At 38.0% G+C, this 72,089-nt stretch overlaps 1 protein-coding gene across 1 annotated transcript; it reads right to left on the bottom strand.

Moving 5' to 3' along the window:
* Nucleotides 1-13,506: 13,506 nt before the first annotated feature.
* On the bottom strand, nt 13,507-59,446 carry LOC128657190 (transmembrane protein 151B). Its single transcript, XM_053711445.1, has 2 exons — nt 59,348-59,446; nt 13,507-14,940 (listed from the first exon to the last, which is right to left on the bottom strand). The coding sequence occupies exons 1-2, from the start codon at nt 59,444-59,446 to the stop codon at nt 13,507-13,509; spliced, it is 1,533 nt and encodes a 510-aa protein (XP_053567420.1).
* Nucleotides 59,447-72,089: the final 12,643 nt, after the last annotated feature.

Here is a 72,089-nt window from a genome sequence, read left to right as displayed (position 1 = left end):
CTTTTACATTATATAAAAACAAAGGAAAATGCACTAATGATTTAAATAGCTAAAACATGCAGAAAGCACTCTTGGGATTTTATATAGTGAAGCAAAATGTATTTATAATTGTATTACATTTTGCTGCACTATACATACTCTTGTTAGTACTTTTATATATATATATATATATACACTGTACACACATACTATGAGTATGGGGGGGGGGGGGGCGTCACTTAATTCTCGGACCCAGGCAGCGCAATGTCTTGAGACGGCCCTGCCGCTGCTCCATAACTAATCAGCGTATACTGTCGGCATTTATCGATGTGCAGCGGACATGATACGCTTCATTGTATCATGTCTGCTCGCACATTAATAAATATACCCCTGTATCTTTAAGATGTATAATTTTTCCACCTGAAACAGAATATTTACACAATTACTATTGGAAAATAATTTCTGGCACATGCATTAATTGTGAGTGTACTTTAAGAACTAAGCGATAAGCGATAAACAGCAGAAGATAAAAAAATAATGCAAATATTTGAATTGAGATACATATACTTTAAATTTCCATAAAAATAGGATGAATATAATTTTCTCTTTATATCCAAAATTTTTAATCTTTAGAATTTAGAATCTATAGAATTGCTTTGTAATCTCTGCTATTAAAAAAAAGAAAAAAAAAAAGATTTTTTTTTTTGTAAGATGTTGCATATAATCTTTTATTGCTGGAAAAAATGTAAAAAGGACATGAAATCTATTTTTTTTCTAAAGATACATGGAGGCCTATTTATCAAGCCGTCAACCACAAATACGCTGGAATTCCGCAGTGGCAAGCATGATTCCCCTTATTTATCAAAGCCTACAGACCGACAAACGTTGAAATATGTGACGTAACATACGATGCGCCGATCTCAGTACGACACAGATCGATGCTTACGTCATTACAGATGTTCCGAATGCAAATTCAGCACTATCTGACAACTTTTGCTAGTTAACAAATATCTAACAGGTACGCTCGCCACTATTCCGGCCAAGCGTATCTGCTTTTCAATCCGCCGCCCTGGAGGTCGCGGATGCCATAGGGATCAATGGGAGTCTGAAAGCAGCGAAAGCTCATGTTCGCTGCTGCCCGATATCCCATTGATTCCTATGGTAGAAAACCAGTAACGTTTACACCTAACACCCTATTATAAGCCCAGAGTCTAAACACCCCTAATCTGCCGCCCCAACATCGCCAATAGACAATCAGCCAATAGAATGCAAGCTCAATCCTATTGGCTGATTCAATCAGCCAATAGGATGAAAGCTCAATCCTATTGGTTGATTGCAACAGCCAATAGGATTTTTTCAACCTTAATTCCGATTGGCTGATATAATTCTATCAGCCAATCAGAATTTAAGGGACGCCATCTTGGATGACGTCATTTAAAGGAACCTTCATTAGGAAGAAGACGTTGTAAGTAGAGGATGCTCTGTGTCAGATGTCTTGAAGATGGAGCCGCTCCACGCCGGATGGATGTAGATAGAAGATGCCGTCTGGATGAAGACTTCTGTGGGCTTGGATGAAGGCATCAGCCGATTCGATGAGGACTTCTGCTGCTTCGTTGAGGATGGATGTCGGCTCTTCAGAAACTGTAAGTGGATGTTCGGGGGTTAGTGTTAGGCTTTCTTAAAGGTTTATTGGGTGGGTTTTAATTTTAGATTAGGGTTTGGGCTTTTGAAAAAGAGCTAAATGCCCTTTTAAGAGCAATGCCCATACAAATGCCCTTTTCAGGGCAATGAGGAGCTTAGGTTTTTTAGATAGGTTTTTATTTGGGGGGTTGGTTGTGTGGGTGGTGGGTTTTACTGTTAGAGGGGTATTTGTATTTTTTATTTACAGGTAAAAGAGCTGATTTCTTTGGGGCAATTCCCCGCAAAAGGCCCTTTTAAGGGCCATTGGTAGTTTATTGTAGGCTATGGTTTTTTTTTATTTTGGGGGGGATTTTTTATTTTCATAGGGCTCTTAGATTAGGTGTAATTAGTTTAAATATTTGATAATTTATTTTTTATTTTGTGTAACTTAGTGTTTATTTCTTTTTGTAACTTAGTGTTTGTTATTATTTGTAACTTAGTTGTTAGTTTTTTGTAACTTTGTAATTTTTAATAGTAAATGTATAATTTTTCCACCTGAAACAGAATATTTACACAATTACTATTAGAAAATAATTTCTGGCACATGCATTAATTGTGAGTGTACTTTAAGAACTAAAAAAGTATAGATTTTACGTCTTAATAACATAAGCGATAAACAGCAGAAGATAAAAAAATAATGCAAATATTTGAATTGAGATACATATACTTTAAATTTCCATAAAAATAGGATGAATATAATTTTCTCTTTATATCCAAAAATTTTAATCTTTAGAATTTAGAATCTATAGAATTGCTTTGTAATCTCTGCTATTAAAAAAAAGAAAAAAAAAAGAAATTTTTTTTTGTAAGATGTTGCATATATTCTTTTATTGCTGGAAAAAATGTAAAAAGGACATGAAATCTATTTTTTTTCTAAAGATACATGGAGGCCTATTTATCAAGCCGTCAACCACAAATACACTGGAATTCCGCAGTGGCAAGCATGATTCCTCTTATTTATCAAAGCCTACAGACCGACAAAAGTTGAAATATGTGACGTAACATACGATGCGCCGATCTCAGTACGACACAGATCGATGCTTACGTCATTACAGATGTTCCAAATGCAAATTCAGCACTATCTGACAACTTTTGCTAGTTAACAAATATCTAACAGGTACGCTCGCCACTATTCCGGCCAAGCGTATCTGCTTTTCAATCCGCCGCCCTGGAGGTCGCGGATGCCATAGGGATCAATGGGAGTCTGAAAGCAGCGAAAGCTCATGTTCGCTGCTGCCCGATATCCCATTGATTCCTATGGTAGAAAACCAGTAACGTTTACACCTAACACCCTATTATAAGCCCAGAGTCTAAACACCCCTAATCTGCCGCCCCGACATCGCCAATAGACAATCAGCCAATAGAATGCAAGCTCAATCCTATTGGCTGATTGAATCAGCCAATAGGATGAAAGCTCAATCCTATTGGTTGATTGCAACAGCCAATAGGATTTTTTCAACCTTAATTCCGATTGGCTGATATAATTCTATCAGCCAATCAGAATTTAAGGGACGCCATCTTGGATGACGTCATTTAAAGGAACCTTCATTCGGAAGAAGACGTTGTAAGTAGAGGATGCTCCGCGTCGGATGTCTTAAAGATGGAGCCGCTCCACGCCGGATGGATGAAGATAGAAGATGCCGTCTGGATGAAGACTTCTGCGGGCTTGGATGAAGGCATCGGCCGATTTGATGAGGACTTCTGCTGCTTCGTTGAGGATGGATGTCGGCTCTTCAGAAACTGTAAGTGGATCTTCGGGGGTTAGTGTTAGGCTTTCTTAAGGGTTTATTGGGTGGGTTTTAATTTCAGATTAGGGTTTGGGCTTTTGAAAAAGAGCTAAATGCCCTTTTAAGGGCAATGCCCATACAAATGCCCTTTTCAGGGCAATGGGGAGCTTAGGTTTTTTAGATAGGTTTTTATTTGGGGGGTTGGTTGTGTGGGTGGTGGGTTTTACTGTTAGAGGGGTATTTGTATTTTTTATTTACAGGTAAAAGAGCTGATTTCTTTGGGGCAATTCCCCGCAAAAGGCCCTTTTAAGGGCCATTGGTAGTTTATTGTAGGCTATGGTTTTTTTTATTTTGGGGGGGATTTTTTATTTTCATAGGGCTCTTAGATTAGGTGTAATTAGTTTAAATATTTGATAATTTATTTTTTATTTTGTGTAACTTAGTGTTTATTTCTTTTTGTAACTTAGTGTTTGTTATTATTTGTAACTTAGTTGTTAGTTTTTTGTAACTTTGTAATTTTTAATAGTAGATTTAAATTATTTGAGTAGGGTTAGGTTTTTAAATATGTAATTTAGTTAATTTAATTTGTAGTGTAATGTAATTTTAGTATAATAGTTAGGGTAGATTAATTATTAGTTTAATATAGTTTAATTTAAATCTAAAGGTAATTTTTAATTTATTATAAGATAGGGATGAGTTAATATTTAATTTAAAGTTAGCGGGTTGTTAGGTTTAGGGGTTAATAGGTTATTTTAGTTTATGGCGATGTGGGAGGCTGGCGGTTTAGGGGCTAATAGGTTTAATAAGTGGTAGTGATGTGGGAAGCCAGAGGTTTAGGGGTTAATTCATTTGGTTAGTTGCGTCTGGGTCCGGGAGCGGCGGAATAGGGGTTAATAGGTTTATTAGAGTTGCGGCGGTGTTGGGGGGCAGCGGGATAGGGGTTAATAACTTTATTTAGTTGCGGCGGGCTCCGGGAGCAACGGAATATGGGTTAATACATTTATTAGAGTTGCGGTGGGCTCCGGGAGCGGCGGGATAGGGGTTAATAACTTTATTTAGTTGCAGCGGGGTCCGGGAGCGGCGGGATAGGGGTTAAACAGTTTAGTATAGTGGCGGTATTTAGTGACAGGGTATACATAAAGCGGTGAAAAAGCCGAATAGCAGCGAGATCGATGACTGTTTAGTTAACAACAGTCCGCTGCTCATCGCCCCGTACTTGGTGCACGGCTTTTTGATAGCTTTTTATATAAATATGGAAAGCGTATTCAGGTCCGGGGCTGCAATGTTAGGCGATGTCAGGCGAGCATATTGGTGCCGTTGAATGCAAGTAAGTTGACGGCTTGATAAGTAGGCCTCATGGGCACCAGACAGAGAGGGTGATTTCATAAGTCAGTCCCTATAAAATATGAAGATCTTCATATAGAAGTTGACTTTGCAGTAGGTCAGTCTATCAGTGGCTGCTGATCTCTGTTCAAATAACTGTCAAAGTCCTGTCATGCCTACAAGTCCTGAGTATGAACCTGTCCAGCCAAAAAGTTCTTGACCTAGTCAGTTCAAGAACCTGCTCTATACTACATAGCAAAATAGCAGATGAGGTAAAAAAACAAAACAGAAGTCCATCGAGTTCAACCTATACAAATCTAATATACTTACAAAAAAAGCTCCAGTTGAGCTTAAATTAATCCTATTAAAAAGGTTACATAAGCAATCATATCCCTGAATTCTTTTTCTAGCCAGAAATGTATCCAAACCATTTTTATATGCATCTACAGTATTGGCATTTACTACCTCCTCAGGTAATGAGTTCCACAATTTTACTGTGAAAAAAACATTTCCATTGCAGGAGATTAAATCTCCATTCTTCTAGCCTTAAATTGTGACCTCTTGTCACAAAAATGTTCTTGGAATAAACAGAGCATCTGCTATCTCTGTATATTGGCCTTGAATATATTTATATAAAGTAATCAGTAATGTCACCTCTCAAGCACATTTTTACTAGAGAAAACAGACCTAGTTCGGATAACCTCTCCTTATAGCTTACCTTCTCCATACCCTTTAGCTTTGTGGCCCTTCTCTGAACTTTTTATATGTATGCAATGTCTTTTTTTGAGATCCGTCCCCAGAACTGCACTCCATACTCAAGGTAAGGTCTTTCAAGGGATTTATATAGTGACAGAATTATGCTTTCTTCCCTTGCATCAATGCCTCTTTCAATACATGGTAGTATCTTATTAGCCTTAGAAGCCACTGCCCTGAATTGTGCACTCATCTTCATCTTTAGCTTACTATCTATTGCTACTCCCAAATCCCTTTCCTCCTTGGTTTGGCTAAGTCTAGTCCCATTTAAATAATAGATTGCCTGCTTATTTTTACTTCCAAAATGTAGAACCTTGCATTTTCCCATAGTTAATCTCATTTTCCGTTTACTTGCCCATTCTTCTCATTTTTGCAGTTCCCTATGTAAAGCAAGTTCATCCCACTAAGACCTAATGACCTTACTCAACTTTGTATCATCTGAAAAAATAGAGATGTTGTTATTTAATCCTTGCTCGAAATCCTTAATAAAAATATTAAAAATAACAGAGCCTAGTACTGATCCCTGTCTGTAAGTTGTTGACCCAGTCAGCCCAAGAACCTGCCCTGTACTGTCTGCAAGTTGTTGATGCAGTCAGTCATTCAAGCATGTCCTATCTACACGTTTATTAATAACCTACGGCTAGATTACGAGTTGTGCATTAGTCTTAAAAAGCAGCGTTAGCCGGTCCTAACACTGCTTTTTAATGCCCGCTGGTATTACGAGTCTTGCAGGTATAGGCTAACCGCTCACTTTTTTGGCCAGACTTGGAAATACCGCAAATCCACTTACGTAAATTGCGTATCCTCTTTTTTCAATGGGATTTGCATAGCGCCGGTATTACGAGTTTGCTAAAAAGTGAGCGGTAGACCCTCTCCTGTTAAGACTGGTACCGCATTTTAAAGTCAGTAGTTAAGAGTTTTACACTACAATGCCGTAGCATAAAACTCTCAACTAAAGTGCTAAAAAGTACACTAACACCCACAAACTACCTATTAACCCCTAAACCGAGGCCCTCCCACATCGAAAACACTAAAATAATTTTTTTAACCCCTAATCTGCAGAGCCGGACATCGCCGCCACTATAATAAATATATTAACCCCTAAACCGCCGCACTCCCGCCTCGCAAACATTAGTTAAATATTATTAACCCCTAATCTGCCGTCCCTAACATCTCTGACACATACCTACATTTATTAACCCCTAATCTTCTGCCCCCAACGTCGCCGCCACTATACTAAAGTTATTACCCCTAAATCTAAGTCTAACCCTAACCCCCTAACTTAAATATAATTAAAATAAATCTAAATAAAACCTACAATTAATAACTAAATAATTCCTATTTAAAACTAAATACTTACCTGTAAAATAAACCCTAAGCTTGCTAGAGTATAACTAATAGTTACATTGTATCTATATTAGGGTTTATTTTTATTGTACAGGCAAGTTTGTATTTATTTTAACTAGGTAGAATAGTTACTAAATAGTTATTAACTATTTAATAACTACCTAGCTAAAATAAATACAAATTGACCTGTAAAATAAAACCTAACCTAAGTACACTAACACCTAACACTACACTATAATTAAATGAATTCCCTAAATTAAATACAATTAAATAAAATTAGCTAAAGTACAAAAACAAACAAACACTAAATTACAGAAAATAATAAACAAATTACAAGATTTTTTAACTAATTACACCTAATCTAATCCCACTAACAAAATAAAAAAGCCCTACCCTACACTAAATTACAAATAGCCCTTAAAAGGGCCTTTTGCGGGGCATTGCCCCAAAGTAATCAAAAAATTACAAATCCCCCCCAACATTAAAACCCACCACCCACACAACCAACTCTACTCTAAAACCCACCCAATACCCCCTTAAAAAAAACTAACACTAACCCCTTGAAGATCCCCTTACCAGGAGAAGTCTTCATCCAACCGGGCCAAAGTCCTCAACGAAGCCGGGAGAAGTCTTCATCCAAGCCGGGCGAAGTGGTCCTCCAGACGGGCAGAAGTCTTCATCCAGGCGGCATCTTCTATCTTCATCCATCTGGCGCAAAGCGGGTCCATCTTCAAGACATCCGGCGCGGAGCATCCTCTTCATCCAACGGCTAACACTGAATGAAGGTTCCTCTAAATGACGTCATCCAAGATGGCGTCCCTTCAATTCCGATTGGCTGATAGAATTCTATCAACCAATCGGAATTAAGGTAGAAAAAATCCTATTGGCTGATGCAATCAGCCAATAGGATTGAACTTCAATCCTATTGGCTGATCCAATCAGCCAATAGGATTGAGCTGGCATTCTATTGGCTGTTCCAATCAGCCAATAGAATGCCAGCTCAATCCTATTGGCTGATTGCATGGATGAAGATAGAAGATGCCGTCTGGATGAAGACTTCTGCCTGTCTGGAGGACCACTTCGCCCGGCTTGGATGAAGACTTCTCACGGCTTCGTTGAGGACTTTGGCCTGGTTGGATGAAGACTTCTCCCGGTAAGGTGATCTTCAAGGGGTTAGTGTTAGGTTTTTTAAGGGGGTATTGGGTGGGTTTTAGAGGAGGGTTGGTTGTGTGGGTGGTGGGTTTTAATGTTGGGGGGGATTTGTAATTTTTTTTACAGGTAAAAGAGCTGATTACTTTGGTGCAATGCCCCGCAAAAGGCCCTTTTAAGGGCTATTTGTAATTTAGTGTAGGGTAGGGCTTTTTTATTTGGGGTGCTTTTTTATTTTGTTAGTGGGATTAGATTAGGTGTAATTAGTTTAAAAATCTTGTTATTTGTTTATTATTTTCTGTAATTTTTTTTGTACTTTAGCTAATTTTATTTAATTGTATTTAATTTAGGGAATTATTTAATTATAGTGTAGTGTTAGGTGTAATTGTAACTTAGGTTAGGTTTTATTTTACAGGTACTTTTGTATTTATTTTAGCTAGGTAGTTATTAAATAGTTAATAACTGTCTATTTAGTAACTATTCTACCTAGTTAAAATAAATACAAACTTGCCTGTAAAATAAAAATAAACCCTAAGCTAGATACAATGTAACTATTAGTTATATTGTAGCTAGCTTAGGGTTTATTTTATAGGTAAATATTTAGTTTTAAATAGGAATTATTTAGTTAATGATAGGAATATTTATTTCGATTTCTTTTAATTATATTTAAGTTAGGGGGTGTTAGGTTTAGGGTTAGACTTAGGTTTAGGGGTTAACAACTTTAATATAGTGGCGGCGACGTTGGGGGCGGCAGATTAGGGGTTAATAAATGTAGGTAGGTGTCAGCGATGTTAGGGCCGGCAGATGAGGGGTTAATAATATTTAACTAATGTTTTCGAGGCGGGAATGCGGTGGTTTAGGGGTTAATATGTTTATTATAGTGGCAGCCACTTTGGGGGTGGCAGATTAGGGGTTAATAAGTGAAGGTAGGTGGTGGTGACATTGGGGACAGCAGAGTAAGGGTTAATAAATATAATGTAGGTGTCGGCGATGTTGGGGGCAGCAGATTAGGGGTTCATAAGTATAATGTAGGTGGCGGCGGTGTCCGGAGCAGCAGATTAGGGGTTAATAATATAATGTAGGTGTCGGTGATGTCGAGGGCGGCAGATTAGGGGTTAATAAGTGTAAGATTAGGGGTGTTTAGACTCGGGGTTCATGTTAGTGTGTTAAGTGTAGACATAAAATGTATTTCCCCATAGGAATCAATGGGGCTGCGTTAAGAAGTTTTACGCTGCTTTTTTGCAGGTATTAGACTTTTTTTCAGCCGGCTCTCCCCGTTGATTCCTTTGGGGAAATCGTGCACGAGCACATTACACCAGCTCACCGCTGACTTAAGCAGTGCTGGTATTGGAGTGCGGTAATGAGCAAAATTTTGCTCAACGCTCACTTCTTGTCTTTTAACAACGGGTTTCTGAAAACTCGTAATACCAGTGCTGCAGGTAAGTGAGCGGTGAGGGAAAACTGCTCGTTAGCACCGCTCAGCCTCTAACACAAAACTCGTAATCTAGGTGCTAGTTTGTTAAGATTTAGAACCTAGCCTTTCCTGTTTTCATGTTGCTAACCAGTCCCATCCCATTTTTCTTGATTGCAAAGTCTATTTCTGCTTCCGGTTGATGAGATTACCAGATCCTGTCAAGTCTGCTTCTGTCCTTCTCTAGCCATTGTCCTTGTCATCTATATGCACTCTGCCTTTAGATCAGGTTTCAGTACCATATCTAGCAAGGTTTGAAAATACAGACAGAACCTTAAACCCAAGTTTGATGAAGATGGCAGGCCTATAACTCCAACAAAGAGTACTGGTCTGTACTTATATGTTGGTATATCAACATAAATATCTAAAAATAAGTAGGTCGGTCATAATATTTATTAAGATCGTGTTCATGTCACACAACCTTACTAAGAACTATCTGTAAATCTCAGCAGTTTAGGAAACATCAGCAAGTTTAATTCTATACAAAACTGTTTTGCCGATTTGGGATTGTCCATTCATTTAACTAGTTGTAGACAAGATTTGTTGAGCTTAAAGAATATGTTGAGAATTATTGGGTAGGATCTTAAATAGGAATATGGAGCATTGTGAAAATAAAATAGACATATGGTGCGTGCTGGGTTGTTTTGGGTTCTTGTTTTACACCCAAACTCAATGAAAATACATATACAGTTATAATTAGCAGTTTTAACAGTTTCCAGTGCATAATTTCATATTAATGATCTGAGTAAGAGAAAGAAACATATTTTTTTGTAAATTCAATAGCAGATCTTTCTACAAATGAAACAAAAGACGACACAATTAAAAAGATGTATTTTATAGTGGAACAGTCAAATCCTTTAGAAACCCTTTTATAATTTACTTACATACAATCATACATGCCTTTAGAATTAAGTTTTGCATTCACAGTCCTGTTGCTTTCTGCTGGATGACGATTATTAGAATATTTATCTATTTAATATAAACCATCCTATTTGGTAAAGTTCTTCATGCTATTATTGCATAAGTCTTTTATATATTTTTAATGACAGATATGAAATATATGTTATTGCCTTGGCGACGTCTTTCCTTGGCTTGTCCAATAAACTGATACTGGGTATCCTGTCATGTCTTCCTGATAGCTCTTCACTTTATTCACAAATAAATACTATGTGTAGGACACTACTATATAAAAATAAAAATTTGTTCACATAATCCAATTCTCAATATACATTATCAATACATTTATACTAAACAGGAAACAACTTTTATGTTTCCTTAAGGTAGTACTGAGGACTTATCAACACTATCAAGAGATATATCACAATTTCCATTTGTCAATCAACCAAGAGATACCAATATTTATTTCTTTACATTTTTTTACATTCAGTTTACATGTACGTAGGGTTCAGACAATCCAGTTACTCAATGTAAGTAAATACCGGGTCACATAACATTTTTTCTTTACATCCCAGACAAGATTTACAGGATTCCTTGCTGACAATGAAAAAACATGGATAAAACATTACATTTATTAAAAAGAACAAAGATGACAGGACTGAACAAGACAGAACATTATCTTGTTGTGGACAAAAGACTGACTGAGGGATGCAGATGTTCAATGGGGTGGATATGTTCCTTGCATAAAATAAGCCACCATGTAACTACTTAGCACCTATTAATATAAAATAAGAGTTATGAAGTTTTGTAAACAATGAGGTAAAAGTTTGCACATTCACTATCGGAATCTGAAGAACACCCCTGCCTATCAGCTAGCCGTAAGAGATGTATTCCATAAGGCAAAACGTAGTGCATAGAAACAGAAGACTAAGAATGGTTAGGCCTCAAAAAGGTGTATTTATTTATAACATTTAAAACATATGGATTATTTAATTCTAGGAGTAATGCTGTATCAGCGTATTGTATATGCCTGAACTACAAGTACAGTATTGGTGAACATATGAGGAGACACCACACATCACAGATCTTTTTCTTTCTATAGTGTATTGCCCATGCAGTAGACAGACTATTTCCGTTTTGTTTTCTTTCTGAGTTCCTGAAAAACAAAAAACTGTGGTAAGAATAATTGTAGCATATGGCAGAGAATATATATATATATATATATATATATAATATATATATAAATATATATATATTTGTGCTTCTGTCGGCCAATAGATAGTGGCAGAAATGTGTATGTTATCCAACCATACAGCCGTTGGGAACCAACATGGGCCTAGATCCTATGCAAAACACTTTGGTAGCAGCTGAGGACTGAGTAGTGTTTCTGCCTTCACACTGCATTGCAGCAACTCCCAATTAATAGTGATACTTATTACTTTCTATTAAAGCCACTAAAACATAATAGAGGCTTTATGCTATGATTGTGGGCAGCCCTCAGTGCTCACACTAACCTATTTCTTACAGCAAATTCTAAAAGCAGTTATATAACTTCTTTAAGCTGTCCTAAAACTCTCACCTCATGCACCCTTCTGCAATTAACCCTTACTGCAACCACCACATCACTTATCTTAACTTTAACCTCCCTCCACATAAAAGCTGATCTGCCCCATGAGGTGGTTGGGAACATCACATCAGTTATGGTTAGGGTTTTGCTATAGTAATACCACCTATATAGGTACCAGTTTTATAGTGGATGGGATCATAAACGCTGCCAGTAAGTGATATTATTTTGTGGGCCATATATGGAGCTCTGTGACTAAGGTTACTAACATGGAGACAATGTGAGAAAATCGCTAGATGTTTGCATGTTGGCTTCATAACTTGAATAATTTCTAGCCCTTGGTCTATAACTTGGAGAATGTTGTCAGCTAAATTAAAGGTTAGTTCATGAAAGGTTTATAAAATGTAGCTAATCTAATTTTTTTTTTAGATAAATTAGATAAATATATGGAATACTTTAAACTGCCCTCTATGCTGAGTCACTCACTTTAAAACTAATTTAGTTAGTATTTCTGCCTTCCTGTTACACAATATTGAATGTGCATAGCGACCAAATATATTTTTTCATTAATGGTCCCACATGTTAAAAGTTCACCATTAAAAATGTTTAGGATGAGATGGAGCCTTATTCAGTTGAAGTTGCTTAAGTAATTCCATTACAAATATACAAAATATGTCTTTATTTCTGTATTAATTTATTTTAAATATTGTGTGGAAACACAATGATTTAATTGCTGATAACATCTTTGCAAGTCAGTTGCATATAAAAGGAAATATTCTGAACCCTGGAAAAATTCACTGTATTTTAGAAATATTTATATTAAAGCAGCATATGACTATATAATGAGCTTTATTAACCAATCAACACAAATTTATTACAATTAAAATGTTCCTCTCCTGAAGGATACCATAACTTATCACAAAACATCTTTATATGGTTTTGTTTATTTTATAAATATTTGTTTACTTTAAATCCTAAGTAAAAGTAATATACATTAATAAACAGTATAATCTACAGTAGCTGATTGATGTTTCATGTGCAGAATGCATCAATTCACAATGATATATATATTATAGATACTACCTCATGACGTCGGCATATTGTGATAAAAATTCATGCAAATCTAGGCAATTGAATGGCAAAGATAGTTCATTTTCCCACTGTAAATTGAAATGTTAAAATTCAATAACTGCAACTGAATAAGGCAAAATATAACATACATGTACTTTGTGGCAAAATCTAATTATTCTGGAAGAAACGTGATGCACATGTATTCTATAACTAAGTTACACAGTTGTGCAGCATATTCATTTTGAGGTTCAGGCACCATGTATGGATGAGATGATTTGCTTACTTTCACTGATTATGTGAAAGTCCTTTCAGAGACATGATAATGCGGTAGTCTTAAAAGATGCACTAGTAGTAATAAATTATTACTGTTTTAATGCCATACTAATATAACATTAAGAAAATGCTTCCCTCCATGGAGAAAAACATGTCCAATTCACGTTATTCTATGAAGCCTTTTTAAGCTCAATTGAATAACAATTCTGAGCATCTTCCATGTTGAGAGAGTTGATAAATGTGACTGCACCATTAACCACTGTGATATACCCTCACAATGATGTCTCCATGCATGAAGAACGGTGGATACAAAAATTTCTGCTACGGCAACCCTCCTGACGGTGGACTATGAGCACTGGAAAGAAGCGGGCATCATGGTAAGTTGGTGGATTTTCATTGATTGCCAGCTGGCTAGAATAGGAGCAGCATCTTTCATCCTGGCAACCTCTTTCTGCCAAACTACTACTGCGGCTGCGCCAGAGCCCTGTCCTGTGGGATCCATGCAGCTGGCAGAGTGAGAAGCGACTGGTGCTGAGAGAGAGGTGAGATGGGCCCGCACTGCAGCTATGCATAGCATGGCGGGAAAAAATGGAAGAATTACTGGAGGTCCTGTTGCAACCTTCACATGTACGCAAAACACCATTGTATCCACAAGAAGAGTAGCCATTACACAGTGATGTGTCTGTGAGATCCATCATCACTGCCTCAGAATAACTTGGAATTAACTGTCTGTTTGTACAGATGTGCCATTCCAGCTCTGTACTGTCAAAGGTGCTGACTCTTGGCATTCTGAATCTGTATATAGGTTCCTCTTCAGTTGTAGGTGCCTGGTAGTCTAATCCCAAAAGTTTTTCAATGTGGTAATGCACATGAGCAGTTCTATATTCTATAAAAACTCTCAGTGGCCAAGAAAGCATGAGTACTGCTGCTGCCCAGAAAGCATAATGTGAAACAAACCATGGAAGTCGTTCTAGATCCACATAGGCAATTACTAATTCCTTAAAGTCCACATTTTTCAGCTGCATTCCTTCCCTAGCTTCCATATAGTCATCCAGTCCCTCAATCTCTGTAAAGAATCGGGCACGCTGAGTAAGATAGGAATTTTCAGACTCTAGGTTGGCAAAGCTGAAGCACTTGGTGAATTTCAATTTTGTTGCTGGATGACGTTCCAAGTCCAATAAATCTTTGGAGATGTCCGTTATACCACAATGGGAGTATTCAAACTCTGCTTCAGCCACATGAGTGTTTACCCGTTCATGGTAGACCTGAGTAGTGGTATAAGCATCACCATGTCGGTAGCGAGTGACTTGTCTAGTACGCCTAACAAAGTGGTAGCTGATAGCCTTCCACCAGATACAAGGTGTAGCTTGCCGCATACGCTGTATCTGGTCGTGAACACTGGTAACATCTGCTTTATTCTGTAGTTCATTTTTTGAATGAAAATGCCAGCATTCTACAAGGTAGACCACATAAAGCATAGCAAGGAAAGCCAAGGGGATGTAGACATAACCATCTGAGCAAGGACTACCATGGTAGATCATGGACCTACCCTTAAGAGAACTGTCGAAGCTGAGCTTGGTCACGCTGGTTACTTGGCACCAAGTCACTGCACCCAGACATACAAACATGAGAATGGAGAGAAGGAGGCATTTCCAGTGTGACTCCCGACACATAGACGTACTCAGGGACTGTTTCTCTGGTCTTTGCTATAAGAAGATAGGAAAGAAGCAGGTGAAAAGATTATTTAGTAGCAATAAACTGTGTAAGCAATATATTCAAAATATATTAAAAGTTACAACAAGAATTTGCTGTTGCTACGAGCACGATGGATTATGAACAAGCCCTATGGTTAGTTTCTTTTTTTTTTAAAGAACAATTAAACTATTATACATTTGAGGTAACAGATCTCCTGCCAAATGGTCTACAACATTGTTGCTGCTATAAAAAGTTACAAAATTATACATTAAAAGGAACTTTTTCTCCTGTAGAGGCTTGCCCCATCAGCCAATATTCCTTTGGGGTTGTCCCCTCAAAGGGTCAGTCTAGGCAAAATAAAATCACATGTTCGATCTGAATCATGAAAGTTTAAAACAACTTTCCAATTTATTTTTATCATCAAATTTGCTTTGTTTTTTTGTTGAAAGGTCAGCTGATAAACTGATTTTTAAGCTGTTGAACCGCCTCTTATTTGACAGTTTTTGACAGTGAGATGGTGATAGTTCATGTATGTCAAATAGATAACATTGTGCTTACTCTTGTGGAGTTATTTAAGAGTCATCACTGATTTGCTAAAATGCAAGTCTGTCAAAAGTACTGAGATAAGGGGGCAGTCTGCAGAGGCTTAGATACAAGGTAATCACAGAGGTTAAAATAAGAGCATAATATAAAGGACGTCTCCCTGTTTTATAACACAATGAAATATAAAAGACAATGAAAAATGCACAAAAGTGAAAGATAAAAAATAATAAATATATATTCTAGCTGGAATACCACAATAAAAGTTATTATCAGAAAAAAGGATAAAAATAGATAAAGAGAAAAAGAGAAAAATAAAAATAAAAATATGCTAGCAATGTGTTTGCACAATTAACACCAAATATTCATCGCTTGAGACAAAAATGTCCAATTTGTAGAATTGCTATGCAATATGAATTGATGGTTATCCATATAATGTATCTGGCCAGACCCTCGGCAAAACATACATAGATACAATGTCCAAACCGGGGGGCTTTGAAACGCCTTTGATGTGTCGAGGATTTGAACAGTAACTTTGTTTCTGTGTCAGAAGGAAAGTCAGGTGTCAAACAATCAGTGATATAAGCAAAATTAATCTCCAAGCTGTCAGCAAACTAAACCACCTCTTGATATTGTATATGCACTGCTCACCTTAAGACCGAGACATATGACTTTTACTCACACCGTTTGAGAGCAGCTGTGGTTCGTTCTGAACCTTTACTGTAGCCGATTATATTCACACTGCGGTCAGCTGGGATTCATGCTACTTCTTGCGTCTGCTAAAACCAACAGGATCCCGGCAAGGAAAGAAGAGAACAAGCTTGTGAACACCCGCTCTTAGCGTATGACACGCGTGGGTAAAATACTAGGTACCTAGATTCTATTTGTTCTTTGCAGGACAAGCAACTTCTTACTTTCTACGCATTTCACCCGTGTATTAGGGCTTTCTCAAGATGACAGTTGCTCCCGGAACACTGTTTAAAAATCTGCTGCTTCAATTTCATTGGGTGATTTTTTCTTTGCCAATTAGGTCTTAAGGTGGATATTTAAGGTGATATATATTTTAACTCCTGTGAGCTTCCATCGGCTTTCCACATAAGTAGCAATGGGAACTGGATATTCCTAAAACCTTTTTAGATGCTTGATGCGATACTTATAAGTTTAATTTCTACAAATTCAACACTATCCTAAATATGAAAAAATAGACATATGTAAAACATTTCTCAAAAACTAAAGTGGCAGAAAACTTAATTAGGGTGGTGAATTCCAAAGGATGGTATTCCACAGACATAGATCTATCAATTAGATTTTAAATAATACCAGACAATTCTGAAATAAATTCTAAAATAAATTTGAGGTTAGCTCGCTATTTTAAAACCAAAATCGATTATCTTAATATCTTAGCAATTTTCAAAACCAAGTCACACAGTGTTACATGTGTGATAACACATATAACTAGTTCTTAAATTTCATACAATAATAGTATAGATAACAAGAGTTGCGTGAGTTTAATATGTGGTTTCATATAGCCCTTTGTGAAGAGTTATATTCCTCTAAACTAAACAGAATGGTATACATGGCAATACCGTTCCTCTAATGTTCCTCTAATCTAGAATTGTATATATGACAATAACATTCTCTGGAGTGAAACAGTGTTTGCAAATAAGACTAAAAAAATGATTTTATTTTTCGACAGGGATAACCTATTTTCACATATGAATCATATAACTTTTTTTTTATAAAAATATGCTCATTTAATGTGATCAAAGTTGTATATAAAAGACGGTATTATTCTTGGGAGTAATTTGACTAGAATATAGCTCTATGTTTATTCACCAGATATAACCTAATCATGATATTATAGAAATCTATACTCCTAAGAAGGGAGACAGATCTATCTCAGAGTTTAAACCTCTTGGGTAGAGGGTATCCAATTTATATATTAGCTCAGATTCCTTCTTAAGGAGCTTACCCTCAAAATTACCCCCTCTCCAATCTCCTCTGACTATACATATACCCCTGAATTTGAAATGTTGTAAATTATTTTTGTGAATCTCCCTAAAGTGTTTATATAGGTGAGTGTCAAGATTACCCTTTTCAATATTGCAGAGGTGTTCTCTGATCCTGTCACGTAGCATTCTGGTGGTTTCACCAATATAAATTAGGTTACATGAGCATTTTATGAGATATACAACCCCTTTTTGTGAACATCTGATGATATCTTTAATGTTGAAATCCTCTCATGTCCCTGCTATGTGAATAAAGCTGCTTTTGCTACTATATCTGCAGGCCCTGCATAAATGACAAGGGAAGAAACCTTTAAGATGATGTCCCTTTAGATCTTTATCTACCATACTTGTACTTTCTTTCTTTAATTCACTAGGTGCCAAGATTTGTTTTAAGTTTTTTGCTTTCCTAAATATGATCTTAGGTTTATAGGCTAACCAGTCTCCTATTATGGGGTCCTTTTTGATTATGTGCCAATGCCTATTGACTATTTTCCTTATTATTTGATAGTTTTCACTATAGTCTGTAATAAGGGCTACATCATATTCATTATTATCAGCAGTGATAGTTGGTATGCCTTTGTCTTTATATTGTAAAAGGGAACTCCTTTCTGTCATGGCAGAATTGATTGGCTCCTTCTAGTTCCTGTTCTGAATAGCCTCTATCATGAAATCTTTGTTTTAAGACATTGATCTGTGTCTTAAAGTCAATATATCTGGAACAATTCTTTCTAATTCCTAGAAACTGTCCTGTAGGTATGTTCCCTTTCCATCTTTCATGATGGCAACTTTTCTTGTGTACATAACCATTGCAATCTACTTGCTTAAAAAAAGTTCTAGTGGCAAGGTTACCTTCATCTACAAATATTTCTAAATCTAGAAATGAGATAGATATTTTGCTATATTCGTAAGTAAAGTGGAAGTCTCTATCATTGGTGTTCATTGCTTGAAAAAAGAGCTTCAGATTTTCCTCAGAGCCTCTCCACACAATTAGGATGTCGTCTATGTACCGTTTGAAGAGCACGAGGTATCGCATCAAGCATCTAAAAAGGTTTTAGGAATATCCAGTTCCCATTGCTACTTATGTGGAAAGCCGATGGAAGCTCACAAGAGTTAAAATATATACCACCTTAAATATCCACCTTAAGAGCTAATTGGCAAAGAAAAAAATCACCCAATGAAATTGAAGCAGCAGATTTTTAAACAGTGTTCCGGGAGCAACTGTCATCTTGAGAAAGCCCTAATACATGGGTGAAACTCGTAGGAAGTAAGAAATTGCTTGTCCTGCAAAGAACAAATAGAATCTAGGTACCTAGTATTTTACCCGCGCGTGTCAAACGCTAAGAGCGGGTGTTCACAAGCTCGTTCTCTTCTTTCCTTGCCGGGATCCTGTTGGTTTTAGCAGCTGCAAGAAGTAGCATGAATCCCAGTGAGACGCTGACCACAGTGTGAATATAATCGGCTACAGTGGAGGTTCAGAACGAACCACAGCTGCTCTGAAATGGTGTGAGTAAAAGTCATATGTCTCGGTCTTAAGGTGAGCAGTGCATATACAATATCAAGAGGTGGTTCAGTTTTCTGACAGCATGGAGATTAATTTTGCTTATATCACTGATTGTTTGACACCTGACTTTCCTTCTGACACAGAAACAAAGTTACTGTTCAAATCCTCAATACATCAAAGGCGTTTCAAAGCGCCCCGGTTTGGACATTGTATCTATGTATGTTTTGCCGAGGATCTGGCCAGATACATTATATGGATAACCATTAATTCATATTGCATAGCAATTCTACAAATCAGACCGGATCCTATTGGACATTTTTGTCTCAAGCGATGAACATTTGGTGTTAATTGTGCAAACACATTGCTAGCATATTTTTATTTTTCTCTTTTTCTCTTTATCTATTTTTATCCTTTTTTCTGATAATAACTTTTAGGGTGGTATTCCAGCTAGAATATATATTTATTATTTCACTTTTGTGCATTTTTCATTGTCTTTTATATTTCATTGTGTTATTAAACAGGGAGACGTCCCTTATAATATGCTCTTATTTTTGAAGTAAAAATATTTTATACTGTATGTTTGATTCATTTTATACTGTATGTTTGACTCTTCGCCTAATATATTGCTAGAATTACTGATTAAGTGTGTTGGTTACCTTAGCTAGTAGCGCCCTCTCATTTATGGTATTAGTTTTTGTTTTATTTTGACCGTCTTGGGAGGGCGGTAGGAGAGAGGCTTAGTTAACTTTTAGATTGTAGCACTGTATAAGTTTTGTATTCTCTAGTAATCACAGAGGTTAAAATGTGATTAATATAACAGTGTTGGTTGTGCAAAACTGGGGAATGGGTAATAAATAGATTATCTTTTTAAACAATAAACATTCTGGTGTAGACTGTACCTTTAAGTTTGTTCAATGAATATCTACGGTATTGATTGTAAACAAAAATGAATTAATAAATTTAATTTAAACAGCTTGTACTAATTAATATTTTTAATTTTAAAAACTTGATAGGACTTAATAAACACAATTTATTTTTATTTTTTTAAAGAATTTTTTTGGTTAAAGAGACATAAACCCCAAATGTTTTCTTTCTGCTTAATTTGTGTCATTCTCTTGGTATCCTTACTTGAAAAGCATACCTATGAAGGCTCAAGAGCAGCAATTCATTGGTTCACTAGAAGTGTTTTTTTTTACATATATACCCCAGGGTCCCAATATTTTACACAGTCACAAAAATTCACAAAGACATGGGTAATCCACATGGACGCCCCATAGTAGCAGTATATGCTATTGCGGATGTTCTTTTAGACAAGGTTTTACAACCATTGGTAGAAAATAATGACATCATACATTAAAGATACAGGTGACTTTATAGCACAATTGACATAATAACACAGAATTACCTAAAAGTAAATTTATGTTATATACTCTTGATGTGAAAAGTCTTTATACATCTATAAAGCATGAAAGTGGTATTGAGAAGTAATGGAAATGTTAAAAAGGGGTACAACATTTACTGCAGTACAACTTAGTTTTTTGAAGGATTTGCTTAGATTGATATTATTTTGGAATTACTTTTTGTTCCATGGTATGTCCAAAAGAAAGGAACTGCAATGGGGCCAAATGTTGCCAATTTATATATGATTTTTTTTTTTTTTTAAAGAAAAATATGTCTATGAAAATGAACTTTTTTGAGAATATGGCGCCACCTGGTTGCATTTCATAGATAATATCTTTGGCATATGGTGGGGCGATGTGACCTCTTTAGAAATGTTTGTGGAACAATTAAATACATCAGTAAACAGATTGTAATTCACTTTGACCTATAGTGAAGAAAACGATGGAGAAAAATTGTCCTTGGACATTTATAAAAAAGAAAGAGATAGAAATAACCTTCTGAAATATGATAGCTTTCATAATACAGAATAAAAGGATTCTTTACCAAGAAGTCAATTACTCAGAGTATAAAGAATTGTAACAAGTAAAAAAAATTTTTCAGAATTTTTAAAAGAAATGGATCAGAGGTTTATAGAAAGGGGATATTCAAAAGAATTAATAGATAAATAAATAAAATATGTACAGAATTTGGATACCAACAAACAGGTAAAAAAGCTAAAACAATTTTCAGAAAGACAAGTTTTTGTATCACAATATAGTCCATATAGCAAGGAGGTTAAAGGTATAATTAACTAACATTGGCACATATTGAGTAAGTGTAATGTTTACATTGAATCTTTGCAAAGTCCCCCAATAATGGCTTATAGCAGGGTACCAAGTTTAAAGGATTTAGTAGTTAAGACAGATGTGGGGTCCCAAAAAAAAACAAAATAGGGGATTTATTACTGAGAAAAACATGGGGTGCTACCCATGTTTGAGCTGTTTAAGTTGTAATGCTATAATAAAGGGCAAAGAGTGTGTTCACCCCAGGACAGGTCAAAAAATTAAAATGAAGAAATAATATACATGTGAATTCACTTATGTGGTTTATTTGTTAAAATGTCCATGTACCAAGTTGTATGTAGGGGAAACGACAAGACAAATTAGAGAAAGACTCACCCAACATAAATCTGATATTAGAAGTAGAGATATAAATGCACCTATCTCTGGACATTTTATAAAACAGACCACAATATTAGTCAGTTGAGATGGCAAATAATAGACATTGTGGAAGTATTGAGAAGAAGAGGGGATAGAGAAATTCTACATAAACAGAAGGAGGCCTATTGGATACACAAATTAGAGAAAATTGAACCCAAGGGGTCTTTTTATAATAGGCCTCTAAGCAGTTGTGTTTTTTCTTTTGTATATATGTGTATTGTAATGAATTTATTTTAGGAGATTAGTATTATAGCATTAATAAACATGAAATAAATAATAGAGCTGCAAGTAAATAATATAGTATTTATGTTTATATAAGGAGTAATATCTGTATAATGTAGTCTTGTTTTTAACCACTAGATGGTGTATTATCTGGTTTAAAAAAAAGTTTTAATAGTGTTGCAAATAAAGGGTTAACAAGGGTATAAATTGGACAAACAGATGTAAACATTTAAGCATGATTAAGGGCAAATGAGCCTGAAATGTCGCTTCAAATGTACCTGTCTGAGTATGGAATAAGATTGCTGTCAAAAAAGCAAGCGTGTGTGATTTTTTTTATCATTGTACATAAATAGTGACATATGAATACAAATCTAAATGTTCAAATACAATTCTTTTTTTGGAAGTACAATCTTTCGGCTAGATTACGAGTTTTGCGGAAAGAGGGGTGCGGTGCTAAATTGCACGTTATTGTCACCGCTCACTTACCTACAGCGCTGGTATTTACAGGTTTTACTAAACCCGGCGTTAAAAAGCAAAATTGAGCTCCATACCGCACTCCAATACCAGCGCTGCTTAAGTCAGCGGTGAGCTGGTGTAACATGCTCGTGCACGATTTGCCCATAGACATCAATGGGGAGAGCCGGCTGAAAAAAAGCCTAACACCTGCAATAAAGCATCATAAAGCTCCGTAACACAGCCCCATTGATTCTTATGGGGAAACTAAATTTATGTTTACACCTAACACCCTAACATGAACCCCGAGTCTAAACACCCCTAATCTTACACTTATTAACCCCTAATCTGCTGCCCCCGAGATCGCCGACACCTACATTATACTTATTAACCCCTAATCTGCTGCTCCCGACATCGCCGCCACCTACATTATACTTATTAACCTCTAATCTGCCGCTCCGGACATTGCCGCCACCTACCTACATTAATTAACCCCTAGTCTGCCATCCCCAACGTCGCCGCCACTATATTACATTTATTAACCCCTAAACCTAAGTCTTACCCTAACCCTAACACCCCCTAAATTTAAATATAATTAAAATCTAAATAAAAAATCCTATCATTAACTAATTAATTCCTATTTAAAACTAAATACTTACCTATAAAATAAACCCTAAGCTAGCTACAATATAACTAATAGTTACATTGTATCTATCTTAGGGTTTATTTTTATTTTACAGGCAAGTTTGTATTTATTTTAACTAGGTAGAATAGTTACTAAATAGTTATTAACTATTTACTAACTACCTAGCTAAAATAAATACAGATTTACCTGTAAAATAAAACCTAACCTGAGTTACACTAACACCTAACCTTACACTACAATTAAATAAATTATCTAAATTAAATACAATTAACTAAATGAAATACAAAAACCTAAATTACAAAAACAAACAAACACTAAATTACACAAAATAAAAAAACAAATGACAAGATATTTAAACTAATTACACCTAATCTAATAGCCCTATCAAAATACCCCTATTCCGGGTTGTTTCAGTAGAGTAAAGTAGGGATATGGTATGGTCTCGTAGGAGAAGATTTACGGCATAAGGCTTCAAAAGCTGTTAGAGAAATGTATATTCTGTGGGTGAGATGTTAAGTATGCGTAACATTGGTGGTATAAGAACAAATTCTGAAAAAACAGAAAGTCATTGTCAACTAGCTCATTCTATTTTGTAATGGGTTTTCATTCCCCAAGTGAGATACCAGTAGTATCCTCTTCCAAATCTTAATGGATCTAATTGGGATGTTTAGGCCAGGTACAAATTCTTTATTATTCATAAATGAGGTTAACAGTGAGAATTTTTAGGATATATTAGGGTAGGTAGAGGTGGGTATATATATATTATAAAAAAGTAATCACTTGCTACTGGCAGACTGTCTGCCAGAAAAAAAAACATGGCAGGGAATAGTGAAAGGGATCAGAGAGTTGGGAGGGATTTCTACATTACAGAAATGTAAAAATAAATAATTACATATACAGTATATACAATATATATATATATATATATATATATATATATATATATATATATATATATATATATATATATATATAAAGACCTAAGCTGCAGAGTGTCAGTACTTAAGATAGTGGGGAGAGAGCTGTTTTTGGAGGGAACAGGGGTGTGAAGTGTCAGGTGAGAGGGTAATCCCTACATTACAGCAAATATTAACCTTACAAGCTAACTGATTAACCCCATCCCTGTTGAGAAATTTAGAAGTGTTGTGTGCAGCTGCAATTAGTGGCCTTCTAATTGCTAAAAAACAATGTCAAAGCTATGCTTGTCTGCTGTTTCTGAACAAAGGGGATCCCAGAAAAGCTTTTTCAAACATTTTTCTTATGACTGCAGTAGTTGTGTGTAAATAATTCAGTAAGAATTGGCGAGTAGAAATTGCACTGTGGCGAGTAGTGAAAGATAGTGAGTAAATGTTAAATGAATACCTATACACTGCCAAATGGACAGCAAATGTATATATTTTTAATTATTGTGTTAAAATTACTTAATTTGTTATGGTTTAAAATAATGAATATTAAAAATTACTAAATATATATATATATATATATATATATATATATATATATATATATATATATATATATATATATATATATATATATTATAAAAACTGAGGCTCTATTTTTTTTTTACACATAGGGAAAGCAAAAATATTAGTATTCTCTAGCACTATGGGCAAGTTTTTCTCTGAAATTCCTGGTAGCGAAGGGGTCAAGACTATTACTGTAAGACATTGTTTTATTGTAAAGAATTTCTTACCATCTACTCATTTTGCTTACATAAATAATTATTATCAGAAGTGAATAGATTTCCATAACAAATTAACCCAGATACAAACATGTAAAGTGAAGTGCTCAATAGCTTTGCTTACACTTACAAAAACAAATTGTGTACCCTCAGGTGACAAACTGAGAAGTTGAAGCATGGTGTAACAAATATAGCTTCCCAGCTTGCATTTTTAAGATGCCATCTGACTAAGCTTATATTGTGTCAAACAAAGTCTCCAGTGCAGTAACATCTTGTAAAAAAATAAACATAACATTCTGTCCCCACACATGGTGTATGGTTATAGATTATATTATACAACTTGTTTTTTAAAACTATGTAGTGAAAGGGATCCACAGAAAATACTCTTTAAATGTGGTGAATACTCAGAATGTCACTAAGCACTGTATGCACAATGGCCCCCATGTACAAAGCAGCGAGTGGACAAGCTTCTCAACTTCAGAAGTTGTCTGATCACCTTCGCTACATAGGGCATCGGACAAACAGGATACGCTGCCTTATGTATCATTACATGCTCAAGTTAGTGTGTAAAGCCTGCCCCTTCTCTCACACGACCAATTGCACGAGAGCAAGCAAGCTCTCTATGATTTCCCCTCACCATCTCAGAGGTGGCATAGAGTGTAAGAAACAGTGGACTAACTTACATTGCGGGAACCAGGCTCGCATATGCAAACCTGCCCAGGGCCGGATTGGCCTGCTGGGATACCGGGAAAAATCCTGGTGGGCCGCCCAGTTATTGCCAGATAGTGAGCAGCTGAGGGAGCACAGTGAGCTTGTTGCCCCCCCTTCTCACAGTGCTATTCGAGCTCGCATAGTGTGGCGGCTGCTCTGCTCTAATAGCAATGCAGGGATTGGGGGGGGATATCATGACAAGGAGAGAGGAGCTGAAGGCCACATGGGCTGGCACACTGGGAGCACGAGCACACGGAGCTCAAGTAGGTTAGTAGCAGTGTAGCACCACTGTTAGGGGTTGGTAGGAAGATCAGCTGCTGCGTTGCCAGGGGGTGTAGTTGGCTGTGCCAGAGGGGGGCGGGGCTTGGCTGGGCCCGAAAGGGGTGTGGGGCTGAGCGGGAGGGGGGTGTCTATATAAATTTCCAGGGCCAGTCTGATTGCCCAGTCCGGGCCTGAACCTGCCCCACAAGGGCTCTGGAGCAGCTTTTGCTGCTTAATAAATGGAGCCCAATATTAGAGGAATGTACGCTACACACATGGGGCGAAGGCGCATCATACCAGTAGGCGAGATGTATCGCTGTTCATTTGATATAGTGCATGCTCACTGTGATGCTGCATATACTCTGTAGCTTCATTCCAGCAGAGCAATGTAAATTTAGCTTGAATGAAGCTAATGAGTATGCACAGCTTCACAGTGAGGGTGTATTATATCAAATGAATGGCGCTACAGATCGCCTCCTTGTTGGCTGCACCCCCACAGCATAGAAGAATATAAAAATTCAGCGAGCATGGGGTTGCCATTATGGGGGTGGCGGTTTAGGGGTTAATAATTTATTTAGATAGTTTGCAATGTGGGGGGTGGTGGTTTAGGGGTTAATACTTTTATTTAGTGTTTGCGATGTGGTGGGGATGGTGGTTTAGGGGTTAATAGTGTAGTTTATGGGTGTAAGTAAATTCCCTTATAATCTATCAAAGCTGCATTTTCACATTGATTTATATGGCTTAGACTAGTATTAGCCATTATATTGTTACTTGTATCATTTTAAAATAAATCTCAAAGTTGCAAGTTGGTATTTATCTGCAGCTGCACTAGCTTGCTATAATTAAACAGCCAACACTGTTTATAACTATAGACATTATCTATGAGCAGAGCACACTCCACATGATAATGCTTGTTATTACAAGGGAAGATTCAGCATGCGCACAATACTCACCAATAACTGCTCCCTCACCTGCTATGCAATTAATAGAGTGTGTCTGCTTCACTCAGTAAAACAAAGTTAGTATGGTGATATCAGCGCCTACATATCTGGACTTGCACATGTGAATTACAGTGAGCATGCACTATGTTACTACCTGGGTAGACCCCCCAGATAGGACTCCAATAATGAATCATATTTGGGGTTTGGAAAATAAGTGATTTTCTATATGAAAATACAGGAAATCAGTGGAAAAATGACAATATTAAAGAGACATGAAACTCACAATTTTTATTTCATGATTCAGATAGAGGATACAATTTTAAACAATTTTCCAATTTACTTCTATTATCTAAATGGATTCATTCTTTTGGTATTCTTTGTTGAAAAGCATAGATAGGCCCAGGAGCTTGGAGATAGCTGCTGATTGGTGGCTGAACTTGTATGTCCATTTTCATTGGCTTACAAATATGTTCAGCTAGCTCTCAAGAGTTCATTACTGCTTCTTCAATAAATGATACCAAGAGAATGAAGCACAATCAATAACAGAAGTAAATAGGAAAGATGTTTAAAAGTGTATAATCTATCTGAATCATAAAAGAAAAAAAAAAAGTGTTTCGTGTCCCTTTAAATAATTATGAAAAGTTAGTGATAACAACATTCTTTTGAAAGCAAGTTAATATCCCTTTAATTGTATATAAAAATATGTGGAATAATGTCCAGTATCATGCATGGCTTACAAGTATATATGTTGAGGAATACCTTTAAAAAATTCATCATGAAATGACATTTATGCAAAGCATGTATTCAACAAATGACATGTTTTCAAGATGGAAAGAACCCAAAACATAAGGGGTGCGATTACATATACGGCGTTGGTTTCAGCGCAACTTGCACATCGGGTGAATCACAGATACGGCGCTGGCAGATCATATACTGCCATAAATCAGATAAACTGGTGAGGTACAGAAATGTGAGTAGATACACATTTCTGGAGTTGCCAGAGACTTACATTAGTTTATGATCTGCCGGCGCCTAAGTAAAAAAACAAGAAAAAGCTTAAAACCGCCGTAAAAATCTAACCCGCCTCACAAAAACTAAACCCCTATATCCACCATCCCTCCACATTGCAACTACTAATTAAAGTGATTAACCCCTAAACCGCCAACACCCAACATTGCAATCTACCTAATAACCTCTAAACTGCCATCCACCCACATCACAAAAATAATAAGAGTATTAACACCTAACCCGCCAACCCCCCACAACGCAATCTACCTATTAACACTATTAATCCCTAAACAGCCATCCTCACACATCGCAATCTAGCTAATAAAGTTATTAACCCCTAAACCGCCAACCCCCACAACGCAAACTAATTAACTTATTAACACTTTTAACACCTAAACAGCCAACCCCCCACATCACAATCTAACTAATTACACTATTAACACCTAATCCGCAAACCCCCCACAACGCAAAGTATTAATCTAATCACTAAGCCCCCTAACATAGCACCCCCAAAGATAACCCCAATTACATAAAATTAAAAAAAAAAACTATCTCCCTAAAAAAGTTATTAAAAATTACCAAAACTAAAAAAATCCTAACTTGCCATTAAATTACAGTACAATAAAAAACCTAACATTAGATTAAAAAACAAACAAACAAAAAAAAACCTAACATTACATAAAAAAAACTCATATTTCGAAAAATAAAATAAAAAAAATACCCCTATAAAAACAAAAAAGACACCACAAAATAAAAACACCCCCTAATCTAACACTAAACTACTAATAAAAGGGCCTTTTGTAGGACATTGCCGTAAAGAAATCAGCTCTTTTACATTAAAAAATACAAGTATACTTCTAACAGTAAAACCCCCCCAAAAAATAAAAATCTACCATTGCCCCTAAAGGGGCATTTGTATGGGCATTGCCTTTAAAAAGGCAATCAGCTCTTTTGCTGCCCATCAAAAAATAAAAAAAGCCCTAATCTAAAAAAAAAAACACCCCCCAAAAAAACTAACACTAATTCCAAAAAAATGTACTCACCGTTCCTGAAGTCTGGACATCCATCTTCTTCCAGGCAGAGAAAAGTCTTCATCCAGGCGGTGAAGATCTTCTTCCAGGGCGGGTTGGCAGATTACGGGTTAATAGTCTTAATAGGTAAATTGTGATGTGGAGGGTTGGCGGATTAGGGGTTAATAGTCTTAATAGGTAGATTGCGTTGTGGGGGGTTGGCGGATTAGGGGTTAATAGTGTAATTAGATACTTTGCAATTTGCGGTTGGCGGATTAGAGGTTAATACATTTATTAGTTATTGCGGTAGGGGGATGGCGGCTGAGAGGTACATATTGTGCATGCATTAGGTGTTTGTTAAGAATTCCAGGGAGTTACGGTGCTCATATACTCAGTGCAAGGCTTGCTGCGCCTGCCTATGTGTGGCGAGGTGAATATAGAGTAAAATGTCTCCATTTTCACCACGTAAGTCCTTGCGCTGAATATGTGATACCGACTTGCGATGCCGGTTCTATGTTAGTTTATGGGAGTAAAAATAGCATCTGACAGGTAAAATATATGCGTTGCATTTTTATGCTGCGCCGTATATGTGATTGCTACATTTGTCTAAAAATTTGCCGATGCCGTCTTTGCGGGTGGCACCGCTTATGTGATCAAGCTCAAGTAGTTTGAATGCAAAAATATTTTTTCCACATTTGTTCGCAAACTGTACATTATTGGTGTTAAATAAACCATGAATTAACAAATACTAGGGCAAAATATTTTCACAACAAAATGCCAATTATTGGATTAAATGTTACATTGCTTAGAAAAAAAGGTGACTTGAGTATAATATATAAGAAAAGGATAGGAATCACAGTTTATAAATACTAAATAATTGCTGAGCACAACTCATAAAAAATACCCTATATATCTGTCTAAAATATACTTATATAAAAGCTGCTATCATTCACTCATAAATATATATAATATCAGGTTTATAGGAGGTTAAAACCAAAATATAGACATAAATAATATATAGAAAAATATAAAAAAGAATAGAGCATAGAGGAAATACGTGAATTCACTTAATACATAATGCTCTAATTAACAAGTAACCTTATTTAATAAGTTAAAATAAAATAAAAGAGGATGCAAAATAATATTTGCTATGAATCCATATAAAAAAAATGCATATACATAATAAATACAATAAATGCAGTTACAATTTATATAACGCAATGTGCAAGAAATTAACGATAAAAAACATAAAAATGCTTTGGAGTAAAGAGTTCTATAAATTCCAAGATAGTGCCAGTTAGGAAGACTGTCTGGTCTAAATGGCGTTGATGGATAAACGATCCGCAAAATCCTCCTTGTTTGCCTATGGAGAAAAGCAGATCCTCCTTAAATGTAGCAGATACAAGTGGATTATAAGGTAAATCTGTACTCACAGGTCAGAGTTCTTCACTAAATGGAGACTCGCCGGCGGGTATATCACAAGGTCCGCTCGTTAGCACACAAAGTCAGACCTCAGAAATGCTTTGTGAAGCCATTACCACGCCTAATTCGAGCTGGTATTTTAGACAGGTGTGCTTCACTACGGAAGCGTATGAGACTGAGCAACCCGTTTCAAAATTATTCTTTTTCAAGCTCTTTTTCAAGGAGCCGGCGAGTCTGCATTTAATTAAAATTTCTGTATGTCACGCCGCGCCACTCTAGGCGTTGCTAGGGGAGCGGCGTCTCCTTCCCTGCTCGTTGCCAGGGGCTGTGTCGGGTCCCGATAAATTCCTGTGGCGCGAATCCTGCGCCTATGTAAGTCCCTCAATAACGATCTATCACTGTCCAAGTATAGGTGTTACTTTGTGTGCTCCTGGGTGTGATAGATCGTTACTACAGTATTGCCTTAATGTGTTTGAATCCTGCCTGTCTGACTACTCTGCCTGTTATACCCCTGAATTGCTGGATTGATATACTGCTGCTGAACTCTGCCTGTTTAACCTCTAAATTGCTGGACTTATATACTGCTGCTGAACCCTGCCTGTCTGACTACTCTGCTTATTAACCCCTGTTGTTCTGGATTGCCTCTTTGTTGCCGAACCCTGCCTGCCTGACCATTCTAGTGGTGTGCCCTTGGACTGCTTTACTGTTGCCAAATCCTGCCTGCCTGACCAGTCTAGTGGTGTGCCCTTGGACTGCTTTGCTGTTGCCAAACCATGCCTGCCTGACCATTCTAGTGGTTTGTCCTTGGACTGTTTTGCCGTTGCCGCTGGGGACTGTCCTGCCTGTGGTGAGTGCCGCCATCCTCATCTTTCTAACTTTCTCTGCTCTGGGATATTCCCAATCATTCCGGCTCGGCGCCGAGATAACAAGACTGTTACTGGCCCGAGTTCGGTCTGATAGAGGAGTATCCCACGAGCATTACACTGTAGGCTGATTCCAGACTTTTGCAATAACCTCCGGTGGAATACAGCTGGTATTGATTGGTTAACGGTGCTCTGAACTGTGAGTACACATTTGCCTTATAATCCACTTGTAGCTGCTTCGTGTAAGGAGGATCTGGTTTTCTCCATAGGCAAACAAGGAGCATTTTGCGGATCGTTTATACATCAACGCCATTTAGACCGGAGAGTCTTCCTAACTGGCACATCAGTGTATCTTGGAGTTTAATGAACTCTTTACTCCAAAGCATTTTTATGTTTTTTATCGTTAATTTCTTGCACAGTGCGTTATATAAATTGTAACTGCATTTATTGTATTTATTATGTATATGCATTTTTCTATGAATTCATAGAAAATATTATTTTGCATCCACTTTTATTTTAATTTAACTTATTAAATACTTACTTGTTAATTAGAGCATTATGTATTAAGTGAATTCACGTATTGCCTCTATGCTTTTTCATATTTTTCTATATATTATTTATAGCTATATTTTGGTTTTAACCTCCTATAAACCTGATATTATATATATTTATGAGTGGATGATAGCAGCTTTTATATAATTATATTTTAGACAGATATATAGGGTATTTAATATGAGTTGTGCTCAGCAATTATTTAGTATTTATAAACTGTGATTCCTATCCTTTTCTTATACTTTAGCAGTTACGACTGCGCTCTCAAGTCACCTTTTTTTCTCAGCAGCATTGTTTCTTTAGGGTTTAAGGGAGCCTTATTTTTTTCTTGAGAGTTTGTATATTATTCAATTCTTGGTGCTGGTCATATCTATATTTTTCTGTTTTAAATGTTACATTGCACAAACCCCTGTAAAATAAATAGATTCACTGCACAGACTCTCTGCACTTGAAATAATTTTCTAATGAAATCTATTCACATATAGTAACATTAAAAACAGGTTATTAATTTTGAAATGCTATGAACATTCCCTTCGCCTCTTAGAATATGGTAGAAGTGAACTGCAGCACAAATAACGTTTTGTTAACATTCCCTCTCAAAGCTGCTAGGCAACTGGGAAGTTCTTAGGCGATGTCCAAATATCCAACTGATGGCTAAGTGGATGGAACCATATACACATTCACATATTACTGATATCCTGATATAGATCTAGAGGTGAAGAGACAGGGAGATAACAAACACCAATTTATTTTTTATAGCATTAAACCCCAAAACACTTACATGCTTTGCAAAGTAGTAAGCTTCTGACATTTTAGTAACATGTTTGTAAAGAACAATAGGCATGTGCATGCGTCACGGAACGAATATGTATTTGTCCGAATTCTGGCCCATTCATCCACATAACAACTAGACAAATGAACTGGGGACTGAAATGGGCGACTAACAGCATTTTTCATGTTAGTTAAAAAAATTTTTTTTCTTTTGGCACCAAAAAAGGGTCAGAGAACATATGAAAAAAGGGAAGGAGCTGAGATCATTTGACAAATCAGCTCATTCATTTGCAGTGATGCACAGGGGGACTGACCGTTCATGTGTACAGTACATCCTGGCAGAGCATTACCAAATGATTCATGTGAGGGACAGTAAATCAGGTAGCAAATGCCAAACAGGCTTCTCCAATTCACTTTTAACCCAATATAGGTAAGTGGGAGACTATAGCAGCCATCTTTAATCACTTTTTTGGACAGTGCATTTGTATGTGCCTGTGTCAGCTGTTTCTCATTTTATGTGCTGTTTTACTAAGGGTCGAATGGACATGATTCGCTGTAGCTTGTGCAATGCCGCCCCCTGCTCACCGGCGGCCAATCAGCCGCTACCAGGGGGTGTCAATCATCCTGATCCTGACCTTTTAGGTGGCAGAGAAATTAAGAAGCAGCTGTCTTACGACCGCTGCTTCTTAACTTACGTTAACGATGGTGGTAGAAAGCAGCATCCGCTGCTTAATAAATCTACCCCATAGTGTGCAGAATCATATTTCTTGCAGTACAATGCAACCGCCTTTATTTATTTTTCACTTTTTGAATTTATAATTTTCTTTACTTGTTTAGTGTTAAAGAGATGTAGCTTTATGTATTGCAGTGGGGGATTTGCTGGGACTGCTAGGGCTCCTGTCTTTGTGTGCAGAATCAGATTTTTTCTTGTAGTGAGTTCATCAAAGTTTTTATTTTTTTATAATTGTCCTTCTACATAAATAGAACATGTGCCTACAATAAGAGAGAGACAACAATTAAATACAGATATTACAATCAGCACATTTCAAATATGAATTCCCAAGTGGGAGAGAAAGCTTTTAGATCCAGCGTCCATATCCGTTACTTAGGATATTCTTGTCAATACATGTCCATGTGAATACACTCTCTTTAGCACATCTTATTGCACGAGGAACTGTAAAGTCTTCCTTGCCAACAATAAACCTAGTTTAATAAATAAGATTTTACATTAAAGATAAAAAACTAAGTATTAATGCAAGCTATAAACAATTAAAACAATATCCATATTGAAGGATGCATAATCCAAGTGAGAGAGAGAAAAAAAAAGAGGGAGGTGACCTAGCTTGCTTGATAGAAGCCTATATTACTGAGGGTTGTTATTCTTCCTTTGCTTCCATGCATCTAGCATAATTCACATAGATCTATTGTGCCATTTTTTAAATGATAGTATCTCTCTAGCTGTAAAAAGGATTCTACTTGTTCTTTTCATTCTGTAATTTTTGGAATTGTAGAAGATTTCCAGTATCAAGAGATCAGTAATTTAATACTGTTAAGTATATTATGCAATAACTTTTTCCTTGCTTTATGTTTCAATTTGGGGAGAGATGAGAACAGAAGCATTTTGGAATTGTTAGGAATGATGGTTTCTACCACCTTGCTTATTATGTTTGGAGTCATTTTGGTCAGAAGTTAGTCTTTTACAACCCCGCCATATATGAGAGATAGCCCCTTCCTCTCCCCATCCCCTACAGCATTTGCTATTGGTAGAACTATACATTTTTTTTCAATCTACTAGGAGTGAGGTACCACCTTTTCAAAAATGTAAAATTGGTTTCTTGAACTTTGGCAGCAGAGATTGAAGCTGTTTTAACTGTCAAGAAAATTGTGTTCCATTCCTTTAATGTAAATTCAGTCCCCAATTCCCTAAACCATAATTTGGTGTAAGTGGGGAGCTAATTTGTCTCTGACAACAATAACAACTAATAAAAAGGATAGATATAAAATGGTTATGGGGTGTTTTCTTCATGCATAGCTTTTCAAATGCTGTTAGCGGGTAGAAAAGATGTTGTTTGTGTGGATGCATGTCAACAAAATGTCTGAACTGTGCATAGGATAGCCAGGTGGTAAAGAGGTCAGAATCATCATTGCACAATTTGGAAAACCTCTTAAGTTCTATATCCCCTGTCCTGAGGGAAGAGATGGATTATGCCAAAGTGGGGTCAATGGGAAACCTGCATATAGATATTGGATTAAGTTTTAACAATCTTGTCCCAAATTATAAAGAATTCCTTTTATTATTGGGTAATCTGATATTATAGTTGGTCTCTGTTTTGCTGGTATTCATGCCAATTGCCAGTCTTCAAAATTGCTTAGTCCAATTGTACTCATAATTTATTAGGACCATTCACACACCATTCTAATAATCTTTGTAAACCAATGGCCTCCTCAATAGATCAGGATCCTTTAACATAGGGAAGTACATAGTCTCCTTGTTTTTCCTATGTACTGTTAAAAGGTGGATTGTAATCAATGAGGCAAGGGTATGGGTGTAGTTTGTAGGATATACAGAATCCCAAGGAGGATACTCATTTTTATTACACTAATCCTCCCTAGCCATGAGATATATTTAGTACTATAGTTAGTTAGAGATATAGCTTACAATAGTGTATTCAGTCACCTTAATTGGCCATGAACAGCTCCTGCTGATCTGGTAAGAGGACTATACCCAGATACTTCATTTTAGTTTCTTGCAATGGGGAAGGGCAATCCACCACCATTTGAGCCATGATTTTTGGGTCAATGGAAATGCTCAGCATCTTAGATTTGGCTAGGTTTAGCTGAACATTAGATACAAGGCCATATTCCTTGAAAACATGCAATGTTTTGGGTAAAGAACTCTCTGCCTTAGTAAGAGTAATTAGTATTTCATCTGCATACATCACCAGTTTATGCTCAATGCCATCCAAAGAGATTTTGGTTATCTGAAGATCCTTTCGTATTTTATGAGCTAAGATTTTAATAGATATGGCAAATAACACTGGAGACATGGGACACCCATGTAGAGTGTTATTGTGTATATGGAATATTTCCCAGATAGAAATCTATTTACCTTGACCTTAGATGTTAGAGAGGTATAGAAGGAATTTTTTTATGTGGGACATAGCTGCTTTAAGGAATTCCTAATTCACCCGATTAAAAGCTTTTCCCGCGTTTGGAGAGCATTTAAGGTAATATCCTTCACCTCTCTACCAGGGATAAAGCCGACCTGATCTGAGTGGATCAGTTTTGGCAATCAACGATTTATTCATGTAGGTAGTTTCTTAGCGAAGATATTAAAGGGATACTAAACCCAATTTTATCTGCATTTAGTAAAGAGATTGTATGAAAATTATCAAGTTTAATTGGACTTTCCATGTTTTGCAAAACTAATCAAAGGTAAGTACTTAAATGTGTACACTAAAAAATAAAAACAGAGTGTATACAAAGTAAAATAAGGATATGTCAGATAATTCAAAGAAAAAGGACCGGAATAGTGTCCTAAAATTGCTTGACTGTAGTGTAGTGGTAATCTTCACCCACCTCACAGGAAAGAAGGAAAATACAAAATAGTGAAGTCTGTAAGGGAATGTGGCCTTACCAAAAAGAAATAGTACTTACACTTTTCTGAGCTAGATTTGTATAAAGCCTCACAGCTCCCCTGGAGACTCAGGAACTCCAAAGTGGATTTAAAAATCAATATTTATTTTAAAAACATAGGACAGAAATACAGACTGTATACAGAAGGTAATATCATAGTATACAAGGAACCAATCGCGAGTCTAGAGCCCAGCCTGGTACAAAGCAAGCCTACTAAACAGCGAATACATGGTGTGCCTGAAAAACCTGTCAGTTATACAAGCCTATTATAGTCCTGAAATATCCAACATACGTTCCGCTGATATACTGGCAGCCTTTTCAAGGATAAAAATATTTTTTATTTTCTGCTTTTTTTTGCTTGGTGATTGGAGGAAAAACACTGCGTCATTGTTTACTACCGGTATCTTAACAATCCTAAGGTAAACAATCTCACAGACAAATATATTATGTAACAAACAAAATATATGATTTTAACATGTATCTTATTACAAATATAATAAAAACATATAAAAATCTTGTAAAAATATCTTGTGGGAATCGAACCGCTGTACCAAAAAGATGAAATATTAGGAATTGGTGTGTGACTTACCACTATAACACCATTAAAAGTTATAAAATGCTACTGGTTGGGACATATACATTTAATAAAAATTTATATTTTCCAGAGGATCTTATACATCTTACAAACAATTCCAATACCACTACCAGAAAAATATATCCCAACACTACAGAGAGCATTTAGTGATTTTAATTGTAATAAAGAACATCCCAGAATAAACAAAAATATTATGACCATACCCAAGACACAAGTAGGACTAGGATTAACTGATTTGGCCAACTATAGACATACCATCTACCTACAATGTATAATACACTGAAATATACACAAAAAACATAAAAGATGGGTATTTTTAGAACATCACATAGACAACTCCAATAATCTTACTAGACCCTGCTGGACCTTTAAAAAACCAAAAATATATCCTTAACCCGATAATAACAGAAACATATAAGGCATGGGACAACGCTACGCTCTACTTCCCTCACCTCACTTCTAGACTTTCCCCTCTCACATCGTTAATACACAATTAAATTTAGGTCCCCACACTCTATCTCACCAATACCCCACTCATCTCACAGACTTCCCAATATTTTGGTTAATAAAACAAGAACAAATAAAAACCCAGGAATCCCAGGAATGCAGAAATGCTGATAACATGGGAATTGTACCTTAAAAACCACTGACATATTTACAAGAATCTAAGGCCTATGAAATAAATAACCTATGTATACACCACCTGATACAGCTGTAACATAATGAGAGATAAAAACGGAAATTAAAAAGAGAAAAAAGTGTACCGTACACATAGTGAAAACTCAAATGCTCTGACAGATAAGTTTTTGATTGTTAATTTGTTTTTTGTTTCTTTAAAGAACATGTTTACCAGAAAACTTGAATTAGCTTGACCAAGACTATTATCATTTATATGCAAAAAAAAATTGGAGCTGCGTCTACACACTATGGCCTCTAGTTATGAAGCCGTCTACTTTCCTGCATTCGCCGACCCAATACGCTCGCCTAATCTCGCCACGGACCTGAATACGTTCGCCAAAGTTATCAAAAAATCTCTCAAGAAGCCGTGCACCAAGTACGGAGCGATGAGCAGTGGACTGTTGTTAACTGACAGTCATCGATCTTGCTGCTCATCGGCTTCTTCGCAGCTTTTTTGATAGCCTGTCACTAAGCAACCACACTAAACTACACTGTTTTACCCCCTAAACCGCCGCTCCCGGAGCCCCCCACAACTAAATAAAGTTATTACTCCCTAAACCGCCGCTCCTGGACCCCGCCGCAACTATAATAAATTTATTAACCCCTAAACCGCTGCTCCCGGACCCCGCCGCCACCTACATTATACCTATTAACCCCTATCCTGCCCCCCACTACACAGCCGTCACCTATATTCAAGTTATTAACCCCTATCCTGCGGATCCCAGACCCCGCCGCAACTAAATTGTTTAACCCATAAACCGCCGCACCCGGAGCCCACCGCCACCAATATTAAAGTTATTAACCCCTATCCTGCCCCACACTACACCGCAGAAACCTACATTAAACTCATTAACCGCTAAACCGCCGCTCCCTGACCACGCCGCAACTAAATTAAATGTTTAACCCCTAAACCGCCGCTCCCGGACCCCGCCGCCACCTATATTAAACTTATTAACCCCTAAACCTAAGTCTAACACTAACACTAACACCCCCCTAACTTAAATATTATTTTAATAAATCTAAATAAAACTTACTATTATTAACTAAATTATTCCTATTTAAAACTAAATACTTACCTGTAAAATAAACCCTAAGATAGCTACAATATAACTAATAATTATATTGTAGCTATTTTAGGATTTATTTTTAATTTACAGGCAACTTTGTATTTATTTTAACTAGGTACAATAGCTATTAAATAGTTAATAACTATTTAATAGCTACCTAGCTAAAATACTTACAAAATTACCTGTAAAATAAATCCTAACCTAAGTTACAATTAAACCTAACACTACACTATCATTAAATAAATTACCTACAATTACCTAAAATTAAATTAAATAAACTAAACTATAGTAAAAAAAACAAACAAACACTAAATTACAGAAAATAAAAAAGAATTACAAGAAGTTTAAACTAATTACACCTAATCTAAGCCCCCTAATAAAATAATAAAGCCCCCCAAAATAAAAAAATGCCCTACCCTAGTCTAAATTACAAAGTAACCAGCTCTTTTACCAGCCCTTAAAAGGGCATTAAAACCCACCACCCACATACCCCTTCTCTAACCCACCCAAACCCCCCTTAAAAAAAACTAACACTAACCCCCTGAAGATCACCCTACCTGGAGCCGTCTTCACCCAACTGGGCCGAAATCTTCATCCAAGGTGCGCAGAGGAGGTCCTTCATCCGGTAGAAGTCTTCATCCAGGCGGCGTCTTCAATCTTCATCCATCCGGAGCAGAGCCAATCAGATTGAAGTTCAATCCGATTGGCTCATTGGATCAGCCAATAGAATACGAGGTCCATTCTATTGGCTGATCCAATGAGCCAATCGGATTGAACTTCAATCCGACTGGCTGATTACATCAGCCAATCAGATTTTTCCTACCTTAATTCCGATTGGCTGATAGAATCCTATCAGCCAATCGGAATTCGAGGGACGCCATCTTGGATGACGTCCCTTAAAGGAACCTTCATTTGTCGTTCAGTCGTCGGTTGAAGTGGATGGCTCCGCGTTGGCTCCTATGAAGATGGCTCCGCTCCGCGCCGGATGGATGAAGATTGAAGACGCCGCCTGGATGAAGACTTCTACCGGATGAAGGACCTCTTCTGCGCACCTTGGATGAAGATTTCGGCCCGGTTGGGTGAAGACGGCTCCAGGTAGGGTGATATTCAGGGGGTTAGTGTTAGGTTTTTTTAAGGGGGGTTTGGGTGGGTTAGAGTAGGGGTATGTGGGTGGTGGGTTTTAATGTTGGGGGGGTTTGTATTTTTTTTTTTACAGGTAAAAGAGCTGATTACTTTGGGGCAATGTCCCGCAAAAAGCCCTTTTAAGGGATGGTAAAAGAGCTGGTTACTTTGTAATTTAGACTAGGGTAGGGCATTTTTTTATTTTGGGGGGCTTTATTATTTTATTAGGGGGCTTAGATTAGGTGAAATTAGTTTAAACTGCTTGTAAATTTTTTTTATTTTCTGTAATTTAATGTTTGTTTTTTTGTACTATAGTTTAGTTTATTTAATTTATTTTAATTTTAGGTAATTGTAGGTAATTTATTTAATGATAGTGTAGTGTTAGGTTTAATTGTAACTTAGGTAAGGATTTATTTTACAGGTAATTTTGTAAGTATTTTAGCTAGGTAGTTATTAAATAGTTATTAATTATTTAATAGCTATTGTACCTAGTTAAAATAAATACAAAGTTGCCTGTAAAATAAAAATAAATCCTAAAATAGCTACAATATAATTATTAGTTATATTGTAGCTATCTTAGGGTTTATTTTACAGGTAAGTATTTAGTTTTAAATAGGTTTAATTTAGTTAATACGAGTATTATTATTTAGATTTATTAAATTAATATTTAAGTTAGGGGGGGTTAGGGTTAGTGTTAGACTTAGGTTTAGGGGTTAATAACTTTAATATAGGTGGCGGCGGGGTCCGGGAGCGGCGGTTTAGGGGTTAACATGTTTATTATAGTTGCGGCGGGGTCCGGGAGCGTCGGTTTAGGGGTTAATAAGTTTATTTAGTGGCGGCGGTGTAGGGGGGCAGATTAGGGGTGTTTAGACTCGGGGTACATGTTAGGGTGTAAGGTGCAGACATCTCCCATAGGAATCAATGGGATATTGGGCAGCAGTGAACATAAGCTTTCGCTATGATCAGACACCCATTGATTCCTATGGGATCCGCCGCCTCCAGGTACGCTGGGCTGGAATAGTGCCGAGCGTACCTGCTAGTAGTTTGGTAACTACCAAAAGTAGTCAGATTGTGCCGAACTTGCGTTCGGAACATCTGTAGTGACGTAACCATCGATCTGTTTCGGACTGAGTCACTATATTCTACTTTTGCCGGGCAGTAGGGCTTGATAACTATGGCGAATCAGCCTCGCCACAAATATGCTGCGGAATTCCAGCGTATTTGCGGTTGACGGCTTGATAACTAGAGGCCTATGTACGAAACCTTCTTTATTTACAATAAAGCCAATTCAAACAAAAAAAAAGTTATAAAATGCTTTTACAATTTCCTTTCTAATCTGTTTAAAAAAAGAGTTATCTAAACAGAAAATAATATTTCCCAGGTTTGAACCACCTTCCACAAAATAATGTCTCAGGTTTGAACCACCTTTCAAAAAAATAATGTAACGTATACTTTGTATACACTGTTTTTCAATTTCCAGGTTTTGTTAGCACAGTTACGTGCGCCTCTAGCATAGAAGTGGACAAACCACCATCATTATGTATTGTATTGAATAAACAGATTGTTGGGGGTGCAAAAAGTTTGTAATATTGAATTTAATAGTTCAGGGAAATGGGTCTGAAACATCATTTTTACATCTGGCTAAATAAACTTTTGCAAGTATTTTGGTGGTGCTGCTATTACTTTGTGCTTGTTGGATTTGGGCTAACCCCTATAGCATGCCCACTAGATTGGAGTATACCCAAGTGCTTGTTCCTGTATTTTTAAATATTTATATTTAATACTCAAACCATCTGGGCATGGGCTTTTTTCACATCTGGCATGTGTTTAATTGCAGTCAAAATGTAATCTGCTGTTATGGTGGATTCTAGGTATTTCGACTCCTCTGAGTTCAAAGTCGGGAGATCCAAAAAAATAATTTTTCATGTTATTATACGCAATGTAATCATAAGAGGTAAGATTGGTGATAATGTATAGTGAAGCATAATATTGTCTGAATACTTCAGCTTTTGCTATTTTATCATTACATGGGTTTCCATATGGCCAGATTACGAGTTTTGCGTTATGAGCTGTGCGGTACTAACTTGCACGTTATTTTCACTGCTCACTTACCTACAGCGCTGGTATAACAGGTTTTCTGAAACTCAGCGTTAAAAGACAAGAAGTGAGCGTAGAGCAAAATTGAGCTCTATACCGCACTCCAATACCAGCGCTGCTTAAGTCAGCGGTGAGCTGGTTTTACGTACTCGTGCACGATTTCCCCATAGACATCAATGGGGAGAGCCGGCTGAGAAAAAGTCTAACACCTGCAAAAAAGCAGCGTAAAGCTCCGTAACGCAGCCCTATTGATTCCTATGGGGAAACTAAATTTATGTTTACACCTAACACCCTAACATGAACCCTGAGTCTAAACACCCCTAATCTTACACTTATTAACCCCTAATCTGCCGCCCCCGACATCGCCTACACCTACATTATACTTATTAACTCCTAATCTGCCGCTCCGGACATCGCCGCCACCTACATTATACTTATTAACCCCTAATCTGCTGCCCCAACATCACCGACACCTACATTATATTTATTAACCCCTAATCTCCCGCCCCAATGTCGCCGCAACCTACCTACACTTATTAACCCCTAATCTGCCTCCCCAACGTTGCCACCACTATAATAAACATATTAACCCCTAAACCGCCCCACTCCCGCATCGCAAACATTAGTTAAATATTATTAACCCCTAATCTGCTGTCCCTAACATTGCCGCCACCTACCTACATTTAACCCCTAATCTGCCGCCCCCAATGTCGCCGCTACTATACTAAAGTTACTAACCCCTAAACCTAAGTCTAACCCTAACCCTAACACGCCCTAACTTAAATTAATTAAAAAAAATCTAAATAAAACTTACTATTAATAAATAAATAATTCCTATTTAAAACTAAATACTTACCTGTAAAATAAACCCTAAACTAGCTACAATATAACTAATAGTTACATTGTATCTGGCTTAGGGTTTATTTTTATTTTACAGGCAAGTTTGTATTTATTTTAACTAGGTAGAATAGTTGCTAAATAGTTATTAACTATTTAATAACTACCTAGCTAAAATAAATACAAATCGACCTGTAAAATAAAACCTAACCTGTCTTACACCTAACCTAACCCTACAATTAAATAAATTGCCCGTCTGGAGGACCACTTCTGCCGGATTCGTTGAGGACATCTTGCCGATTGGATGAAGACTTCTCCCGGTAAGTGGATCTTCGGGGGTTAGTGTTAATATTTTTTTTTAAGGATGTATTGGGTGGGTTTTATTTTTAGTTTAGGGCTTTGGGCCGCAATAGAGCTAAATGCCCTTTTAAGGGCAATGCCCATCCAAATGCCCTTTTCAGGGCAATGGGGAGCTTAGGTTTTTTTAGTTAGGATTTTATTTGGGGGGTTGGCTGTGTGGGTGGTGGGTTTTACTGTTGGGGTGGTTGTTTGTATTTTTTTTTCCAGGTAAAAGAGCTGATTTATTTGGGGCAATGCCCCGCAAAAGGCCCTTTTAAGGGCTATTGGTAGTGTAGTTTAGGCTAGTTTTTTTTAATTTTGGGTGGGCTTTTTAAATTTTGATAGGGCTATTAGATTAGGTGTAATTAGTTTAAAGATCTTGTAATTTGTTTTTTATTTTCTGTAATTTAGTGGGTTTTTTATTGTAATTTAGCGAATTGTATATAATTTAGGGAATTTATTTAATTGTAGGGTTAGGTTAGATGTTAGTGTAAGACAGGTTAGGTTTTATTTTACAGGTCAATTTGTATTTATTTTAGCTAGATAGTTAGTAAATAGTTAATAACTATTCAGTAACTATTCTACCTAGTTAAAATAAATACAAACTTGCCTGTAAAATAAAAAACATAATTTATGTAAGAACTTACCTGATAAATTAATTTCTTTCATATTGACAAGAGTCCATGACCTAGTGACATATGGGATATACAATCCTACCAGGAGGGGCAAAGTTTCCCAAACCTCAAAATGCCTATAAATACACCCCTCACCACACCCACAATTCAGTTTAATGAATAGCCAAGTAGTCGGGCGATAAAGAAAGGAGTAATAAAGCATCAACAAAGGAATTTGGAAATAATTGTGCTTTATACAAAAAAATCATAACCACCATAAAAAAAGGGTGGGCCTCATGGACTCTTGCCAATATGAAAGAAACAAATTTATCAGGTAAGTTCTTACATAAATTATGTTTTCTTTCATGCAATTGGCAATTGGCAAGAGTCCATGAGCTAGTGAGCTAGTGACGTATGGGATAGCAATACCCAAGATGTGGAACTCCCCGCAAGAGTCACTAGAGAGGGAGGGATAAAAATAAAAAAGCCATTTACCACTGAATAAATTTATCCACAACCCAAAATATAAGTTTATTCTCATAAATGAAAGGAAAAAACTTAAATCAAAAGCAGAAGAATCAAACTGAAACAGCTGCCTGAAGATCTTTTCTACCAAAAACTGCTTCTCAATAAGTATATATAGTAATCTCACGCTATTTGCCACCTTTTACCGATTACAATATCAGGTTTTTGCATCAATATACAACTATGGATAAGAATATGGTTAGTGCTCCTTAAAATATAGTTATGAATTGATAATGATTCATGCACTAGAGGAGAATATTCCCCAGTTTGCATGATAAACTCGTGACAAGTTGTTTGATTTCATTACCACCCAACATTATATATACAAACATTATGTTAGGTTCAATAAATTATCTGTAGTTAGTAGACAAGCCATCGTAGTTTATTAATGTCGATTTAAACACTTCTAGACCTATCAGCAAAGGAATCCTGATAAGGTATACTACATTACAATTTGAAAAAACTTTACCCCCCAAATTTTTTTTTTTTACATCTGATAAATGTCATATTATCCTATATTATAAAAGGCCAAGGCCAAGTGTGTTTGTCTGAAGCCGTCATGCGCAGTAGAGACTGCGCGCGGACAAACACACCTGGCCTTCAGCTGCAGAGTAGTGCGCACTGCGGAAGCTGCCTGGCGGGGGCGTGACCGGCATTGGGCGTGCCGTGATGGGGGCATGGCAGACGGGCGTGGCAGACATGATGAGGGGGTGTGGCCGGTGGGTGTGATGAGGGGGCGTGGTCTCGCGGGAGCGCGGGGGAGGGGCGTGGCCGGCGGGAGAGACCAAAACAGAGGAAGGAAGGAAAGAAAGAAAGCGAGCAGAAGAGGGGGGAAGAGCAAAAGAGGGAGAGGGAGCGCAAGAGAGTGGGAGAGAAAGAGGGGGAGAGAGAGGGGGAGAGAGAGCTCAAAAGAGAGGGGGGAGAGAGAGAGCTTAAAAGAGAGGGGGGAGAGAGAGCTTAAAAGAGAGGGGGGAGAGAGAGCTTAAAAGAGAGGTGGGAGAGAGAGCGCAAAAGAGGGAGAGAGAGAGAGCGCAAAAGAGAGGGGGAGAGAGCGCAAGAGAGGGGGAGAGAGTGCAAGAGAGGGGGAGAGAGAGCGCACAAAAGAGGGGGAGAGAGCGCAAAAGAGAGGGGGGAGAGAGAGCGCAAAAGAGAGGGGGGAGAGAGAGCGCAAAAGAGAGGGGGGAGAGTTTAAAAGAGAGAGCAAAAGAGGGGGGAGAGAGCGCAAAAGAGGGAGAGAGAGAGCAAAAGAGGGAGAGAGAGAGTGCAAAAGAGAGGGGGAGAGAGCAAAAAAGAGGGGGAGAGAGCGCAAGGGGGAGAAAGCACAAAAGAGAGGGGGAGAGAGCGTAAAAAAGAGGGGAAGAGAGCGCAAAAAAGAGGGGGGACGGAGAGAGCGCAAAAGAGTGGGGGGACGGAGAGAGCGCAAAAGAGTGGGGGGACAGAGAGAGCTCAAAAGAGAGGGGGGAGAGAGAGCGCAAAAGAGAGGGGGGAGAGTTTAAAAGAGAGCGCAAAAGAGGGGGGAGAGAGCGCAAAAGAGAAGGGGGAGACAGAGTGCAAAAGAGGGAGAGAGAGAGCAAAAGAGGGAGAGAGAGAGCGCAAAAGAGAGGGGGAGAGAGCAAAAAAGAGGGGGAGAGAGCGCAAGGGGGAGAAAGCACAAAAGAGAGGGGGAGAGAGCACAGAAAAGAGGGGGAGAGAGCGCAAAAAAGAGGGGGAGAGAGCGCAAAAAAGAGGGGGGAGAGAGCGCAAAAGAGTGGGGGGAGAGAGCTCAAAAGAGAGGGGGGGAGAGGGAGCTCAAAAGAGAGGGGGGGAGAGAGAGCTCAAGAGAGGGGGGGGGAGAGAGAGTTTAAAAGAGAGGGGGGAGAGAGAGTGCACAAAAGAGGGGGAGAGAGAGTGCAAAAGAGAGGGGGAGAGAGCACAAAAGAGAAGGAACAGAGAGCGCAAAAGAGGGGAAGAGAGAGTGCAAAAGAGGGGAAGAGAGAGCAAAAGAGAGGGGGAGAGAGAGAGCAAAAGAGAGGGGAAGAGAGAGCAAAAGAGAGGAGGGAGAGAGAGCAAAAGAGAGGGGGAGAGAGAGCAAAAGAGAGGGGGGAGAGAGAGAGAGCGCAAAAGAGGGGGGAGAGAGAGCAAAAGAGGGGGGGAGAGAGAGAGAGCGCAAAAGAGGGGGGAGAGAGAGAGCAAAAGAGGGGGGAGAGAGAGAGCAAAAGAGGGGGGAGAGAGCAAAATAGGGGAGAGAGCAAAAGAGGGCGAGAGAGAGCAAGAGGGGGGAGAGAGCAGATGAGGGAGAGAGCAGATGAGGGGGGAAGAGAGAGAGCGAGCAAAAGAGGGGAGAGAGAGAGCAAAAGAGGTGGGAGAGAGAGAGCAAAAGAGGGGGGAGAGAGAGCACAAGAGGGGAGAGAGAGAGCAAAAAAGGGGAGAGAGAGAGCAAAAGAGGGGGGAGAGTGCAAAATAAGGGGGAGAGAGAGAACTCAAAAGAGAGGGGGGAGAGAGAGCGCAAAAGAGAGGGGGGAGAGAGAGGGAGCAAGGGTTGGAACCGCGGTACCTAAAAAATTGGCCCGTGTACACGGGCTTTAGGACTAGTAGTGAACATAAAAGAATAACATATGTTTTTTCCAGCTTGTGCAAAAAACATTTGAAAAGTCACTCGATCTCACTATCATTTAAATATTATATGCTCAATTTACACATGATGAAAAAGCTACATTAACGAGACAAGCTATTCAGTATCAAAGGATAGCATTTAATTTTTTAATTTTTTGATAAGCCAATCGATTCTATATATATATATAAACATTTGGACCAGAATAACTTGCATTTGTTAAAGGTCAATTTCTATTGAATACAGTTCTAAAGGATAGTATCTGTTTTCCTAGCCGACGTGACAAACGTTTTACAAGTCACTTGATTCCACTACCTCTAAACATAACGCTATGCACAATGAAATACCTAGAATAACGAGAGAGACTAAAATCAAAAAATAGGAATACCACAAAAAACACATGGCCACTCTAGGAATGTACACAAACCACAACCAATCAAAGCAAAGCGGATATGACGTCACGCTAAAAACGGCGATAACATAGATAGGATAGATCACCGCAATACACTGTTATTATGTGACCATTGACTACCAGGGTGAACTCTACTATGAGTAATTAATAGAAAATGAGCCACTTTTCACTACAAAAGGGACCCTTTTGACAACCAGCTGGCAGTCTTGAGAAAGGCCTAGAGGAGGCCGAAACGCGTTGACCACAGCTGGTAAGCACTATTCTGATTTATATAAGTTTTTAGTACCATCTACACTATTGTTTTTTTATTTGCCTTTAGGTTTAATTTACGATTTAAAAAGAAAACATTTTTTTTTTTTTTTGGATTGGAGTTTCTCCCAACCAGCAAAGGTTCTCACCATCAGGAACAGGAACACTAGCCCATTAATTGGGTTTGACCTAAAAGACCGTTGACTTTATTCTCACCATCAGGAACCTCAGACGGACTCCTTTTCTACACATTATTAACTTTTGACTTTTATTTGGATCTTCACATTTAGCCTTTTTTAGGATTTTGTTTGTTGGATTACAATCACTGACTTTGTTCCCTTTTTTCCTTTTTTTTTTAAAATCACTGACTTTATTCTTTTTTTTTCATTTTTTGAGCAGCATTTTTTCATTTTTTCCTTTGTAATTTTTTCAATTTTTCACATAATTTTTTTCACTTTTGAATAAGCAAGTTGACACTGTCTGTTTTCTTTATATTTGCAATCACTAAGGATAATTTTTCATTCTTTTTTTTATACACATTATCACCACCAACACTGGTACACAATATCTCTTACGGTATCCTCCTCCTAGTCGATATCAGCAATCCATTCATTTGATTTACTGTATTTTTTAATCCACACATTGGATTGATTTCTTTCAGACATTGTTTGCAATTTTAACTTTCTCATATTTTTATTGGGGCTACTATTATTATTGCCTCTGCATCATTTTATATTCAGTGTTTTTATATAGATATATTCAATATTTAATTTGTACAAGAGTGGATCCACATCTTATTGTTTTTATTGTCATTTATTACCACTGTACCCACCGTGGCATGTTTTATTCTTGTGTAAAGTACTAGATTTACAATTAAAATATTTCTTAATACACACTCTACACATTGTACAACACCTAGCCCATTTGGGGCACCATCTTGGATGACATCATTTAAAGGAACCTTCATTCGGCGGTAGTCGTCGGAAGGAAGAGGATGCTCCGTGTCAGATGTCTTGAAGATGGAGCCGCTCTGCGCCGGATGGATGAAGATAGAAGATGCCGTCTGGGTGAAGACTTCTGCGGGCTTTGTTGAAGACTTCGGCCACTTTGTTGAGGACTTCTCCCGGGTTCTTGGAGGATGGTTGTCGGATCTTCAAAACTGTAAGTAAATCTTCTGGGGTTAGTGTTAGGATTTGTTTAAGGGTTTATTGGGTGGGTTTTAGTTTTAGATTAGGACTTGGGCCTGCAATAGAGCTAAATGCCCTTTTAAGGGCAATGCCCATCCAAATACCCTTTTCAGGGCAATGGGGAGCTTAGGTTTTTTAGTTAGGTTTTTATTTGGGGGTTTGTTTGTGTGGGTCGTGGGTTTTACTGTTGGGGGGTATTTGTATTTTTTATTTCAGGTAAAAGAGCTGATTACTTTGGGGCAATGCCCCACAAAAGGCCCTTTTAAGGGCTATTTGTAGTTTATTGTAGGCTAGGTTTTTTTTATTTTTTGGGGGGGGCTTTTTTATTTTCATAGGGCCCTTAGATTAGGTGTAATTAGTTTAAAGCTTTGATCATTTCTTTTTTATTTTTTGTAACTTAGCGTTTATTTTTTGTGTAACTAAGTGTTTGTTATTTTTTGTAACTTAGTTAGTTTTTTGTAACTTTGTAATTTTTTAGTGTAGAATTAAATTATTTGAGTAGGGTTAGGTGTTTAAATATATAATAGTTATTTTAATTTGTAATTTTAGTATAAAAGTTAGGTTAGATTAATTATTAATTTAATATAGTTTAATGTAATTTTATTATAAAAGTTAGGTTAGGTTAATAATTAATTTAATATAGTTTAAAGGGACACTGAACCCAAATTTTTTATTTCGTGATTCAGATAGAGCATGCAATTTTAAGCAACTTTCCAATTTACTCCTATTATCAATGTTTCTTTGTTCTTTTGCTATCTTTATTTGCATCTAAGTTATTTTTTTGGTTCAGCACTTGTTTATTGGTCGGTTAAATCAATCCACCAATCAGCAAGAACAACCCAGGTTGTTCTCCCAAAATGGGCCGGCATCTAAACTTACATTCTTGCTTTTCAAATAAAGATACCAAGAGAATGAAGACAATTTGATAATAGGAGTAAATTAGAAAATTGGTTAAAATTGCATGCTCTATCTGAATCACACAAGAAAAAAATTGGGTTCAGTGTCTCTTTAATGTAATTTTATTATAATAGTTAGAATAGGTTAATTATTAGTTTAATATAGTTTAATTTAAATATAAAGGTAAGTTTAAATTTATTATAAGATGGGGTTGAGTTAATATTTTATGTACAGTTAGCAGGATGTTAGGTTTAGGGATTAATAGGTTAATTTAGTTTATGGCAATGTGGGGGGCTGGCGGTTTAGGGGTTAATACATTTATTTAGTTGTGGTGGGCTCTGGGAGCAGCAGGATAGGGGTTAATAAATTTATGTAGGTGGCGGCGGTATAGGGGGTGGCAGATTAGGGGTTAATAAGTATAATGTAGGTGGCGGTGGGCTGCGGGAGCGGCGGTTTAGCAGTTAATAACTTTATTTAGTTGCGGCGGGGTCCGGGAGCAGTGGGATAGGGGTTAAACAGTTTAGTATAGTGTGGGTGTTTAGTGACAGTATACAAATAAAGCTGGGAAAAAGCCGAAGAGCAGTGAGATCGATGACTGTTAGTTATCAACGCCCCGTACTTGGTGCGCGGCTTTTTGACAACTTTTTTGTTAAATATGGAGAACGTATTCAGGTCTGCGGCAGTGATGTTAGGCGATGTTAGGAGAGCGTATTGGTGCCGGCAAATGCAGCACAGTTGACGGCTTGATAAATAGGCCCCTACATCTCCACAAGATTATAACAAATGTACTTAGCTTTGGTAGAATTGATATCAGTCAGCAGGATTCCAACAGTGATTTCTGAGACAGGATCAGATTGAGACATCTTGCAAATGTAAGAGAAAAAACAACATATAAAGCAAAATTATCAATTTCCTTATATGGCAGTTTCAGGAATGGGAAAAAAATGCAAACAGCATAGCCCTCTGATAGAGAAATAAGGCAAGAGGCATATAGGAATGGGGTTTAAAATAATGAAAATATATTTGTCGCCAAGTATGATGCACAAACAGAGAAAATGTTTTGCCGCTAACAACATCCGGAAATGACACACTTGCGTCATTGAAGACGCAACCTTGTGAAAGGACTCGGCATCGACAAAGACGCCGGAAATTACTAATTTGCGTCATTGAACGTAACTTCGCCCAAAAAAAATCTTGCGCCAAAAATGACTCGAATAGTTTGGCATTTTGCACCCTCGTGAGCCTAATTCTGCCCGCGAAATTAAAATGACAGTCAATTGAAAAAAGACTAAACCCCAGGTAAGAAATACATTTTCCTAAAAAATGCATTTCCCAGATATGAAACTGACAGTCTGCAAAAGGAAATATACTGAAACCTGAATCATGGCAAATATAAGTACAATACATACAGTTGCAAGAAAAAGTATGTGAAACCTTTGGAATGATATGGATTTCTGCACAAATTGATCATAAAATGTGATCTGTTCAAGTACTGCTGCTACTCTCCCTAGAAGTGGCCGTCCTGTAAAGATGACTGCAAGAGCACAGCGCAGACTGCTCAATGAGGTGAAGAAGAATCCTAGAGTGTCAGCTAAAGACTTACAAAAGTCACTGGCAAATGCTAACATCCCTGTTAGCGAATCTACAATACGTAAAACACTAAACAAGAATGGATTTCATGGGAGGATACAACAGAGAAAGCCACTGCTGTCCAAACAAAACATTGCTGCACGTTTACAGTTTGCACAAGAGCACCTGGATATTCCACAGCAGTACTGGCAAAATATTCTGTGGACAGATGAAACCAAAGTTGAGTTGTTTGGAAGAAACACACAACACTATGTGTGGCGAAAAAGAGGCACAGCACACCAACATCAAAACCTCATCCCAACTGTGAAGTATGGTGGTGGGGGCATCATGGTTTGGGGCTGCTTTGCTGCGTCAGGGCCTGGACGTATTTCTATCATCGAAGGAAAAATGAATTCCCAAGTTTATCAAGACATTTTGCAGGAGAACTTAAGGCCATCTGTCTACCAGCTGAAGCTCAACAGAAGATGGGTGTTGCAACAGGACAATGACCCAAAGCATAGAAGTAAATCAACAACAGAATGGCGTAAACAGAAGAAAATACGCCTTCTGAAGTGGCCCAGTCAGAGTCCTGACCTCAACCCGATTGAGATACTGTGGCATGACCTCAAGAAAGCGATTCACACCAGACATCCAAAGAATATTGCTGAACTGAAACAGTTCTGTAAAGAGGAATGGTCAAGAATTACTCCTGACCGTTGTGCACGTCTGATCTGCAACTACAGGAAACGTTTGGTTGAAGTTATTGCTGCCAAAGGAGGTTCAACCAGTTATTAAATCCAAGGGTTCACATACTTTTTCCACCTGCACTGTGAATGTTTACATGGTGTGTTCAATAAAAACATGGCAACATTTCATTCTTTGTGTGTTATTAGTTTAAGCAGACTGTGATTGTCTATTGTTGTGACTTAGATGATGATCAGATCACATTTTATGACCAATTTGTGCAGAAATCCATATCAATCCAAAGGGTTCACATTTTTTTTCTTGCAACTGTATATTTAGAACTTTATATCCTATATAATAAATGGCAAAGTATGTTTGTCAGATGCAGTCATGCGCAGTAGAGACTGCACGTGACAAACATACCTGACCGATTGGATCCTGACACTCAGCACTCAGCACAGAGCAAGGCTGAAGCGGAGTGTCAGGGAGCATAGCCGATGGGAGCGTTGCGATGGGGGCGTGACCGGGCGTTGCGAGGGGCGTGGCCGGGCGGTTTGCCGTGATGGGGGCGTGACCAGAGAGGCAAAGGCTTTCAATGAAGACAGAGCCAGAGAGGGAGCAGGAGAGGGGGGGGGGGGGGGAGAAGGGCCAAAGAGGGGGGGGGGAGAAGGGCCAAAGAGGGGGGAGAGAGAGAGCCAAAGAGGAAAGAGAGCCAAAGAGGAGAGAGAGCCAAAGAGGAAAGAGAGCCAAAGAGGAGAGAGAGCCAAAGAGGAGAGAGAGCCAAAGAGGAGAGAGAGCAAAAGAGGAGAGAGAGCAAAAGAGGGGGGAGAGAGAGCCAAAGAGGGGGGAGAGAAAGCCAAAGAGGGGGGGGAGAGAGCCAAAGGGGGGGGGAGAGCCAAAGAGGGGGGAGAGAGAGAGCCAAAGAGGAAAAAGAGCCAAAGAGGAGAGAGAGCCAAAGAGGGGAGAGAGCCAAAGAGGGGGGAGAGAGAGCCAAAGAAAGTGGGGGAGAGAGCCAAAGGGGGGGGGGGGAGAGCCAAAGAGGAAAGAGAGCCAAAGAGGAGAGAGAGCAAAAGAGGGGAGAGAGACAAAGAGGGGGGAGAGAGAGCCAAAGAGGGGGGGGGGAGAGAGCCAAAGGGGGGAAGAGAGCCAAAGAGGGGGGGGAGAGAGCCAAAGAGGGGGGGGGAGAGCCAAAGAGGGGGTAGAGAACAAATGAGGGGGGAGAGAGCCAAAGAGGGGAGAGAGAGCCAAAGAGGGGGGGGGGAGAGAGCCAAAGAGGGGGGGGAGAGAGCCAAAGGGGGGGGGGAGAGAGCCAAAGGGGGGGGAGCCAAAGGGGGGGAGAGCCAAAGAGGGGGGAGAGAGAGAGAGCCAAAGAGGAAAGAGAGCCAAAGAGGAGAGAGAGCCAAAGAGGGGGGAGAGAGAGCCAAAGAAGGGGGAGAGAAAGCCAAAGAGGGGGGAGAGAGCCAAAGGGGGGCGGGGAGAGCCAAAGGGGGGGGGGGGAGAGAGCCAAAGGGGGAGAGAGCCAAAGGGGGGAGAGAGCCAAAGGGCGGGGGGAGAGAGCCAAAGGGGGGGGAGAGCCAAAGAGGGGGGAGAGAGAGAGCCAAAGAGGAGAGAGAGCAAAAGAGGGGAGAGAGCCAAAGAAGGGGGAGAGGGAGCCAAAGAGGGGGGGGGGAGAGCCAAAGAGGGGGGGGGGAGAGCCAAAGAGGGGGGAGAGAGAGCAAAAGAAAGGAGGGAGAGAGCCAAAGAGGGAAGAGAGAGAGCCAAAGAGGGGAGAGAGAGAGCAAAAGAGGGGAGAGAGAGAGCAAAGAAGAGGGGGGAGAGAAAGAAAAAAAGAGAGGGGGGGGGAAGAGAGAGCAAAAGAGAGGGGGGAAAAAGCAAGGGGTGGGACCGCTGTACTGCAAAAAATGGCCCGTGTACACGGGCTTTAGTACTAGTAAATACATAAAGTGCCAAACCATAGCTGAGAGTGTCTTAAGTAATGAAAACATACTTACCAAAAGACACCCATCCACATATAGCAGATAGCCAAACCAGTACTGAAATGGTTATCAGTAGAGGTAATGGAATATGAGAGTATATCGTCGATCTGAAAAGAGAGGTAGGAGATGAATCTCTATGACCGATAACAGAGAACCTATGAAATAGATCTCCCGTGAGGAAAACCGTTGCATTCAAAAGGTGATACTCACTTCACATCCCTCTGACATTCACTGTACTCAGGCTTCAAAATGCTGAGAAGCGCATATCAACGTAGAAATCTTAGCACAAACTTACTTCACCACCTCCATAGGAAGCAAAGTTTGTAAAACTGAATTGTGGGTGTGGTGAGGGGTGTATTTATAGGCAATTTGAGGTTTGGGAAACTTTGCCCCTCCTGGTAGGATTGTATATCCCATACGTCACTAGCTCATGGACTCTTGCCAATTACATGAAAGACATAAACCCTAAGCTAGCTACAATGTAACTATTAGTTATATTGTAGCTATCTTAGGGTTTATTTTACAGGTAAGTATTTAGTTTTAAATAGGAATTATTTAGTTATTAATAGTAAGTTTTATTTATATTTATTTTAATTCATTTAAGTTAGGGGGTGTTAGGGTTAACTTAGATTTAGGGGTTAATAAATTTAATATATTGGCGGTGACATTGGGGACGGCAGATTAGGGGTTAATAAATGTAGGTAGGTAGGTGGCGGCGATGTTAGGGACAGCAGATTTGGGGTTAATAATATTTAACTAATATTTGCGAGGCGGGAGTGCGGCGGTTTAGGGGTTAATATGTTTATTATAGTGGCGGCAATGTCAGGAGCGGCAGATTAGGGGTTAATTTAATTTTAGTGTTTGCAATGCGGGAGGGTCTCGGTTTAGGGGTTAATAGGTAGTTTATGGGTGTTAGTGTACTTTTTAGCACTTTAGTTACGAGTTTTATGCTACAGCATTGTAGTGTAAAACTCATAACTACTGACTTTAAAATGCGGTACGAATCTTGCAGGATAGGCTGTACCGCTCACTTTTTGGCCTCCCAGGACAAGCTCGTAATACCGGCGCTATGGAAGTCCCATTGAAAAAAGACTATACGCAATTTGCTTAAGTTGATTTGCAGTAAGGCCAAAAAAGTGTGCGGGACAGCTGTACCTACAAGACTCAGAATAGCAGCGGTAGTAAACAAGCAGCGTTATGAGCCTTAAAGGGACATTCCAGTCAAAATTTAAATGTGCATAGATTAATTACATATTTGAATAGAAACATATTTTCAATATACTTGTGTTAGCAAAAATGATTCTAGTAAAAGTTATCATTGTTTTAGTGTTAACATTTTTCTCTGCACGTGCATGTGAAGCACAGCTAGAAATTCTCAGTGCACCTACATTTTAAATACTGCAGCTGCTCAGAGCATCATTTGGACTTGTATCATGTCAGCAATTAACAAATTGAGTCATTACCAGATGGTACAGGCACTTTAGGCTCTCTGAGCAAGTACTGTGTTCAAAATGCTGGTGCACGGTGCATACTTAAATACACTTTTAAAACAGCCATAGCTTTTATTAGAAGCATTTTTGCTAATGCATGTATATTACAAAAATGCTTCTGTTCAATACCGAAATGCTCCCATGTGGTTTCCAATTGTGGCTGGAATATCCCTTTAATGCTGCTTTTTTACTCATAACGCAAGACTCGTAATCTAGCCGTTTGTTTTTAATAGTGCGTATAAATTATTACAATTGACGTCAATTCAGTGCTTTAGGGAGAAAAAGAACCCCCTTTATCTCTTTGTTTGAAATAGTGTTTTAAATATAGTTATTTCCATTGACTTCCTTTTAACAGATGAGACTTGACATCTGTCATTGGTTCAAGCCAGGACGGATCTTAACAGCGAAGCTGGATCCTTTTTATGCTCACCTTCCCAATAGGATTCCTGAGCTAATAGCGAGTTAAGGAGTGCATCACAGTTTACCTGCACATTACTGCATTATTTATTTTTTACTCTATAGTGGAGGGAATTATATTTTTTATATAATTGTTTAGTGTTAAAAGAGTTGATTCATTTTATATTGCAGTGGGGCATTTCATCAGTATATATATATATTTTATAAGCAAGATGTCCACACTCAATGGATTTTAAGAAAGCAATGGTATATTTAAGCTGTAAATAAACCATCACTTTCTAAAAATCCAGTGAGTGCGGACATCTTGCTTGCAACAACATAGATATTATTGCCTGCACCCTGGTAGCAGTAATGAGGCCTATTTATCATGATGCAAGCGGACATGTTCCGATATTGCGGATCATGTCCGCTGCACATCGATAAATGCATTTATCATTGCACCAGTAGTTCTGGTGAATTGCTGGTGCAATACCGCCCCCTGCATATTTGCAGCCAATCGATCGCTAGCAGGGGGTGTCAATCAACCCGATCGTATTGGATCGGGTTGATTTTCGGCGATGTCTGTCCACTGTCTCAGAACAGGCAGACGGGTTATGGAGCAGCGGTCGTTAGAAAACATGTTTTCTTTTTATATCACAACCTATTACCTCTGCAATTTCTTTAATAGAAAACTAGATTTAGTCCCTATGCCCTTTGACTCTTTATGCAGTAGGCAGATTGACAAACCTAGCCTTGGAGAACAAATTCATCCCTGACACAATCTAACAAAGTATCCCAATATTAGCTAATGGTCTTGCTAGTGATGCTATTTACATCTCTCACACTAATTGTAGGTTTAAGGGAGGCATTTAAATGTTTTCATTTGTTGTGTTATTCATTTTACTTTTTCATCATTGTTCTCAATTCCCCTAAAGCCGTTTTATGAACAGTTTTCAAACTGGTCCAAGAGTGGTCATTCTTTCAATATAAGGGGATTCTTTCATTTACTGTAAAAAAAAAAAGGAGGTTTATAAAGGTTATGTTACATATTTTATTCCATTTACATCGGACATATATAATCCATATGTTTTGCACAACCATTACTACTTGTTCCTTACTTGTAAGGACATCTATATAATGTACTTATCTATGTGAACTTAATGGTCATCCTTGTTGTAACATTTGTCTTGATGTTTAAACCTCAATAAAATAAAAAAGAATAAAGAAAAAAAGAATCTTAGAATTGCTGGCATTTCATAGCAGTATATTTTTGTTGTTAAAAAAAAATTAATGTTTTGTGAGTTTTCCGTTGGCCATAATGTAATCAAACAAATTTTATTTTGAACTAAATTGTTATCTGAAGATTCAGACAAACCGACAAACCAAATGCAACCATGAACGAAATTCTAACGACCCAATTCAACCAAAGCTTTTAGATGAACCATTTTTTTTTGCCTGTGCACATATTTTATGCCCATGTATCAAACAGGATAAGAAAAACCAAGAGCTTATGTTAACAGAGCATGATATGCTAAATAGAAAGCCACATGCTAACTAAAGCAATACTGTGGGAAACATGTATGAACACTTAACAAGCAGTAGAATATTATGTTTTTTGCCGCCATCTTGAAGGACCACTAAATTTTTGTATTTTAAATATTTATCTTCTAGGTCTGATGAGCAGCCCAAGCAGGCAGAGATCTGAACAGTTTCTGGACCATGAGGAGCAGGGGTGTATTTTGGCCTAGGCAAATAGGACACTTGCCTAGGGCGGCAGATTTTGTGTCTCACTGCACAAACACATACTGCACTACACATACACACACACGATAAACACACACCTTCACCATATATATATATATATATACACACACACACCATAAACACACACCTTCACCATATATATATATATATATACACACACACACACACATATATATATATATATATATATATATATATATATATATATATATATATATATATAGACACGTGCGCACTTGAACAATAACATTTACTTTGGAAATGTCATGAAAAAGTCATTCTACACCCTTACCAAAAAAATATTATGGCAAAAAAAGACCTAAAAACTGGGGGGTGGGGGCAGTATAATTTTGAGTGCCTAAGGCAGCATAAAACCTAAATATGCCACTGATGAGGATTTAAAGGGCTATATAAATGACATGCTCTAATTCGTTAGAGCATGTCATTTTCCAACTATTGACCCTACAATACTGTGTGTGTTTAAGCCCCGCAAAGGGGGACTATTGACTCTTTGCTAGAAGTACCGCTCGGGACCCACAGAGCACTGCTGGTCCCGAGCAGAACCCGCCTCTGATCCAATCAGCAGCATTAGTCTCATGACTCATATGTGCAGCTAGAGCTGCTGATTGGATCAATGGCGATTTCCGCTCAGGACCAGCAGCGCTCCACGGGTCCTGAGTGGCACTTATAGCATATGGTGGACAGTTGTAAATATTTTCCCCCCACTATTATGGCCCGTAAATTAATTAACAAAGGTTCACACATAATATGTTTCCACATCTTGTAACTGTATCTGTTTACCATATCTGTGAATTGATATATATATATAAAACCAAGAGAAAATGAACATAATATTAACATAAACATATGCTGAAAAATAGTATTAGTCAAACAAAATGGAACTAGAACAATTTGAACTGAGGTCAAAGATCAACTGAGGAATCTATTAAATAATGAACCAGTGTTTTTAAACATGGTCACACCTCTTATCCTAAACTTTTTCATTGTAACCAGATTCTGCATAGGAAATGGCTGACACTGATCCATTTTAGCTTTTGGGAATTGGCTTTGGGGCCTTGGTGGGACTTTTCTGATGATTGGGTAAGAATTTATTCAGGTCCATCATATACATTCTTAATTTGGACATTTCCATAGTAAGGCCTGTACATACCCTGTCTAATTTGTTAACCAGTGTTTGGGCATTTAACCTTCGTTATTTATAGTTTTTCTTATCATGTGATTCATTTTAATTCTGCTACTCTTTTTGATTCTTAACGGATCATTTTCAAGAAAAGAAATTGTTATTAATGGAGACAGTGAATGCAGACTGTCTCATATATTTTTAATTAGGCGTAAAATTAGTGCTACTATCTTGCTGGCTGGTAAATACATTTTGGCTGCAGTCACTTGCGTGGTCAGGTGTTGTGGCAGTGTGCACAGTATCATCTCGCAGAAACACTGTGTACCCTTTTTTTTATATAAAAAGTTGGAGGATTGTCACATATTTAGTTTCATAAGATGATTATGATGGACTGGCTTTGTATCTTCACAATCTGATATCGCCTGTGGTGATACAATAGACAGTGTAAGCATAGTTATGTGCTTCCTTTTATTTCAGCTGTAACAAACGAGAAAATAAGGTAAGTAGCACTATGCATTTATATGACTGGTTTTATCAATAGAATTATTGCAATTATGGCAAAGAGTTAGTAAGCATTTAGTGTAACTTGTTAGAGATGTCTGCTCCAGTGTATTTGATTAGTGTTGTATGTGAATGCAAATAGAGTTAACACTAATGCATGATGAAGCATTAATTATGATTATGTATACAATTTATTTTTTAGTCATTGTCATGTTAAGGCAGATAGGAAAAATATATCTTTCAGTGATACATGTGAGGTGTCAGTGTATTTTTTTTAATTTACCTGGTGCTAAGAAAGCTGTACCTCTGTATCGATGCCAGTTGCAAGGCCTAGAGTGCCTCTCTGGAGATACCTTGGCATATCTTTACCCACTCATTGAAGACAATTTGGATTCCAGGCCCTCCACTCCATTATTGATCAAGTCACTCTTTCTGTTACCAACAGCTTTACAGCAATAATATCTGTTTCACACAATAAATAGACTTTGTATGCAGGTTAACGCTGCGTATGTTGCCATTTTTCTTTAAAGAACTGACTCATACCTCAGCGGGAGAAAAAAGATGACATTTTGTAAAATGGAAACAATAAGGACCATGTTCCTGTCATGAGAGATTTTATAGATTCCTTTTTGGGACACTAGCAGGAGGTTGATTGGTATCAGTATCTTCCTGGTTATCATGATCACTACCAGAAATGCACTGTATTGATTTGCTATATAAAATGGTCAACAATTTGGTCGGTATTTGTTGTGGTCCTGCCTTTGTGATGGGGTTTATTTGGGGTGGTAACATTTTCTTTGTGAATATGTTCGGAAGTAGTGCCAGTTAAGAAATCTTTTTATCTGTCTATTGCCTCACCTGCTCCCTTACGTGTTCATCACTTCTATTTCTGTCAGGCTGCATTTTTCTTTTGCCATTGATAAACACATGGTGACTTTCAGATTCTACATCCTCCATATTACCACTCCTACTTCATTTCCCAGAAGCTTCTCCAGTAGACACCCCAGCAAACATATAATAAGTCACTTTAGCAACCACAGACCGAGTTTTGCCCCAGCGACAGTCCCTGCAACCCCAACTTTTCTCAGGGGACCCCCTTTCACTGGCCACACTCCTTCTCACTGGTGGCCAAACACTCACTTTTACTGATTACACTCTGTAGTTTTTCAGCTATTGGCAGAGGACCTCTTTCCTAGTTGTTGGCACGTGCACATCTAATATGGCTGTTTAAATTTTAATTTTGAATAGAATAATTTTTGCAATATAATTTCATAAGCAAAAATGCTTCTAGCAAAAGTTATTATGCACCAGCATTCAAACACTACACCTAATAAAGTTAGTCGTGGCTTGTATGACACAAATTGTCTTCACTACACACCACACCAGCTAACTGAGAAGGTATGGCATTTGAATGCTAGTGGATGAGTCACGTATTGCATATATATTTACATATACAGTATCTAATAAAAGTGAGTACACCCCTCACATTTTTGTAAATATTTTATTATATCTTTTCATGTGACAACACTGAAGAAATGACACTTTGCTACAATGTAAAGTAGTGAATGTACAGCCTGTATAACAGTGTAAATTTGCTGTCCCCTCAAAATAACTCAATACACAGCCATTAATGTTTAAACCGTTGGCACCAAAAGTGAGTGCACCCCTAAGTGGAAATGTCCAAAATTGGGCCTAAAGTGTCAATATTTTGTGTGGCCACCATTATTTTGCAGAACTGCCTTAACCCTCTTAGGCATGGAGTTCACCAGAGCTTCACAGGTTGCCACTGGAGTCCTCTTCCACTGCTCCATGACAACATCACAGAGTGCTTCCCCACTATCTATTTAAGGATGCCCCCCAGATGCTCAAAAGGGTTTAGGTCTGGAGACATGCTTGGCCAGTCCATCACCATTATCCTCAGGTTCTTTAGCAAGGCAGTGGTCATCTTGGAGGTGTGTTTGGGGTCGTTATCATATTGGAATACTGCCCTGCGGCCCAGTCTCTGAAGGGAGGGGCTCATGCTCTGCTTCAGTATGTCACAGTACATGTTGGCATTCATGGTTCCCTCAATGAGCTGTAGCTCCCCAGTGCCGGCAGCACTCATGCAGCCCCAGACCATGACACTCCCACCACCATGCATGACTGTAGGCAAGACACACTTGTCTTTGTACTCCTCATCTGGTTGCCGCCTCACATGCTTGACACCATCTGAACCAAATAAGTTTATCTTGGTCTCATTGGACCACAGGACATGGTTCCAGTAATCCATGTCCTTAGTCTGCTTGTCTTCAGCAATCTGTTTGCAGGCTTTCTTGTGCATCATCTTTAGAAGAGGCTTCCTTCTGGGACGACAGCCATGCAGACCAATTTGATGCAGTGTGCGGCATATGGTCTGAGCACTGACAGGCTGATCCCCCACCCCTCCAACCTCTGCAGCAATGCTGACAGCACTCATACATTTATTTCCCAAAGACAACCTCTGGATATGACACCGAGCACATGCACTCAACTTCTTTGGTCAACCATGGTGAGGCATGTTCTGAGTGGAACCTGTCCTGTGAAACCGCTGTATGGTCTTGCCCATAATGCTTCAGCTCAGTTTCAGAGTCTTGGCAATCTTTTTATAGCCTAGGTCATCTTTATGTAGAGCAACAATTCTTTTTTTCAGATCCTCAGAGAGTTCTTTGCCATGAGGTGCCATGTTGAACTTCCAGTGACCACAGTGGCGTATTTCTGCCCCCCCACACCCCCCTCCCCCACAAGTTTTAGGCTCTTTTTTGGCCATAATATTTTTTGGTCAGGGTATAATGTGACTTTTTTTTTATGAAATATTAATCAGGACACCTAGGTCATATAAATATATAGTATATATATATATATATATATATAATATATTTCCCATAACCTGTAGAGACAGTCTAAAGTTTATATTGCAATAATAAAATATTATAAATTAATATATATAAATATATAATAAAAAAAATAAAAATTATATATATATATATATATATATATATATATATATATATCAGTCACACTCACATTGGATCTTTCCCCATATGTAACATTGAGTCAGGAGTAGTGAAAAGGTGGGGTTTTAAGTAAGTAGGTATAACTAAGAAAGAACCATTGAACTGTCTTGAACACCAAGATGTTTGTGACACTACAACATAAAATATTCAGAGTTCTCCATTTTCCCCCCAATCTATTGACACTAATCATGTTTGTTCTGCAATTGTTTGGGACACGGTTACAATTCCATTTCCTCTCAATATGGTCATTATCAATACTGTCAATACATAATATTATCCCTTCCTAGACCTGCACAGTAGATAAGGGATCTTTCCCTAACACCTTAAATTACTACTGCCCTTTTAGTCTTCTATTAATTTCCTGCTCCTAGCCGTGTTGACGTTACACAAACCAGTCCACACTATCAGTACCTTTACAGACGATTGTTGCGGCTCTCTGTGTGCTCTCCTGGTGGCCGCTCCCGGTCACTCTCATCTGCTGGCTGCTTTACTGGGCCGCCCCCCAAGCACTAGCAACTGGCGCTTTTCTTATTGTGGATGGGTAACACTCACCGGTCCGCGTGTGCTCCACCTCGGTTCCCTCCTCCTTGTCACTGTGCTGTTAGGGAGGAGCTTGTGGTGTGTAGTCACTGTGCGCTCAGGGCGAGTTTCTCCCTCCCGGCTACTGTGCTCTGACTGCTACTGTGCTTGGGCCCCAGCCGGGTTGTGTCTGAGGGAAGGAGACGGTTGTGGTTGTGACGGGTGGTAGGTGGGTGCCTCCATTTGTCAGGGAGGTTTAGAGCTAAATGCACGGCACAAAGGTTGGGCTATATTCTTTGGAGACTCCACTTAACAAGAAGAGTAGAGAGATAGACACCAAAAAGTGCCGCCCCTTCCAAGCTGCCGCCCTAGGCCGTGCCTTGTTGGCCTAGGCAGTAATACACCCCTGAGTGACCATTATAAGAGAGTGTGAGAGCGATAACACCAAATTTAACACACCTGCTCCCCATTCACACCTGAGACCTTGTAACACTAATGAGTCACATGACACCGGGGAGGAAAAATGGCTAATTGGGCCCAATTTGGACATTTCCACTTAGGGGTGTACTCACTTTTGTTGCCAACGGTTTAGACATTAATGGCTGTGTGTTAAGTTACTTTGAGGGGACAGCACATTTACACTGATATACAGGCTGTACACTCAAAGTGTCATTTCTTCAATGTTGTCACATGAAAAGATATAATAAAATATTTACAAAAATGTGAGGGGTGTACTCACTTTTATGAGATACTAAATATATATACTGTATATATATATATATATATATATATATATATATATATAAAAACAAAAGGAGGCACTCACTGGTCTTTTAATGAGTGAATTTAATCCCTTAAGCGTCTTAAATTCACTCATTAAAAGACCAGTGAGTGCCTCCTTTTGTTCTTATATTTAACCGTTGGCACCCTGGCAGTTGAAACTGAGGTGAAAGTGCTCTTTTTGAACATTATATATATATATATATATATATATATATATATATATATATATATATACGTATATATACACACATACATACATACATACATACACACACACACAGATACTTTACAGATACACCCATTTACACTAAATGCTAACAATGTCACGTGACGTCAGCTCAGCAATCGGCAAGGCCTGGGTCTCAAAAAACAAACAAACAAAAACCTGTCAGCACACTTTATTACATTTTATCTTCAGACCTATGAGTGGGCCCCCCCAGCCTCAGACCCCAGTGCAGTGGCACCTTCTGTACCGCATGTAGTTTCACCCCTGCAGTTTACTGCAGGTCTCAAGTTGTGCTGAATATTCTAGCACAGTTTAGGCTTTTGCAAGCACAAACAGTATCTCAACTTGTAATATGAGCTCAAATTAGTGCATTTGGGATATTTATTGAAATATAGGTTGCGCTCGAGTGAAGCAGTCCGCACTAACACTTCTCTGGTAAACACACTTTACCATGGACTTGTAAATATCAAGTTCAGACCTGTTAACTAACATGGTCTGGCTGTGTGACACACGATTTTTGAAGCTTTTCTCTGCGTCTCAGTGTGAAAGCATGATGATTAGGAAGTTATTGTTGGCTGTTTCTTGATAGGTTTTTCACCTCTGGATTACTGCCCTATTCATGCTGCCCACCTGGAACTTCAGGACGAGATAGAGAGACACACAATGCAAGCGACTCTTTCAAGCACTCAGCCAAGTCCAGCACTGATATAATTTAATGAAACTGATTGTTTTTGTTTTTATATTAGAGGGGGGATTGAGGTATTTAATTTGATAAAGTAGGATACGTTAAAGGTGCATGTTACTGTTTTTTGTTTTTTTTAAAATAGTTTTTAATGAGACACAGCACAAAGGTTACAGGTACATACAAGGATAGTAGATTACATATAATTCCACTACAAATCTTGACTAATTGTACATGAGTAGTAAAATCAGCCCAGACATTACAGATTAAACTACAGGTTATCAAAATAGCATCTGTCCACCAGTAGTAAATCAAAATTACAAGTGCTTAGGTACATTATATATATATATATATATATATATATATATATATATATATATATAGATATATAGATATAAAATGCCATTATAAATCTTGATTCATTGGACCATAAAATTTAATTATAACCTGCATATCAAAAATCTGCAGATTATCCCATCAGTACCTGAACTGCTAAGATAAATATAAGACAACAAGGTCTCAGATTTCGACCTTCAAAAAAATATTAAGGTCTCTCTTGCAGCTTAATATGGTTTATTATAGCAAAACTGTACTATTATATCCATTAGTTGAACTTCATTTTGAATATCTGTAAGACTACAAATAAAAAATATAGACAAAAGGAAAACTTGCTGGAAATCATTATATATGGACAGATCTATGTCAGGAAAAGTCTAGGGAGGGCTATTTAATGAACAAGCTCTAAAGTGATAGTACATTTAAGGATATCACAATATATATTTAGATAAAAAATATTAATGGTAATAAAAGCAACAAATTATTATTTTAATATCTAAAAATCGTTTTTTATTCCTACTATTTTCGCGTCATTCCTCCGCCCCTTCAATTTTCTGGTTTCTGTTATGTTTGACGTAGAAAGCAGTTCCACCCGCTCTCTATGTTGGCATCATTGCATGCACCTGAGATGTAACTAAATACGCTTGCGTAAAGCTATGTAATAGTATGAAATACATTTATATGATCCGCAAAGAATATGTTGTTTAATTAAAAATAAAATATGTTTGTATTTAACTCGTCATCACATTATATATATATATAAAAACAAAAAACTTGCACTATCTGGTCTTTTTTGAAACAATCTTTTACTGTGAAAAAGGATACAAAGTATCCCCTTCCTCAGACCAGAGAGTGTAAGTTTTTTGTTTTTCTGTACTTACACCCTGGCAGCAGTTGGACTGATTGAGAGTGCTCTCCTTTTCTCCCTTTTTTTTTTTTTTTTCTCTCTCTCTCTCTCTCTCTCTCTCTCTCGCTGTAGCGTATCATGTCCGACAGACATCGCTGAATGCCGACAGCATACTCTGTCAGCATTTTATATTGCACAAGCAGTTCACCAGAACTGCTTGTGCAATGCCGCCCCCTGCAGATTTTCGGCTAGCAGGGGGTGTCAATTAGCGTGATCATATAGGATTGGAAGGATTGCAGACCGCAGTCTCAGAGGCACCGGACCAGTTATGGAACATCAGTCTTTAGACCACTGCTTCATAACTGCTGTGTCCGGCGAGCCTGAAGGCTCACGCAGAAACTCCGAAATTCGGAGCTTGATAATTCGGCCCCATAGGCTGAGATTTCTGAAGAGTTTTAAATGCGCATGTCAAGACCATGCTCGTTCACAGAGACAGTGGGTCGGTGATGTAATCAGCGCATGCACATAACTACAATTTTTTTTAGGGGGGATTCTAAACATACCCCTCAACTTCACATTTAATTGGATAAGGTAAATTTGCTAAGTGCAGTGTGACGCAAGGCGGACGGAGTGCGCATATAAGAAGAGTACATTTTTAAATAAATCAGTTGATACTAGTGCGGTGAATGAACCTCATACAATTTTTTAATATATTTAATGGCAGGGAGTAAGGCGCTTTAATTTACCATCACTTTAAGGAGACTTGCCAAAAATTTACACATGAAATAGGACCATTCTGAAATTCTTTTTATAAGGCCTAGTGAACCAAACCAGAATATAAAGGTCTAGAAGAATACAGCATGAGAGCATACAGTATAATACAGCAGGAATATACTGCTATCAATCTTAATATAACTATAGAGAAACTAATTCTTATGGACTCTAAACACTTGAACTAATCAAATCAAAAGATAGAAACTTTACTTACTGCATAAGGGGCTAGTATATCTCCTTATTACCACAGTATGATAACACCCGTTGTAGCTTATGGGGTTATCTAGTGCCTAGTATCAAGCATAGCTAAAATAAGGTACTTTCTTCTATAACAATGGTCGCAGCCCCATAAAGCATAAATGCACAGATCCAGCTTGGATAAATGCATATGATATAGAAACTGTACAGTGAGTAAACACTATAAAAAATGTAACCACAAGATGAGTACCCACTACCTTGTAATAAAACTAGGGCATAAGTAGCTAAAGGAACTGACTCTGATCGCATAGTAGGGGGAAGTATCTTAGATTCTTGCACCTGTGCCCTGTGGTTTCTAGTTACGCCTCTGACAGTATATATATATATCACCCTGAATCATAGATGGTGCGACAGTCGAGCGATATGCAGCAGATATATTAGATTTGAACAGCCAATAGAATTTCAGTAGCTGTCATCCTATTGGCATATTTGAAAATATCAGCCAATAGGAATGCAAGGTACCCCAAATATAAAACTGGTACCTTGAATTCAAGCTTCAATGTGCTTCGACAATCACATGAAGAGGATCGTCCATGCTGGTCCTTCATTCTTGCTCCGCAGCCACCTCCACTCTGCCTTTTCTCCGGATGAAGATAGAAGAGGTCCCCGCGCTGGATGAAGATGTCGCCACCTGGAAAAAGACCTTTACCACCAGACTTCAGAAATGATGAGTACCTATTTCGGGGTTAGATTTAGTTTTTTTTGGGGGTGTTTTTTTTTAGATTAGGGCTTTTTTATTTTAATGGGCTGCAAAAAACTGATTGCCCTTTTAAGGGCAAAGTCCATACAAATGCCCCTTTAGGGGCAATGGGTAGCTTAGGTTTTTTTTAGTGTTAAGTTTTTTTATTTTGGGGAGTTTGAAGGGTTGGGGGGTTAGGGGTTAATTTGTATTTTTTAGGTAGAAGAGCTGATCACTTTAGGGCAATGCCCTACAAAAGGCACTTTAAAGGGCTATTGGTAGTTTAGTGTTAGATTGGGGGGTGTTTTTATTTTGGGGGGGCTTTATATAGTGGTATTAGATTAGGTTTAAATTGTAATTTTAGACTTTTTTATTTTTGGTAATATTAGACTTATTTTAATTGAATCTTAGGTTATTTTTTAATGTTAGTATTTTTTATTTTAATTTTAATTTAGTATTTTTTTTATTTTAATTAGGGTTAACTTAGAGGGTGTTAGGTTAGGGGGCTTAGTGATTAGATTAGTTCTTTGCATTGTGGGGGGATGGCGGTTTAGGGGATAATTAGGTTCATTGCGTTTTGGGGGGATGGCGGTTTCGTGCTTAATAGTTTAATTATGTTTATTGCGTTATGGGGGATGGCCGAGTAGGGGTTAATAACTTTATTAGGTACTTTGTGATGTGGGGGTTGGTGGATTAGGGGTTAATAGATTTTATTAGTTATTGCAGTGGGGGGATTGCAGTTGACAGGTACATATTGCTCATGCGTTAGGTGTTAGTTAATACTTTCAGGGAGTTACGGTGCATACATATTCAACGCAAGGCTTGCTGCGCCTGCCTATGTGTGGCGAGGTGAAAATGGAGTAAAATTTCTCCATTTTTGCCACGTAATCCTTGCGCTGAATATGTGATACCGAATTGCGACGCCGGTTCTATGTTAGTTTATGGCAGTAAAATCTGCGGGCGACGGGTGAAATATACGCACCGTATATGTGATCGCTCACTTCAACTAAAAACTGGCATCTCTGGCTTTTGCGGGCGACGCCGCATATGTAATCTCACCTGATATCTTTTATACAACTTGTATGTTTACTACCATCTGTTACATTAAGCTGAGCCACTGATATTACGTATTATAGGTGTTTGAATTCAGCACACAGTGAACGGAGTAAGATTTCATATTAAAGTGAATGTAAAGTGAGCTTCATCACTAACGTTACCCTTAACGTTTGTATAAAAAAAATAGTAGTTTCATTCATCAATTTACTCCGTTGTTAGTATATACCTGTTTTTTTTAACTTTGAACATTTGCTCCCGTTATTTTCATCCTCCACCCGGCACGCACGCCTAGTTGTTCTCATTAGCATTGACGTCTCCGAACCAATCACGGCTCTAACCACAGGGGGACCCAACCCCTTAGGATGACATCACGACTCCTTCTTGCGCTTGCGTTGTACTCATGTTCACGGATGATTTCCTTCAAGCTCGTGCACATTTTGCGCATGCGCAATACTTTTCTTTACGGAGTCCTGTCATTTCAGAATAACTGTACCGCTCTGTAAGTTGATCTGTATAAGGGCTCCGTATTCTCTAATTACATCCGCTTAGTTTTCAAACAAATACTGTTCATATTTATATAATAACTTATTATTATTTCAATTAACACCAATTTTTAATATCGTTATTTATGTTATAAATACATTTCATTACATTCCTTACAAACATATCCATAGCAGATTTATTATATAACCGAAAAGACTATATAATGGATTGTTACTATCCTAATTAAAATGAATTAAAATTTTAAAATCCTTAGTATTCCATTTGCTGACTATAATTTTACTCAAATATCAATCAATTGTTCTTACTGATACGATATTTTTCAACAATTTTATCAGTAATTTTAATACAGTCTTTCCTTTTTTTTTTTTTAAAAAGCATTAATTGGCGGAATTATAGGCTGGGGTAGGAGATCCTTTCCTTTGCTTCACAACGATAGTATTCATTGAATCTACAGATTCAATGAATACTATGTTGATTGACAGCGGAGAAAATGATTTTACGCATGCGCAATGTCAAACTGAAACGGGAGCGCGCATTGCTGATACGTAAACAGCGGGTGGGACCGCTGTATACGTAATAGGAAGGAAAACAAGGAAGTTCACAGTGGGAGGAGCAGGTATAGTAAATAGTCGATACCTGCAATATAAAATTATAAACATATTACAAATTTTTTAAAAAAAAATAAAGTGGCGGTATGAATAATATAATGATTGTCTAGACAACTATATTTACAAAACCGGGATAATTTACAATCACTTTAAGGGATTAACACATACATACCACTAACTAGTGGTTCAGGATAAGAGGACTTTGTTCTTTTTGTGTAAAAGTACTGACAAGCTTACACATTAAGAGGCCTATTTGTCATATGTCTGTCGGACCTGATCCGACAGTGCGGATCAGGTCCGACAGACATCACTGAATGCGGACAGCAATACGCTCTCCGTATTCAGCATTGCACCAGCAGCTTACAAGAGCTGGTGGTGCAACGCCGCCCCCTGCAGACTCGCGGCCAATCGGCCGCCAGCAGGGGGTGTCAATCAACCCGATCGCACTCGATCGGGTTGAATTGCGGCGATTCCTGTCCGCCTCATCAGAGCAGGCGGACAGGGTTATGGAGCAGAGGTCTTTAGACTGTTGCTTTATAACTGATGTTTCTGGCGAGCCATTCGGAGCTTGATAGATAGGCCCCTAAAAGCGGATGGTACTAGTGGACATTAATACTGCATGTTGACATTTTCCAAAGACGGTTACCTTATCACACTGTCCTCAATTTTGGGATTACAAATTATTACCGGTCTTGGATTACAGACTAAATTTGAGACTTTTCATCTATCTCATCTGAGTTGACGGCTAGATTATTTTCCCTTAGGGATGCCTGGGGTGAAATTTAGTTTGTGTGTATAACAGGGGCCCCATTATGTATGCGCTGTTTTGGTATCCTATACAGCGCCACATATAAATGCGGCACATATATTTTCACCCGTCGCCCGCAATTTTTACTCCCATAAGCTAACATGGCTTAATCGGTATCCAATATCACAAATCGGTATCACAAATTGGTATCCAATATTCAGCGCAAGGACATGGCGATAATGGATAAATCTTACTCCATTTTCATCTTGCCACATAAGGCAGCCGCAGCAAGCCTTGCGCTAAGTATCGGAGCAATGTAACTCCCGAAAATGCCTGCAAAATGCCTGAACATGCATGCGCAATATCTGTCAACCGCAATCCCCCACTACAATAAATAATAAAGTATATTAACCCCTATATCCGCCATGAAACCCACACTGCAAGTAATAACTAAATTATTAACCCCTAAATCCGCCAACCCCAACATTGCAAACTACCTATTAAAACTATTTACCCCTAATCCGCCATTAACCCACAAAACAAACTACCTATTAAAGTATTAACCCCTAAACCGCCAAAGCTCACAATGCAATAAACCTATCAAAGTATTAACCCCTAAACTGCCAAAGCCCACAACGCAATATACCTATCAAATTATTAACCCCTAAACTGCCAAAGCCCACAACGCAATAAACCTATCAAAGTATTAACCCCTAAACCGCCAAAGCACACAACACAAATAAATAAATTACTAAGCCCCCTAACCTAACACCCCCTAAATGTACCCAAATTACCTAAATTAGAAAATACTAAAGTTACTATTAAAATAAAAAAAACCTAACACTACTTTAAAAATAAAAATAAACTAAGTATAAATTAAAGGGACAGTCTAGTCAAAATTAAAATTCTGGTGTAGACTGTCCCTTTAAGCTACAATTACAGAAAATAAAAAACAAAATTACCAAATTTTAAAAAATTATACCTAATCCCTGTGAAAATAAAAAAGCCCCCCAAAATAAAAACACCCCCTACTCTAAGAATAAACAACCAGTAGCCCTTAAAAGGGCTTTTTGCAGGGCATTGCCCCAAGATAATCAGATATTTTACATCAAAATACACAAAGTCCCCCCTAACAGTAAAACCCCCCCACCCACCAAACCCCCAAAATAAAAGAACCTAACACTAAAAAACCTAAACTACCCATTGCCCTGAAAAGGGCATTTGTTTGGGCATTGCCCTTAAAAGAGCATTTAGCTCTTTTACTGCAATCCTTAATCTGAATAAAACAACCCCCCCCAAAAAAAACCTTAAAAAAATCCTATTGCAACAGCCAATAGGATTTTTTCACCTTTAATTCCTATTGGCTGATAGAATTCTATCAGCCAATCGGAATGTAAGGGACGCCATCTTGGATGACGTCACTTAAAGGGAAACTTCATTCTACAGCAGCTATCGGAAGAAGAGGATGTTCCGCGCCGGATGTCTTGAAGATGGACCCTATCCCCTTCGGATGGCTGAAGATAGAAGATGCCGTCTGGATGAAGACTTCTGCCCGCTTGGATGAAGACTTCTACCGCCTGGATGAGGATGGATGTCCGGTCTTAGAAAACTGTGGATCGTCGGGGGTTAGTGTTAGGTTTTTAAAAGGGTTTATTGGGTGGGTTTTATTTTTAGCTTAGGGTTTCGGCAATGTAAAAGAGCTAAATGCCCTTTTAAGGGCAATGCCCATACAAATGCTCTTTTCAGGGCAATGGTTAGCTTAGGTTTTTTTAGATTTTATTTGGGGGGTTTGGTTGGGTGGGTGGTGGGTTTTACTGTTGGGGGGTGTTTGTATTTTTTTTAACAGGTAAAAGAGCTGATTTCTTGGGGCAATGCCCCGCAAAAGGCCCTTTTAAGGGCCATTGGCAGTTTAGTGTAGGCTAGGGGTTTTTTTTATTTTGGGTGGGCTTTTTTATTTTGATAGGGCTATTAGTTTAGGAGTAATTCGTTTTTATTTTTGATAATTTCATTTTTTATTTTGTGTAATTTAGTGTTTATTCTTTTTTGTAATTTAGATAATTGCATTTTATTAATTTAATTTATTTTATTGTAATGTTAGGTTTTAGTGTAAGGCAGGTTAGGTTTTATTTTACAGGTAACTTTGTATTTATTTTAACTAGGTAGTTAGTAAATAGTTAATAACTATTTACTAATTAGTCTACCTAGTTAAAATAAATACAAACTTACCTGTGAAATAAAAATAAAACCTAAGCTTGCTACAATATAACTATTAGTTATATTGTAGCGAGCTTATGTTTTTTTTTTACAGGTAAGTATTTAGTTTTAAATACAATAATTACCTAAATAATTCCTATTATTATTATACCTTATTTATGGAGTGTCAACATATTCCGCAGCGCTGTCCATGGATACAATTCATATAAATAAAACAGTACTTAGTAATAAAACAAGACTTGTTATTTACAAACACATACAGGAGGGATTGAGGGCCCTATTCCTGTGGGAATTTACAATCTAAAAGGGTAGGAGGTTGAGAAACAGGAGGTGA

The sequence above is a fragment of the Bombina bombina genome, chromosome 1 (assembly GCF_027579735.1).
Source record: "Bombina bombina isolate aBomBom1 chromosome 1, aBomBom1.pri, whole genome shotgun sequence".
Classification (NCBI taxonomy): Eukaryota; Metazoa; Chordata; class Amphibia; order Anura; family Bombinatoridae; genus Bombina; species Bombina bombina.
The sequence above is the reverse complement of the archived record's forward strand: the minus strand, read 5'-3'. Positions and strand labels throughout refer to the sequence as shown.

What these genes read in the sequence shown, in the direction of transcription:
- LOC128657190 (XM_053711445.1), bottom strand. Translation starts at nt 59,446, where the DNA reads ATGGAGGATGTAGAATCTGAAAGTCACCATGTGTTTATCAATGGCAAA. An exon ending in ATGAACACGTAAGGGAGCAG is followed by an intron (nt 14,941 to 59,347) that starts GTGAGGCAATAG and finishes ATCTTCTTATAG; the next exon opens with CAAAGACCAGAGAAACAGTC.